At 61.6% G+C, this 60948-nt stretch overlaps 1 protein-coding gene across 2 annotated transcripts; it reads right to left on the reverse strand.

Moving 5' to 3' along the window:
* Positions 1–5380: 5380 nt before the first annotated feature.
* Positions 5381–51077, reverse strand: CIMIP2C (ciliary microtubule inner protein 2C). 2 transcript variants are annotated; one of them, XM_089776979.1, is made up of 4 exons: positions 50948–51077; positions 28478–28751; positions 23890–24002; positions 5381–5623 (listed from the first exon to the last, which is right to left on the reverse strand). In XM_089776979.1, the coding sequence occupies exons 1-4, from the start codon at positions 51019–51021 to the stop codon at positions 5479–5481; spliced, it is 606 nt and encodes a 201-aa protein (XP_089633105.1). In that variant the 5' UTR covers positions 51022–51077; the 3' UTR covers positions 5381–5478. The 2 variants fall into 2 exon arrangements, with proteins under 2 accessions (XP_089633105.1, XP_075782085.1); XM_075925970.2 differs by lacking the exon at positions 50948–51077 and adding an exon at positions 29005–29140.
* Positions 51078–60948: the final 9871 nt, after the last annotated feature.

The raw sequence follows: 60948 nt of genomic DNA on the forward strand, positions 1-60948 counted from the left end.
GGCCAAACTTTTTTACTGGGGGGGGCAGTTTCTTTTCTCTAACATCTCTCAGGTGGGGGAGGGGTCCCGGCCGGTCCCAGTCTCTCAGGTGGGGCAGGGGTCCCCGATGGTCCCAGTCTCTCAGGTGGGGGAGGGGTCCCGGCCGGTCCCAGTCTCTCAGGTGGGGCAGGGGTCCCGGCCGGTCCCAGTCTCTCAGGTGGGGGAGGGGTCCCGGCCGGTCCCAGTCTCTCAGGTGGGGGAGGGGTCCCGGCCGGTCCCAGTCTCTCAGGTGGGGCAGGGGTCCCGGCCGGTCCCAGTCTCTCAGGTGGGACAGGGGTCCCGGCCGGTCCCAGTCTCTCAGGTGGGGCAGGGGTCCCGGCCGGTCCCAGTTTCTCAGGTGGGGCAGGGGTCCCGGCCGGTCCCAGTCTCTCAGGTGGGGCAGGGGTCCCCGATGGTCCCAGTCTCTCAGGTGGGGGAGGGGTCCCGGCCGGTCCCAGTCTCTCAGGTGGGGCAGGGGTCCCGGCCGGTCCCAGTCTCTCAGGTGGGGCAGGGGTCCCGGCCGGTCCCAGTCTCTCAGGTGGGGAGGGGTCCCGGCCGGTCCCAGTCTCTCAGGTGGGGGAGGGGTCCCGGCTGGTCCCAGTCTCTCAGGTGGGGCAGGGGTCCCGGCCGGTCCCAGTCTCTCAGGTGGGGGAGGGGTCCCGGCCGGTCCCAGTCTCTCAGGTGGGGGAGGGGTCCCGGCCGGTCCCAGTCTCTCAGGTGGGGGAGGGGTCCCGGCCGGTCCCAGTCTCTCAGGTGGGGGAGGGGTCCCGGCCGGTCCCAGTCTCTCAGGTGGGGCAGGGGTCCCGGCCGGTCCCAGTCTCTCAGGTGGGGCAGGGGTCCCCGATGGTCCCAGTCTCTCAGGTGGGGGAGGGGTCCCGGCCGGTCCCAGTCTCTCAGGTGGGGCAGGGGTCCCGGCCGGTCCCAGTCTCTCAGGTGGGGCAGGGGTCCCGGCCGGTCCCAGTCTCTCAGGTGGGGGAGGGGTCCCGGCCGGTCCCAGTCTCTCAGGTGGGGGAGGGGTCCCGGCTGGTCCCAGTCTCTCAGGTGGGGCAGGGGTCCCGGCCGGTCCCAGTCTCTCAGGTGGGGGAGGGGTCCCGGCCGGTCCCAGTCTCTCAGGTGGGGGAGGGGTCCCGGCCGGTCCCAGTCTCTCAGGTGGGGGAGGGGTCCCGGCCGGTCCCAGTCTCTCAGGTGGGGGAGGGGTCCCGGCCGGTCCCAGTCTCTCAGGTGGGGGAGGGGTCCCGGCCGGTCCCAGTCTCTCAGGTGGGGCAGGGGTCCCCGATGGTCCCAGTCTTTCTGAGGGTACCCCAGACACACACACGCCCTGCTTGCCTGGTAACCGGGGCCCCTCAGGTTTGGCCCCCGTCCCCCGCGCTGGCCGGGAAGGCGTCCCCAGGGCCAGAGAGCCAGCAGCCGGCCGGGCTGCACCGGGAGGTGGCCAGTCCCCGCTCAGGGCCGGCGAGGGAGCTGCAATGGGGAGCGTGGCCGGGGAGCGTGGGCAGATGGAGCCAGGGCGGAGGCGGCCGAGCAGCGGGGGCTGCAGAGACGTTGCTGTCTGTGCTCAGGAGCCCACGGGACAGGGCCGAGCTTGTGTGGGGAGGGGCTGGCGAGAAGGCCGGGTGCTCGCTGTGGGGCACGGCCCAGGGAGGCAGCCAGCTGATCCGAGCTCGGGAAGGTGCCGTGCCAGGCCCCCGACCCGAGCGGCACCAGGGCCATTGGGCCCGGAGTCGGGCTGAAGACCTGGGCTGTTTGGGGGAACTCCCTGGAACCCGGGACAGGAGACTACCCAGGCCCTGGTCGGAGGCATGTCCGGAGAAGCAGACCCCTGCAGGGCCAGAGCAGCTGCGGGTGCAGGAGGCTGGGCAGAGACCCTGCTATGTCACGCCCTGTCACAGGGGGAAGACGGGTCCCCCTTTGGGCCCCAGAGCTGGGGCAAGTTCAGGGCCCTCGGGGCTGTTCCCACCGGGAGGAGAAACTGAGGCTGGCACCGGTGGCAGGTGGCTCTTTATCGACAAGGAAGGTCCAGCACCGCGGGGCAGCACCCGACAGCACACGGCAGCACTCTGAGCTCTCCCACGCGCCGGCCCTGCAGTCTGGCCTGCTCCCTCCTACCCACCTGCGTCTGGCTCCTTGTGCTGTGTCTGACCCTGCCCGCCCACCCCCAGAGTCAGCCAACGCCCCTCGGCCCGCCTGGGCCTGCGCCCTGTAGCATTTGGGACATTTCACCCGGCGGAGAGGCAGCTGTGAGCCGCGGCAGTTCCACCCCCTCTGTATCGATCCCTTAGCGCTCAGATACTCGCGGGGGGGGGGGGGGGGGCACGTACGCCCCAGAGATGGATTTCGGGGTTCGGCTCCCAGGGACTGGCTCAGCCAGGCCCTTTAGCCCAGGTCTCTGGTCGGGAGCAAGGCCAGTGCGGCATGCAGGCAATCCCAGGCCCCGCTAGAGCAGACGGGGAGATGCCCTTTTGGGGGTGTGACATGCTATCTCCCCCGATTAAGGATGCCCCAGGCTGGTGTGGCAGGGGGAGGGGCCTGGTCTCTCAGCCCCTCCCCTCCCAGAGCTAAGGGCGCACGAGAAATGGGAAGAGGGGTTCCTGGCCCTGCGATCGGGGTGGCTGTGCCTGGCCCCTGGGGGCCAGCACCGGGGCTACCCCTCGGAGCGCCTTGTGCCCCCAGGGCGAGAACTGCAGGGCTACGTCTACACTGGCACCCTTTTCCGGAAATGCTTAAAAGGGAACAGTTTTCCGTTATAAGTATTTCCGGGAAAAGCGCGTCTACATTGGCAGGATGCTTTTCTAGAAAAGCCCTTTTTCCGGAAAAGCGTCCGTGCCAATGTAGACGCGCTTTTCCGCAAAAAAGGCCCAATTGTCATTTTCGCGATCGAGGCTTTGTTGCGGAAAAGCCTACTGTGCTGTCTATACTGGCCCTTTTCCGGAACAGGTTTTCCGGAAAAGGACTTTTGCCCGAACGGGAGCAGCATAGTTTTTCCAGAAAAACAACGACAATTTTACAGTAGATCGTCAGTGCTTTTCCGGAAAAGCAAACGGCCAGTGTAGACAGCTGGCAAGTTATTTCGGAACAGCAGCTGCTTTTCCAGAATAAGTGGCCAATGTAGACACAGCCCAGATGTGCAAGAGGAGCAGGAAACTTTTTCGAAAATCATGCGTCAGGGCCCCTAAAACCAGGCCTGGCCCACAAGGCAGGCGCTGGCTTTACAGCACCGGCGCGCCAGCCTCTTTCGCCGCGCTGGCTGGGGGCTGAGCCCTTCGGGTTTGCGGCCCGGGGAGTAGACGCAGACGTGTGCTTTCTCGGCGAACACTCGGAGCCTCGCGCCTGGCAGCTCCAGGTGTTGCTAGCCCCCTAGCGGGCAGGGGCACTCGATCACTGTCCTGGTCCCTCTCTCTGGGGCACCCCGCCCGGCCCGCTGTCGGCAGACGGGACATGGGGCTCGGTGGACTTTGCTCTGGCCCAGTGCATCTGCTCTGATGCTCCGAGATGGGCCTGAGGAAGGGAGGCCGGAGGACCCACAGGGATCGAGGGCGTCTACAAAGAGCAGGGAGATCCCTGCTGGAGCTGCCCCAGGCTGGGGGGCGAGGAGGCAGCAGGGGGAAGCCGGCTAGGAGGGAGGAGCAGGGCCTGGTGGGGGAGAGGCCGAGAAGCAGAGGGAGGCAGGGCAGTCTGGTGGGGCCGTTCGTTCGGACCTTGCGGGGCAGGCCCAGGACGTGGGCAGCAGAGGCTGGCACGGGCAAAGGCCGGCCTCGCCCAATGGGCCGATGGGAAAGAAGAGCAGCGGGATGCCGATCACCCCGTGACGTAGCGGGGGGCTGTCTGCTCTGTGACCCGGGTCTCCCTGCGCTGGGATGGGAGATTCTCACTGACTCCCCCAAATGTGGATTAACCCAGACACCCCGGCTCAGCCTCCCAGGGAGGGAGACAAAGGGAGGAGGGTGAGACCAGCACCTGGATGGGGGCAGGGCTGGAAGAGAGTTTGGGAGTTGTGTGTCTGGGATCATAGAGGAAACAGCCTAAGCAAGGGGCTGGGATTTAGGGGCCCAGTCTCCCCCATCTCAAGGGGGCTGAGGCATCCTAGGCCTGCCCTGGAACCAGATCACATCTGTGCTGTGCTGTATCCTGGAGAAGCAATAAACTCCCTCTGTTCTACTGGCTGGGGGAGTCTGCTCGTGCCACTACGGGGGTGCAGGAGGTGGGGGGACCCCGATGCGACCTCACCCCCCCCCCAGAACAAGCTCCTACGGGAAGCGGTGGCTTGTCCGTCCCTCCGTGACGTCAGGCCGCCTGGTGGCCTGGCCGAGGCTCTCCTTAGCCACACCCAGCGCTGGGCTCAGGGCGGGCGGGATGGGAGAATTCTCTGTGCCACGCTGTAGGCCAGACCCTGCCCTGGGAGCTCTGAATCGGTGGCCTGCCTGGAAAGACACGGGCGAGCATCCTGGCCCATACATGAATGCCACCTCTGGGGTGGGGTCTGTCTCTATGGCAACTGTTTCAGCACCGCTGTGCTGCTTTTCTCTCCCTGGTCCTCCAGGGAGACACGGGCCCTGGCCAGGTGGCCGGACAAGCCCTGTGTGCTCCGCAGGGACCCTCAGGGGCTAGTGAACCTGAGCGATAGGGCCTCGTCGGACTTCGCCGGCTCCTGGGCTGATGCTCAGGATCGGAGCAGCGACGGGAACTACTTTGTTAGAAAAGGTGGTAGGACACCTCACAGAAAGTGGCTCTTATGTTCCCCCAGGGGGCCGGCAAAGGAGTCTGTTTCCCTGCTGCCTCCACTCTTTGCTCCAGAATCTATGCTTTCAGTTCAAAACAAGTCTCTGGCCCCTTATTTCAGAGAAGAAAAGCCTCCAGTTATGACCGTGAGCGTTGAGAGAGCCTGAAACAATGCAGCAACGGGGTGCTATTTATCCCTGGGGGCGTTCACTCTGGAATCTAATGATGGTCACCAAAATGTCCCTGTTATTAACTATTTCTCTGCTGACAAATTGTGTGAGGAAGGGAAGAGAGGGGTGACTTGCCACCCACTGTGAATGGTGCCTCGTTAGGTCACCATAGAGCTATGCCTAGGCTGTCGGTGCAGTTCGAGTTGTGGGCGGGGCTTCCCCTTTGACCCCTGACCTCTCCGGAGGGCAATAAAAGGCTGTAATAGCCGGAGCAAGGCCTCTGCATGCTCACCGACTGCCGGGGAATCTGTTACGCTCAGTGTGCCTCCCCCTTGTGCTTCATCTCTGCGTACACAGCAGCAGAGGGGTGGACTGGGACGGACACTGCAGCCATATCTGTAGCCTCTCCTTGCCTGGCAGCCGGGGAGCAAAAGAGCTGTCCTGCCTTGCAGAGACAGCACAGCCTGGAGACACAATCCAGGGGGGCTCTAACCCCTAGGCTTTATTTCTCACCGCTCCTTCTTCGAGGAACCGCCCTCCTGCCAGCCTGGCGGGAGAAGGGGAACCCCCGTCCTCATGCTCTGTACTCAAAATAGCTGTCTCTGACTTCTCTCTCCTGGGAGGTCACTCTCTTCCCCGAGGGGAAGGTTTGGTACGTCCGGAGGTTCTCTGGAGACACCCGGAACAAATGCCACTGGGTCTTCGCGCTCAGAGGCGGGCTGGGGAGAAGCAGAAGAGCAGAACAGGGGTTACACGGCTGGGGATCAGCCCCAGGGGAGAGGAAGGGGGAGCCGGGGAGACACGGAGCCCTGCACATGTGGTTCCACGGAGATCATTGGACGCCTACGTGCACACTCGTGCGAATACGGGTCACGTGTGCCGGCCCTAACTGCAGAACTGTTTAGGAGGGTGGGAAAGGGAAAGAAACCCCGTCAGCGACCACGGCTGGAGTCCGTGGTAAATTATAGAATCGCAGAGCACTGGAACTGGTAGGGACCCCGAGAGTAAGGGTGTTAAAATGTGGGTAATTGACCAGGCAACTCCATCAATTTCCATCGACTAGTCGATAGGCACTTCCGCATTCCTCCTTTGAAACGTTCAAGTCCCCCCGCAGGGAACTCGGCTTACCCAGGGCCGGCAGGAAATCCCGCCGCACAGCTGATCCGCAGATCTGCTGTTCGGCGGTTGTCCTTTTAAACCACGCACCCGCGCGATTCAAAGGGCCAGCTGCAGGAAGCCCAGGGTCAGCTGGGGACTCGCGGCGTGTCACACGGGGCGACTCACGCTGTGGTACCTCCTGCTGGGCACGCGGGAAGTAGCTCCGCTCAGTGGAGGAGCGCCCCCTTCTGGCCGGCATCTCATCTACTCTTACCTGAGTATGGCTCTGCCACCTTGTATCAGGCCCTGTGTCCCCTCCAGATGGCGGTGTCCCCCCCCTCCAGGTACTGCACTGCCTCAGGACCCCCGTGCTCTGGGGTCCTCCCCCTCAGGGAACCCCCAACCCTTATACTCACCTTGCCTCGGTGACCCCTGCCAGTCAGCATCTAGCTCCGGCCTGGGGGCAAACTGCAGCCTGACACGGTTACTCATCACTGGCGTGTGGACCTGCTGCCTCCCTGCACCCCTCAGGCCTTGCCACCTGGGCGCTTGCCTGGCCAGAGCTCCCCAGCTCTGCCTGCCTTTCCCCAGCCCTGCTCTGTCTCAGGAAGGCTCCAGTGTCCCTGGCAGCCAGGTCCCTCCTGCCCCCCAGCTGGAGCAAGAGTGAGTGTTTTCCTCCCCTCCAGAAGCCCTTATTTATACAGGCCCTGCCGTGCGGGCAGGGGGCTGGACTTGATGACCTCTCGAGGTCCCTTCCAGTGCGCGGGTTCTAGGATTCCACGATATCCAGTCTCCCCTGTGGCTGCCTTGCCTGCCACTCAGCCCCCCTGGACTGGTTTGAACCCTGGCAGGGCCAGCGCGGGGCAGACGCTCCGTCCCGAGGCGTCCAACCCGATGGGTCGCGCCAGGCTGAGCTGGGGTTACACTCGGACTGGCAGACTCGTCGTGACCCGATTCCTGACCTTGGACCGGGAGCGCAGCCCTCCCGAGATAGAGGTCTTGAGAGGTTCCGTTCCCATACTCGATCCCTGCCCGAGCACTGGAAACATCACCCCGGAAGAGAGCGGGGGGGCTGGGCCCCCCAGAGCTACGGCGTGTGACTTCTCAGCCCCGTCGGGTCTGACTTTGGAACTAAAAGGTGCTATCCCAAGTCACCCCTTGCTGGGGCGGGGGCTTCAGATGGCAGTCGAGGTGCAACGTGCTTAGCAAACCCGAAACTGCCAATACCGTGAGCTTGTGCGTTCATTTTAACGTGTGCTCGTTGTATCGAGAGCCTCACCAGACCCCCAGCATTAGACTGCAAGGTGCACAGGAGAAAAATCCTGCAATGCCGTTCTCCTCTGCTGAGAGCCGTCTATGGGTCACAGGGTGGGCCCCACATGAGCTGATGTGAGTCGTGCATAGGGCCTAGGAGCATGGGGCTGATTTAACCAACGTGGCACTGGTGAGATCAGTACAGGAATCCTGCTTCCACGCCCTCCTTTTTAAAATGACTTTGGAAAAGTGGCCCGGAGCAGAAAAAAGCCTCCAAAGATTCCCAGGGAGAGAAAACACTTAACGTGGGAGCTCTCCCGAGCGCTGGTTAGCTGACCCAAAAGATGAAATGGAGCATGAAGAACCTGGACAGGAGTCAGCAAGGCACCCTTGTAGCCAAGAAGGCTAATGGCATATAAGGGTGCTTTAGGAGGAGCATTGCCGGCAGATCCAGAGACGTGATTATTCCCCTTTATTCGGCTCTGGGGAGGCCACATCTGGAGTATTGTCGTCCCCCCCCCCAAAAGGATGTGGACGCATTGGAGAGGGTCCAGCGGAGGGCGACTAAAATGATTAGGGGACTGGAACACATGACCTGCGAGGAGAGGCTGAGGGAGTTGGGTCTGTTTAGTCTGCAGAAGAGAAGAGTGAGGGGGGATTTGAGAGCAGCCTGCAACTTCCTGAAGGGGGGTCCAAAGAGGATGGAGAGAGGCTGTTCTCAGTAGTGACGGATGCAGAACAAGGAGCAATGGGCTCAAGTTGTGGTGGGGGAGGTCTAGGTTGGAGATTAGGAAAAACTATTTCCCTAGGCGGGTGGGAAGCCCTGGGCTGGGTTCCCTAGGGAGGGGGTGGAATCTCCATCCCTAGAGATTTTTAAGTCCCGGCTTGACAAAGCCCTGGCTGGGTTGATTGAGTTGGGATCGGTCCTGCCTTGGGCAGGGGGCTGGACTGGATGACTCCTGTGGTCTCTTCCAGCTTTAGGATTCTATGGATGCGCATTTCTGCCATGGTTGGGGGCTGAGCCGTGGAACAAACTCCCAAGGGAAGTGGGGGATTTTTCATGTCAAGGTTGGCTGCCTTCTTGGAAGATGCATTTGCCAAACACTAATTCCTGGGCTAGATGGGGGGGTAACTGGGTGGACTTCTCTGCTCAGTGCTGCAGAGCGCAGACTAGGCCACTGATGGGCAACCCACTTGTGGCCCATTGATGTTCTAAGGGTGGCCCGCCAGGCAGTTTGATGACATTTGGCCCATGCGCAGGGTTGCCAGATTTGGCAAGTTTCTCTGCATCATTTTTTCCCTACCGGGATCACAAAGTGACACGTAAAGTGAGGCCTCGTGCAGCGTGGTGCGTGCTGGTTGCACACGACACCGCCTGCTACTGGCTGGATAAGTAAGTCAGGGTATGTCTACACTACCCCCCTAGTTCGAACTAGGGGGGTAATGTATGCATACCGAACTTGCTAATGAAGCCCGGGATTTGAATTTCCCAGGCTTCATTAGCATAAAGCCGGCTCCGCCATTTTTAAAAGCTGGCTTGTTCGAACCCCGTGCCGCGCGGCTACACGCGGCACGGGCTAGATAGTTCGAACTATGTAGCCATTCCGATCTATCTGTACACCTCATTCCACGAGGCGTACAGATAGTTCGGAATAACTACATAGTTCGAACTATCTAGCCCGTGCCGCGTGTAGCCATGCGGCACGGGGTTCGAACAAGCCGGCTTTTAAAAATGGCGGAGCCGGCTTTATGCTAATGAAGCCCGGGAAATTCAAATCCCGGGCTTCTTTAGCAAGTTCGGTATGCATACATTACTCCCCTAGTTCGAACTAGGGGGGTAGTGTAGACATACCCTCAGAGTGTTGTTATTAATGGTTCACAGTCATACAGGAAGGGCAGAACCAGTGGGGTTCCGCAGGGCTCTGTTCTGGGACTGGTTCCATTCAATATTTTCATCAACGATTTCGATATCAGCATAGAGAGGACGCTTATTACGTTTGCAGATGACACCAAGCTGGGCGGGGTGGCGAGTGCTTTGGAGGAGAGGGTCAGAATTGAAACTGATCAGGACAAACTGGAGAAACGGTCAGAGGTCAATAGGATGAAGTTGAATAAGGACAAACGCAAAGGGCTCCACTGAGGAAGGAACAATCCGAGTCACACACGGAATGGGAAGCGACTGTCTAGGGAGGAGCCCTGCAGAAAGGGATTGAGGGGTCAGAGTGGACCACAAGCTAAATATGAGCCAACCGTGTGATACTATTGCAAAAAACCAAACATGATTCTGGGCGGCATTAATAGGCGTGTGATGAGCCAGACACGAGGAGTTGTTCTTTTGCTCTGCTCTGTGCTGATTAGGCCTCAGTTGGAGTCTTGTGTCTGGTTCTGGGCACCACATTTCAAGAAAGATGTGGAGAAATTGGAGAAGGTCCAGAGAAGAGCATCAAAAATGATGAAAGGTCTAGAAACCATGAGCTCTGAGGGGAGGCTGAAGGAATTGGACTTATTTAGTTTAGAAAAGAGAAGTCTGAGAGGGGACACGATAGCAGCTTTCAAGTACCTAAAAGGGTGTCACAAGGAGGAGGGAGAAAACTTATTCCCCTTGGCCTCTGAGGACAGGACAAGAAGCAATGGGCTTAAACTGCAGCAAGGGAGGTTTTGGTTAGACATTAGGGAAAACCTTTGTAGTCTATGACTACTTCATTTCTGCTGAGCCTCATGAAAATTAACCTACTTCCTGGCACTAGATGGCATCCGTGCATCTTAGCAGTCTGCTCAGGCCATGGTTGAATTCCCACCTTTCCACTCAGACAGCCATGGATGGGCACTTTCTACTTCAAGGCTATCAAAATCCACTTCAAGTGAGCACCCCAGAGACTGGCTGAAACTGAGTGCCAAAGGCAGCTGGTCTTTTCAAGCTCAGGAAATTTCAGAGACTCAAGTCAGTGGGAGTCAGGGATGGGGCGCATCGAACAAGAGCAGGCCCCCCCAGTCTATGAAGATAATGAGATTACTGTATGTTTTTCTATAAGGCATTGCCACAAAAACCAAAGGCAAATTTGGAATGGTCAGTGTGTGTGTGTGAGGAGGAGGAAGAAATGCATCTGTAATAACGTTATGGCTTCACATGTACTGTGACTGGCAATGCACACCTGTAATTCCACCCTCTTGTTATCTTACTCTCCCTGGACCCTAGAGACGGCAAAAAACCAGTTTTGCAGTTCTTGCAGAACACTTTTCTGCACTGCAGAATCACAGTGTACATCACAAAATAGTCGCTAACTATATAATCACATACTTTTCTCAAGGGTGCCTATCACATAAAAGTACCTCAGTTCTCAGCCCCATGGGAACGTTGAGTGTGGCGCTGGGCCAGCTCGCGGACACTCGGTAAACAACTGTAGTATAACTAGTGTAGGGAGTTGCCTGGTAAGTCTCACCAGGGACCTAGATCAGAGGGTGCCCTGGATTCCCCCAGCTAGAGCCATGTCCACTGTGGCCTGGTGCAAGGTGACAAGAACGGGACTCCCCGTAGACTGAAGGGGTGTAAGCATTTCTAAGTGCCTGTTGCTCTCTTCTGCATTGCTCTGCCTGTGCTTATTGATGTGTCACTTTGCAGTAGCTGTGTAACCATCTGGCAGTATTAAGCCTGTAATAGTAGTGATGTAGTGAGATTAATAAAAGCAACTGTCCCTAATCGACTCTGTGATGAAGCGAATCTATAATCCTGTTGGGCTATGGTCCTGTTGACAGTGCCCTGTTACGCTCTGTGCACAGGTTGGACAGTGAATGAAGTATGGTGGTGCAGGGAGTAAAACTAGAGTACAGAATGGCACAAAAGCTTGATTCACTTTGAATGAGGGGCTCTGTGGGAAAATTGCATGTGCTTATACTATGTTGACTTGCAGTATATGATGCACCACTAGATGTCTGAGTGCTATGTAGCATAGCAGACATGCTACGCTTCCTGGTAAACAGAAGACAAAGATGGAATTCAAGCTATGTGGAACACGGTTTGTTTGTGCCTCTAATTTGCACTACATGCCTGTTTCACATGGACTGTGCTTCCATATACCATGATAATCTTTAATTACATGATCACGATCTTGTAATGCACGTGCACAAAGGAGCAAAGTGAAGGCTGCCCAGGCAATCTTCACTTTGCCACTTCCTGACTCAAGAGCTTGACTTTGCAACCTGTGTCCTCTTTATGTAGGTTTTCACTTAAAAAAATGAAATTATTTATAGTTGCTTCTCACTGGAGAAATAATCTAATCCTTCTGCCCACATTCCTGGGATTTTGACTTTGTGTATTCACGAGCAAATGGTTAGACACAATGTGACAATTCAGATCTGCCATCTGTTCTTGAAACACCTGGGCCAATATCCCCTAGGAGAAGCATCCCTGTGCCATTATTTGAAAGGAGGCATTTTGACACACTCGGGGACAATGAGCTCACAGTATGTGATGGCGATGGGATAAGGAATCGGGGTGTGGGTGAGATCTGGACAGCCAGAACCACCAATTTATTCCATAATTTAAACATTTGGACCCCCAGGGGGTCTCCACTGCAGGCGTGGGGCGATCAGGAGAGAAAGAAGCTAAGGGGCTGTTTTTAAGCATTGGGGCTTTCTTGAGATGACTTCATCTCCAGTGAGATGGACAAACCAAAGGAAGTTTTTCTTCACTCAGCACATAGTCAACCTGTGGAACTCCTTGCCAGAGGATGCGGTGAAAGCTAGAACTTTAACAGGGTTCAAAAAAAAGCTAGATAGATTCATGGAGATTAGGTCCATCAATGGCTATTAGCCAGGACGGGTAGGAATGGTGGCCCTCTGTTTCTCTGGAGGTGGGTGACAGGGGATGTTATCACGTGAGGATTATCTCTCCCTCTGTGGCACTTGATTCCAGAAGCGATGCCTGGATGAGTTGCTGGCATCACAGCTGCAGTCCAAGTGCCTCTGAGGGCGAGGCTCCCTTCAGGAATTCATAAGGTAAAGAAAATAGGAGGGAGAGAAATGGCCGTACGGGCTGGCCCAAAGCAGCTGTGTCCTTATGAACGGCCAGCCACCTGGGAGGCGGCATCTGACCAGCTAAATTGTGGGACCTTCCTCTGCTCTGCCGAAGCAGCATCAGCCCGGCATGAATTACTGAACAGCGCTCGACAGGCTGGATGCCGGTTCCACCCGAGGGAGCAAGTCTCCTTTCCCCAGTAGCCTCCACACACCCCGCCCTCTGGCCACGACACAAATGAAAACCATCCCGATCCTCTCGTCAGCCTGCCTCCCGGGCGCAGTGCTGCGGGCAAAATGTAACGGGGACACGTCACCTCTCCCCAGGGTAGGAGGAACACGTCCGGGCTGTCAAGTCACGAGGCGGGAGGGCGCTGTGCCTCAGTTTCCCATCTGTGCACCAGGGAGCAGAGCAGGGCCCGGCCTCACCGGGGTGCTAGGAGGATCCGTGCATTGCAGGCAGGGAGGGGTGCCGCATTTAGGGTGTCGGGGGCTCTGTGACACCTAAGATGGGAGGTAGCCAGGCAAGGCACTTAAACTGGGCCGGGCCTCAGTTTCCCCAGATAGATCCCTCTCACAGGTTGTGTGGCCCCAGGATATCAAGTAGGTCTAGGGCCCCTGTGCCAGGGCAGATGACCCCGCCTGGCTAATCAAGAGGGCAGGGTAACGTGGGGAGTCTATAACGGAACAGAGAGAGAGCCAGTGAGCGAAGGGCCACCCTAGGACCGTCAGAGAGGGACGGACGAGCCAGTCAGAGCTTCCGGAGGGAGAGGCAGGCTGGCAGATGGGAGCTGCCAAGCCAGATGGGGGCTCCTCATGGAAGGCAGAAAGCAGGGGAGCGGGTGCAGGCTGATCTCCACAAGCCCGAAGGCCAGGCTGCAGCGCTGACATGTCCAGGGGCAGGAAGCCGGGCCCAGGGGCATCATGGGAGGGCCAGGGGGAGTAGTGAGGGACACTTCCCTGGGAAGATCACCTCCCAGCAGGGAGTGCCAGAGGGTCCCGCTGGGATCCGCGGGGTTACTTGCCTGGGGAAGGGCTGGGGCGGCTCTCCCGGTTGAAGGAGGAGAAGGTGGGGACTGGGGCTGTGCCAAGCACTCGGGGGGTAGGGATAGTGGGGCTGCGCAGGACACCAGGGCAGGGGGAGGGGTGCCAGGGAACTGAGACTTATCTTACTGTGATTTATGTGCACTGGACTCTCATAACAAAGGAAGCCCACAATCTAGTTCTACCTGGGAAGAAGCTTTGGAATGTTTCTGGGGAAGGCTAGGAGGGAAACTGAGGCAGGCACGCCTACCAGAGGGGCAGCCCTCTGATACACCCCCTTTTTACAGATGGGGAAACTGAGACACGGCAAGGTTTAAGTGACTTGCCCAAGGACACCGGGCAGTCAGTGGCGGGAACAGAAGGAAGGGTTCTCGGGCCCCAGTCCTGTGCTCGGAGCAGAGTGGCTAGGAAACCTTGCAGCCGGTTAGTGCTCCCATGGAACAGTTCTGCCCGCCCGGCCCAAGGACAGAACAGGGGTGCCGCGCGCCCCCACAGCATCTCCGATGGGGCAAGGCGGAGCCGGGGGGCAACGGGCCGTTTGACGCTGAACGGACTCGAAATGCAGCCAGTCGGGCCCTTTCAACGACCAGAAAGGAACCTGCCAGCTTCAGGAAGGTCGAAACATTTCAACATTTCAGAATTTCTCTGCCATAAACCCTTTGGATAAGGGGGAATCTCCATCCCTAGGGGTGTTTCAGTCCCAGCTGGACCAAGCTCTGGCTGGGATGATGGAGCTACGGTCGGTCCTGTTTGGAGCAGGCGGTTGGACATGATGCCTCCCGAGGTCTCGGCCACCCTTACTTATGGTTCTGTGATTTCAGCTTTTCATCCTGATCTGGGTTGAAAACAGGTGCTGAAATCTCAGCATTTCCTATGGGACAGGAACGGCAAATTCCACTCAGCTGTAACCACTAGGCAATGCTCCTCTTAACGTACGAACATCAGAGCAACCAGACTGGGCCAGACCCAAGGTCCACCTAGCCCAAGGTCCTGTCTGCCCACAGTGGCCAAGGCCAGGTGCCCCAGAGGGAGCGAACAGAGCAGGGAATCATGCAGTGATCCCTCCCCTGTCATCCATTTCCAGCCTCTGACAAAGATGCTAGGAACACCATTTCTACCCAGCCTGGCAAATAGGTATTGATGGGACCTAACCTCCATGAATATCTAGCTCTTTTTTGAGCCCTGTTAAAGTCCTGGCCTTTGCAGCATCCTCTGGCAAGGAGTTCCACAGGTTGATTGTGTGCTGCGTGAAGAAAACTTCCTTTGGTTTGTTTAAACCTGCTGCCTGGTCATTTCATTGGGTGACCCCTAGTTCCGATGTGATGGGAACAAGTCAATCACTTTTCCTTATTCACTTTCTCCACACCAGCTATGATTTTATAGACCTCTGTCCTATCCCCCCCTTCGTCTCCTCTGCACAAGGTGGGATCTCCATCCTTAGAGGTTTTTGAGTACCGCCTGACAAAGCCCTGGCTACACCAACATGGCTGCCCCTCTTTTCCCGTGGGGTGTCTCCCTTTGCTCCGCCCACCCACTCAGGAAGGCGGGGCTATGGGCGCCAGAAAGCAGGTGATCGCACGGGACAGGCGAAGAACACGAGAATGGGAGTGCGGGTCAAAGGCCTGGCAGCAGCGCGGACGATGCTGGACTGACCACCCAGGGGCTGAATTCCTCTGTGGGAGGGCCAACATCCCCTCTGACGTGCCACCAGCCAAGGGGCACCTCACAGGCCGGACAAGAAATCCCGTCTCCAAGGCCTGTTCTGTGTTTGGTCCCTTGGCTGAGACCTCCAGCATGGGACGGCCGGTCAGTGTCAAGCCTGCAGTGTTGGTGTCTTTGCGGTCCTGGTGCAACCCCAGGGATGTCGGTGGAGTTACACCCATGACGAACTTGACCCACAGCTAAGTACCAGATGAAACCGGGCCTGGGGCAGTTGCCATGTGTGGCCGTAAGGAGCAGGGAAGTGATGTCCGTGTAGCCTGATGTTCTAGAGGGGCATTGCCAGCAGATCGAGGGGAAAGATGATTGCCCTTTATTCGGCACGGGTGAGGCCACATCTGGAGTACTGTGTCCACATCTGGAGTACTGTGTCCCCACTATAGAAAGGATGTGGATGCGTTGGAGAGAAATCTGATGAGGTTCAACAAGGACAAGTGCAGAGTCCTGCCCTTGGGACGGAAGAATCCCAAGCACAGTTATAGGCTGGGGACTGACTGGCCAAGCAGCAGTTCTGCAGAAAAGGACCTGGGGGTTCCAGTGGATGAGAAGCTGGAGATGAGTCAACAGGGTGCCCTTGTAGCCAAGAAGGCTTGTGGCATATTAGGATGCATTAGGAGGAGCATGGCCAGCAGATCCAGAGAAGTGATTATTCCCCTTTATTTGGCTCTGGTGAGGCCACATCTGGCCAGTTCTGGGTCCCCCACTACACACAGGATGTGGGCGCATTGGGGAGGGTCCAGCGGAGGGCGACCAAAATGATTCAGGGTGGAGCACATGACCTACGAGGAGAGGCTGAGGGATTTGGGTCTGTTTAGTCTGCAGAAGAGAAGAGCGAGGGGGGATTTGAGAGCAGCCTGCAACTCCCTGCAGGGGGGTCCAAAGAGGATGGAGAGAGGCTGGTCTCAGTGGGGGCAGGTGGCAGAACAAGGAGCGATGGGCTCACGTTGCAGTGGGGGAGGTCTCGGTCGGAGACTAGGACAAACGATTTCCCTAGGTGGGTGGGGAAGCCCTGGGATGGGAGCTCTCAGACCAGGGTTCTTAGCACATCTGGGGGGCCGGGAGCGGCTCCGTATCTGGGGCGATTCTGCAGGGCCTGCCGACGCTGGGTGTGAGCCAAGCCCCGCAGTCGGATCCCAAGCCCCTATCAATCTGCTGGCCGGATTCTCCCCTGCGCAGCTCCGCCGGCACACGGGATCCCTGCAGCCAGCGCCACTAGCCACGCTCCCCGCTGCAGAGGATTCTCCGCAGGGCAGTGGGGGCTTCATGGCCCTCCCTCTCCCCCCCACTGCTGATGCCAGGGGCAGGGCCCAGGGGCATGGGTGTGTCCAGGGCTTCCCCATACACAAGAGGATCTGGCCTAGGAACAGAGCGGTGGTGTGACCCGTGTGCTCGGCCCTGGTGCGACCGGCGTGGGCTGGGGCCCACCATCCCCAAAGGAGGCTGATAAACTGACAAGGGCTCGGAGAAGAACCAGGAGAAGGATCAAACGATTAGAAATAGATCAGCTGGGAGGGTCCAATCAGGACACAATGCTCAGAACCAGGCGACTTCCAGCCCAAGCCGGGAATCCTCCCTGTAAGGCACCAAACCAGCCACCCCGAGCACGTCTGCTGCCACCCTGGCAAAGCAACCCCCCCAGATACCCCAGTGCTCCCTGTGCCCCCCAGCCCCCCTCCCACAGGGGAGAGGTTATAACCCATCCCCCACCTCCCCTCAGACACCCCAGTGCTCCCTGTGCCCCCCAGACCCCCTCACACAGGGGAGAGGTTCTAACCCATCCCCCACCTCCCCTCACACACCCCAGTGCTCCCTGTGCCCCCCAGCCCCCCTCACACAGGGGAGAGGTTCTAACCCATCCCCCACCTCCCCTCACACACCCCAGTGCTCCCTGTGCCCCCCAGCCCCCCTCACACAGGGGAGAGGTTCTAACCCATCCCCCACCTCCCCTCAGACACCCCAGTGCTCCCTGTGCCCCCCCAGACCCCCCTCACACAGGGGAGAGGTTATAACCCATCCCCCACCTCCCCTCAGACACCCCAGTGCTCCCTGTGCCCCCCCAGACCCCCCTCACACAGGGGAGAGGTTATAACCCATCCCCCACCTCCCCTCAGACACCCCAGTGCTCCCTGTGCCCCCCAGCCCCCCCCATACAGGGGAGAGGTTATAACCCATCCCCCACCTCCCCTCAGACACCCCAGTGCTCCCTGTGCCCCCCAGCCCCCCTCACACAGGGGAGAGGTTCTAACCCATCCCCCACCTCCCCTCAGACACCCCAGTGCTCCCTGTGCCCCCCCAGACCCCCCTCACACAGGGGAGAGGTTATAACCCATCCCCCACCTCCCCTCAGACACCCCAGTGCTCCCTGTGCCCCCCCAGACCCCCCTCACACAGGGGAGAGGTTATAACCCATCCCCCACCTCCCCTCAGACACCCCAGTGCTCCCTGTGCCCCCCCAGACCCCCCTCACACAGGGGAGAGGTTATAACCCATCCCCCACCTCCCCTCAGACACCCCTGTGCTCCCTGTGCCCCCCTAGCCCCCCTCACACAGGGGAGAGGTTCTAACCCATCCCCCACCTCCCCTCACACACCCCAGTGCTCCCTGTGCCCCCCAGCCCCCTCACACAGGGGAGAGGTTATAACCCATCCCCCACCTCCCCTCAGACACCCCAGTGCCCCCTGTGCCCCCCCAGACCCCCCTCACACAGGGGAAAGGTTCTAACCCCTCCCCCACCTCCCCTCACACACCCCAGTGCTCCCTGTGCCCCCCAGCCCCCTCACACAGGGGAGAGGTTATAACCCATCCCCCACCTCCCCTCAGACACCCCAGTGCTCCCTGTGCCCCCCAGCCCCCTCACACAGGGGAGAGGTTATAACCCATCCCCCACCTCCCCTCAGACACCCCAGTGCCCCCTGTGCCCCCCCAGACCCCCTCACACAGGGGAGAGGTTATAACCCATCCCCCACCTCCCCTCTGACACCCAGTGCCCCCTGTGCCCCCCCAGACCCTCCTCACACAGGGGAGAGGTTATAACCCATCCCCCACCTCCCCTCTGACACCCAGTGCTCCCTGTGCCCCCCAGCCCCCCTCACACAGGGGAGAGGTTATAACCCATCCCCCACCTCCCCTCAGACACCCCAGTGCCCCCTGTGCCCCCCCAGACCCCCTCACACAGGGGAGAGGTTATAACCCATCCCCCACCTCCCTCAGACACCCAGTGCCCCCTGTGCCCCCCCCCAGCCCCCCCTCACACAGGGGAGAGGTTATAACCCATCCCCCACCTCCCTCAGACACCCAGTGCCCCCTGTGCCCCCCCAGCCCCCCCGCACACAGGGGAGAGGTTATAACCCATCCCCCACCTCCCCTCAGACACCCCAGTGCTCCCTGTGCCCCCCAGCCCCCCTCACACAGGGGAGAGGTTATAACCCATCCCCCACCTCCCCTCAGACACCCCAGTGCTCCCTGTGCCCCCCCAGCCCCCTCCCCACACAGGGGAGAGGTTATAACCCATCCCCCACCTCCCCTCAGACACCCCAGTGCTCCCTGTGCCCCCCAGCCCCCCCCCACACAGGGGAGAGGTTCTAACCCATCCCCCACCTCCCCTCACACACCCCAGTGCTCCCTGTGCCCCCCAGTCTCCCTCACACAGGGGAGAGGTTATAACCCATCCCCCACCTCCCCTCAGACACCCCAGTGCCCCCTGTGCCCCCCCAGCCCCACCTTACACAGGGGAGAGGTTACAACTCATCCCCCACCTCCCCTCACACACCCCAGTGCCCCCTGTGCCCCCCAGCCCCCCTCACACAGGGGAGAGGTTATAACCCATCCCTCACCTCCCCTCAGACACCCCAGTGCTCCCTGTGCCCCCCCAGCCCTCCCTCACACAGGGGAGAGGTTATAAACCCAATCTCCTCAACTCCAGACAGGTTCTCCCAGTCCCAAAGGAGCAGCCACAGTCCCAGGCCAATTTACACCTTGGATCTTACCCCAAAGAGTGCGCCGGGCCAGTCCTGTAGCCTCTACCATCGAAAGGTTTATTAATGAAAGGAAGAAGCGGCGGAGAGGGAGACTGTTACAGCGCATCCATCACACACATCAATCCCCCGGTTCCGGGTGCAGGGGTGTAGCAAACTGCTGGCTTAAAAGTCTCTGGAGCAGATCCTGTGGTAGGGTGGGTCGAGAGATCCTTCCGGGTCCTTTGTCCTTAGCCAAGGCGCCTCGGAAGGCAAGAGCAGGAGTGAAGACAAAGATGGAGGTGCCCCCAGGATCCCTCGCCCACGCGGAGGGACATCCATCGTTCTCCCGAGCGATGGTCCCTCCCGAAAGGGAGCGGATCACGCGATCGCCACGTCCGTCTTCGGCAAGGAACCGGGGCGTGCCCGGGTGCGTTCTTTTTAGGCCAGGCCCGTTCCAGACGGGAGCAGCCTGGAAGCTCTGCTCGAGGGGTTACTGTGGGGCAGCTTCAGGAGGTCAGACTAGCTGACCACCGGGGTCCCTCCCGGCCTCGGACTCCATGAATCAACTGACCACTCGGGCAGGCAGGCACAAATGGGACCAGCATTCAGGCTATTCGAGCTGGGGATCCGTCAGGCCTAGAGTGGGCTCAGAACGGGATGGGGATGGGGAGTGGGAAGGTGGCATTAAGCCACCCTGCCTCCTGAGTTGTTCTGTGGCTACAGACTGGAGTCGGTATTTCTGAGTTCCAGGTGCCAGGCTAAATGGGCCGTGACGCCCTGGAATAAGTTGATGGGGAGGTTGTGGAATCTCCATCTCTGGAGATATTTAAGAGCAGGTTGGACAGACACCGGCCAGGGATGATCTAGACGGTGCTGGGTCCTGCCGTGAGGGCAGGGGACTGGACTTGATGACGTCTCGAGGTCCGTTCCAGCTCTAATGTTCTAGGATTCTATGGTTCTGTCCTTGCATCCCATGCATGGTGATGGGCCAAGGAGCTCCAACGGTGGGCTGTCCGAAGGCCAAGCAGCTTGGCATTTTGTGCCTGCTCCTGTTTTGCCTTGCCACGTCTGATCTTCCTTGGCTGCGTTGGGGCACTCTTTGGGAAATCTCAGGATAGCTGCGGGAAGGGCTAATTTCAACAAAGACACCCTTTCTCCCAAGTGTTCTGTAGGTAGCAGAGTTTGTCTAAAATCCTCTTCCAGCTCTGGCACATTCATTAGTTCTCCAAAGAGCCTTCCAGGGCAGACACATTGTGCATAGGGCTAAAAGGGGGGGTTAATGGAGAGAAACGTTAGACAGTAGGAAGCAAAGGAAACAGTTGGCTGGAATATCAAACGGGGAGCTGGAACCATGGGGCAGCTGGATTCTGAACCCAGAGATCTATTTCCACAGTTACAGGTGCCTATGTCCTTCTGCTACTCAGTGTCCTAATGACGAGCTCTCCAGGGCAGCGAGGGTCCTGTCAGCCGCCCTGGCTTTCCGTGGACTTCAAGCTTCACTCCATGATCAGCATCCAGGATGCCGGCTAGCCTGCCTCCGCTAGCCCTCTCGGAGGGGTGGGGGGTGCAGACAGAAAGGGGCAGCAGGTACCAGGTCTGTCCGTGCAGAACTCGCCAGCTTCGCCGTTGAACAAACCAGGGACGGCGAAAGACTCGGAACAAATTGCTGCAGAAGAAGCAGACGCCCCCGGAGCAAAGCTGCCCGCAGATCCCGGGTCTACACACACCGGGGACTGGTGACTTCCCCCTGTCTGAACATTCCAAACAATGTCTTAACATTCCACTTGTCATAAAGGGACCCAGCTGGCCAGAGGCTGCCCAGCAGGAGCAGTGGGGGGGGAGGGGGGGGACCAGCCTCCAAAGGTTTAATTCAAACAGACTGAGGGGGCTCAGGGAACTGGGATGTAGCATATCAGGTCATTCGGAGGGGTCCCGTTTGCAGAGAGCTCACTTTGCCCTCCCCCCCTCACCACCAGCAGCGCCTGGAAAGCAGCCCTGGGCTTGACCATAGAGCTGCATGGAAACATGTAGAGGGCTGGGGGGTGGGCGGAGGAGAAAATGCTGCAGAAAACCCAGGGGAAAGAGCAAAACCCAAAGACTGGCAGCCAAGTGAAGCCAGCGGTGCCGTGCAAAGTGAAGCCAGCGGTGCTGTGCCAAGTGAAGCCAGCGGTGCCGTGCAAAGTGAAGCCAGCAGTGCCGTGCAAAGTGAAGCCAGCAGTGCCGTGCAAAGTGAAGCCAGCGGTGCCGTGCAAAGTGAAGCCAGCAGTGCCGTGCAAAGTGAAGCCAGCGGTGCCGTGCAAAGAGAAGCCAGCGGTGCCGTGCAAAGTGAAGCCAGTGGTGCCATGCCAAGTGAAGCCAGCGGTGCCGTGCCAAGTGAAGCCAGCGGTGCCGTGCCAAGTGAAGCCAGCAGTGCCGAGCAAAGTGAAGCCAGCAGTGCCGTGCAAAGTGAAGCCAGCGGTGCCGTGCAAAGGCGGGGCATGTGCCAGCCTTGTGCACCCAGGGGGCTTCTTACAGCGGTGCCCAGGCAACAGAAATGCAAAGGCGTCGCTGCCCGGCGAAAAGCCGCCTGGGTTTGGGGCAGATCGCGCTGCCTCCTGCCGTGGCTCGAGTCCTTGTGCTGAGAACCCTCCGGCGTGTCCTCCCTCGGAGGTAGGGGGTGCCCCGGGCTGCCTGGAGGGACACAGAGGTGGGGGCACGCGCTGGCGACAGGCCGGGCCTTGCTTTGCTGCTCTTCGGCGATGCTAAGGCCAGAAGGGACCATTGGGATCTTCTTGCCGGGCTTCTTGTATGTGACAGGCCCGCGACCTGCCAGCAGGACAGACAAGGCCGCCTGTAGCTTTGCATAATGCCCCTCCAGCCTACTGCCTCTTTGGCCCAGGAGGCCCCAACGCCTCGCAGACACCAGCCGATCACACCTCCCCACCGGTGTCTCCGCCCCCTTTCACAGACGGGCCAACAGGCGATCGAGACCACAATGCCCTTTGCAACTGTGGCTCCTCAGCCCCACTTTACAGCTGGAGAAACTGAGGCAGGGAGGTGCTTGCAGGTCACTGGCATGAGGCGAGGGTGGCTCTGGGAACAGAGAGATGGCTGGGGGAGGAGAACAGAGCGGAGACCAAGGAAGGCTCCGAGGGGACGTGGCGATCCCCAGGCCTGGGGTAGGAGAAGAGGTAAAGCGCAGCCGAGCAGAGCAGAGAGATGGATGCAGGAGACGAGTTGCCGGAGGGGAGATGGGAAGCGGGCGAGCTCCAGGGGAGCAGGACCATGCAGACACCTTGGGGAGGGGAGCGTGGCGCGTTTCCGAGGGACCCACGGTGGCCGTGGCGGTGGCTGAGGAGGAGGGTGTGGACACGCGGGTGCCTGTTGAGGCGGGAGGGAGAGAGCACGTGCAGGAAACGCGCGGGAGGAGAGAGAATCCGCGGGAGGCATCAGAGAAGGGAACGGGAGGGTGCAGAGGATACAAGACCAGGTGGACGGAGGGGAGCGGGTTTGGGGGGACAGAGCCATTTGACCCCCTTGGGCTGGACGGGGCAGTGACCCCTCCAGGAGGACACCGTTTTAGCAAGCGAATGTGGGGGAGAGGGGCGAGGAGCAGGACTTCTAGCTCAGAGCGCTCAAGTCCCTCCCCGCGTCCAAGGGGAAGGGATATCAGTGGGGACTTGCCCCTTCCCAGAGGGAAGGCCTCACCACGGGCCAATGGGAAAATCGGGGACGGGGCCAGGTCTGCCCCGCCTGCCTGCCGAGGCTGGCCTAGTGGCGTTGCTCAGGGATGTGAAAAACGGACACCCCTGAGAGACAAGGGGAAGCCGACCGGAGCCCTGGTGGGGGAAGATTTTCCGCCCACCCCAGCACCGCCCACCTGGGGGTGAATTAACCACAGCGCCGGGAGAACCCTGTCAGCGGCTGTGGCAACCATCCGCCCCACAGCGCGGTGGCGTGGACGCCCCCCTCCCTCGCCTTGCCGCTGCAGAACAGCTCCCCCAGGAAAGAACCAGAGCGCCAACGCGCCTGGAGTAGCATGGCTCTGTGGCCTACTGGTTAGAGCACTCGCACGGGAGCGGGCAGAAAATGTTGCCAGATACTTTCACCAAAAAATCCCAAACGGGGTGGAGAAAAATTAGGTGGAGCAAAAAACAAGAAAAACCGGGGGACCAAAGTTGTTGAGAAAACAAACCAACCCGCACGCACACACAAAAAGAGTCGCTGCATCTTTAAATCCCCACTCCTCCCGCCCCGCCAGACGTGACAGGGGAAGAATGTCCCAAGCGACCTTCCGTCCGAGAAAACCCAGAAATGTCCGGTATTTTCCGGCTTTTTTAACCTGACAGAGGCCCCAAATACCGGCCCCCTGGCGACCCTAACGGCAGACTCAGGATCCTGCGCCAGTGTCGTCTGAAATGATTTCCCGGCAGCGGAACGGCTGCAACAGGAGACAGAGCCCTGGCTCAGAACTCGGGCGTGTGGAGCTTGTTCTGCCAGACCGGGGTGCCAAGAGATTTAGGTGCCTGCAGGTTTCAGCAGCCACGAAGCGGGAGGAAGGGGTGCGGAGGGACTTGTGAACCCCAGCGGGGCCTGATTCTGGGGATCGGTCCCTTGGTGAATCTAGCCCTGTGATTTTTAACCTGGGCTTGTCCTTTTAACCTTAGACAACAAGCCAAACCTCCTCCCTCCATTACCCCTCTTGGCTGCATCCGGCATGTGCCCTGCTCTCTTTCGGGGAGGAGCTGTTTCCCCTTGGGGAAACCCCAGAGGGGTCTGGGGCTGGACAGAGCCTGCCCACTCCACGGGAGTTGTTTCGGGAACCAAGCAACCTGCACCCATTTCCGTTCTCCCCCCAGGCTGTGGGAGGGAGGAAGGTCCGTGAGCTGGTGGGGGGGGAGGGGGGTGCTGTGGCTACTCACAGATCCAGAGGGTGGGGGTACTTCTCCTTCTCCGCGACCGGCAGCACGAAGTAGGGGACCACGGGCACCGTCCCAGTCTTGTCGCGGTAATGCTCGCGGTGCCGCTGGGAAAGCTGCCGGACACACAAGCGGCTCAGGACCAGGGTTCGGGCCCGGGACAGAGCTGCCTTTGCTGGCAAGGCAACCGAAGGGTTAAAATAATACCACTGCGATGGGAAAAGATAACCGGGTGGGCTGCATCCCTCCTTCCCCGGGCCGCCTTCGCCTCCGGATTGCCTGGTTCTTCGGGCAGGGCCCTCTCTTCCTCCCGGCGGCCCAAAGGCCCGGCCGGCTGCACGGCTGTAGACATGCCAGCTGTGCTTCTCGGCGCCCCGCCCGCCAGCGCCCTCTGCGCAGCATGTCCAGGGGAGCTGGGTGCCTGAGAACCCACCTCTGCGCGAGGCCGGGGAATTCGGCAGGGACAGCGGGAGCCGTTCCAGAGGCGAAGGGGGGAAACCACAGGGGGGAGCTCCAGTCCGGGGAACACGCCCCCTGTGCGATCAGAGACACGCCCAGGCCTGGGGGCGCGCCCACGGTCCCGTCCCTCCCCGTACCCTCTTCCTGGGCTTCACGTGCTTTCTTCTCCCAGGACGCCCCCTCCCTGCCCCAGCTCGCCCTCCTGTCCAGCCCGGAGCAAGCTCCAGGGCACTGTCTGCGTTCCGCTGTGCGGAGCAGTGGGGCGCCACGCGGGCTCCGCTCTCGTTCCTTCCCCCCGGCAGCTGCCAGGTCCTCTCTCAGGCAATTACGCAACGCCGGGCGCCTCCTCCAGTGCCCGCAGAGACGCCCGCGCTGTCCCCGCGGCAGGGGAGCCCTGCCCCTCCACGCCCACCCCGCCTTCCCTCTGCCGGCCGGCTCGTGAGCATGCCAACACTGAGAGCGCGACCTACGCCTCTCCCAATGGGGCTTGCTGGGGGTGGTCAAGGGCATCAGAGCGGCCAGGCTGGGTCAGCCCAAAGGTCCATGCAGCCCACAGCGGCCAATGCCCGGTGCTCCAGAGGGAGGGAACAGAGCCGGGAATCCTCATTGTGGTCAATTCCCAGCCTCCGACAGAGGCGAGGGCGCCCCTCCCTACTTGTAGTCAGGATTGGCTGGTCTGCTCCGCGGTGACACCCAATCGGCTGCCCGCGGGTGTGCTCACTGGCGTGGGCCATGCTGACTTGCCACCGCCGGCACCGAGAGAGCCCCAAAGGCCACAAACCGGATCGGGGTCGAACGCGCCCGGCCAGGTTCCTTGTGAAGGGACAGACAGTCAGAGCTGTCAGTAGGCCTACTGCACCGCTACACACACACACCCCCAACAACGGGCTCAGCTCACTCCTAAGTGCTCCACTTAGGAAGGAACAATCAGTTCCATACATTCATGTTAAAATTCGACACTTGTCAACAAGGACTTAACAAGACTTTGAACTTTCTCACCCATTACCAAGACAGTTTCCCCAATTATCACCTGTAATACCATTAACTCACAAACATCCCACTCTCCCTACCTTTAATATCAGCAATTCACAGACACTTACCTTCCTTCCTCCCCCTTCCCACCCCCCCGCATCCCCCTTCTGTTCTGCAATGTGATTTGTCCTTTTCATATTTGTTCATTTTTTTTTTAATTGTATCCTTTGGTATATATGGTTGTGACTACTTTCTTCCACTATTTGATCTGAGGAAGTGGGTCTGGCCCACGAAAGCTCATCATCATCTAATAAACCATCTTGTTAGTCTTTAAAGTGCTACATTGTCCTGCATTTTGTTCCATACATACAAGATGGGAAGCGACTGTCTAGGAAGGAGCATGGCAGAAAGGGATCTAGGGGTCATAGTGGACCACAAGTTGAATATGAGTCAACAGTGTGATGCTGTTGCAAAAAAAGCAAATATGATTCTAGGTTGTATCAACAGGTGTGTTGTAAGCAAAATTCGTGAAGTCATTCTGCCGCTCTACTCTGTACTAGTTAGGCCTCAGCTGGAGTACTGTGTCCAGTTCTGGGCGCCACATTTCAAGAAAGATGTGGAGAAATAGGAAAGGATACAGGGAAGAGCGACAAGAATGATTAAAGGTCTAGAGAACATGACCTATGAAGCCAGGCTTCATGAACTGGGCTTGTTTAGTTTGGAAAAAAGAAGATTAAGGGGGGACATGATAGCGGTTTTCAAATATCTAAGAGGGTGTCACAAGGAGGAAGGAGAAAATTTGTTCCTCTTGGTTTCTGAGGACAGGACAAGGAGTAATGGGCTTAAAGTGCAGCAGGGGAGGTTTAGATTGGACATTAGGAAAAAATTCCTAACTGTCAGGGTGGTCAAATATTGGAATAAATTGCCAAGGGAGGTGGTGGAATCTCCCTCCCTGGAGATATTTAAGAACAGGTTAGATAGACATCTGTCAGGGATGGTGTAGACGGAGCTTGGTCCTGCCTTGAAGGCGGGGGGGTTGGACTCGATGACCTCTTGAGGTCCCTTCCTGTCCTATTATTCTATGATTCTATGATTCAGACCGTGGGAGGCCCCACTTCCCCCTAGGCCGGACAGACTGCCCCCCGAGACCCTGCTATCCACAGGGACAAACAATTTACGTGGTGTGACGTAGTGGGGGGTACCTTGCTGGTTGCTATGTTGGGCAGTGGGTGGTGAGTGACCTCCGCTGGCTGTAGCATGGCCCAGCAGGGCAGGGGGTGAGTCATTATACAAAGAGGGTCTCTCAACCTGTCTGACCAGCTACCCCCCAGGGAGAGAAACAAAGGAAGGTGGATGCTGCCCCTGGCTGGGGGGCAGGGCTGGAAGGGATGGTCTTTAGTTTCAGTCTGGGAAGTAGGGGAGAAGGAGCTAAGGAGAGGGCTGGGATTGTAGGGCCCAGGCACCCCCCATCTCAAGGGGGGCACTGAGGCCTCTTAGCCCCAGTTCCTGTGACCAGATGACATCTGTGCTGTGCTGTGTCCTGGAGAAGCAATAAACTCCCTCTATTCTACTGGCTGGCGGAGTCTGTTCGTGCCATTTCGGGGGTGCAGGAGATGGGGAACCCCCAACGCGCCGTCACATGTGGCACTGCTGATGTGTCCAGTTGCCGCCCTCAGATGCCGCTTAGACCCACCCCTCACCCTGCACCTGGCGGTTGGATTAGAGCATCTCTCTCCATCACGCTGTCAGTCCAGACCCTTGCCTGACCCAGGGTCGGTGTCCGTGGGGAGCGGGTACCAAGGCCTGTCTCAGCGAGCTGGGGGGACCAAGTGCTTTTGACGTATGCTCAGGACCAGTGACTGCCCCACCCCTGGGCCTATTACCCAGTAGTGCTTTGCTCTCTCAGCCCTGTTGGTGCCATCTTCTGGGAGCTGGGGCCTGCCTCTTGCTCACAGCTTAGCTGTGCTTTAGATTAGCCCAGTGTTGTCCATTGTTAGCTAGTAGGGTTGCCAGATGGTTTAACCAAAAATACTGAACCCCCCCAGCCCCTCCCAAAAAAACAAAAAACACTGGGGAAAAAAATCTGTTGAGGGGAGAAAAAAAAAGAGGGGGGGAGAGACCACAGTCGTTGAGAAAAGGGGAAAAAAAGGACTCCAAGAGTTATTAAGCAAAAAAAAAAACCAAATAAAAAATGAAATCATAAAACAGCATTAAAACAGCAATGACCCCTTTCAGAGTGAGTGCAGTCAGAATAGGGAAAGGAACATGGGAGAGGTTGAGCACTAAGACCCAGAGGAGGCATTGCTTCCCCTTGGTCTTTAGGCTTTTTGCCAACAGCCATTTTGTTTTCTTGATCAAGCCAGAACACAGCTTCCCTGCAGAACCAGGTAAACAGGGGGTCTGGGAATGGGGGAATGGGAGTATCAGGGGCCATGGGGCTGGGCCCAGTTGCTGAGCACATCATAGGGTTGCCAGGTGTCCGGTATTTTCACCTCCTGGTGGGGAAAAAAAATCAGAAAATACCGGACATTTTGGATGTCTGATATTGTCTGCATTTTTTTACCGGACAGGCGGCAAAAATACCAGACTGTCTGGGTCAACACCAGACACCTGGCAACCCTATTAGCCAGGCCTCAGGTCTCACACCGGGCCTGTGCTACAGGGGCTTTTTGTTTCAGGCCCACATCTCACTCCGCTACCCAGCCTGTCTGATAGCCAGAGGATGGACCCAGCCACACGGATGTAGCCAGCACTTTTTGGAACCCAAGCTGCCTTCGCAGCCAGCAGTGGAAAAGACCATCTCAGTTTGGGAATGGGTGACGGGGGGGACCCTGTGGTGATTCCCGGTTCTGTTCACACCCTCTGGGGCCCCTGGCATTGGCCACTGTGGGCAGACAGGACACAGGGCCGGATGAACCTTTGGTCTGACCCCGTCTGGCTGCTCTCGTGTTGGTGGGTGGGCGCCAGAGGCCGAGGGCACTGACTGTGGCTTGTGGCTGATGGTGTAATTGTGCTAACTGCATCTTGGCTCAGTCCAGGGCATCTGCAAGGTGCCCCTCGCTGGGGCAGGTGGGTGGCGCCTACCCGCCGGCCTGCCCGCTTAGCTCAGGCGCTGTGTCCGAGCAGGCCCCGCGCCCTGCCGCGAGGAGCCCCTCCTCACCTTGTAAAACTCCTTCAGCTCCTCGGAGCGGTTGAAATCCAAGTTGAAGCGGGAGTAGGACGGGGCGTGCAGCCACCTGTCCCAGCCCCGTGCCCTGCAGCCCAGCACGAGGCCGGGGTCGGGCGAGAAGAGGGTGGGGAACTGGCCCCCTTTGCTGTAGGGGCAGCGGCTGGTCTCCATGGCAGCGCTGCGGAAATCCTGGAAGTATTTCATGGTGGTGTTCCCGTAGGTGTCCCCGAAGGAAAACACCGTGTTGGGGACATGCCCACGGTACCTACAGAAAAGACAGAAGCCGTGAGGCTGGGGGCACCCTGGGGACGGGACCCTCGTCTCTCCGTCTAAATGCACCGTGCGCGGCCGGGAGGGGCAGATGGCTCTGGTTTAGCTACATCAGAGAGGGCCCCAACCTACCCCCACTCAAAATCCCACCTAGGTCCTAGCTGAGAAAGCCAGGAGGAGGGGAGAGAGAGGCTCCTCTCAGGTCCGGGTGCCTCTGCTTACACCCTGAAACGGCGCCTTCCCCTCACCTTCCCATGCAGAGCGGCAGCTGGCCAGCTACAGGCGTGATGCCGAGGAAGGGAAGCCAGGAGGCCGGGAGCGCACGCGCTGGGCTGAGTCCCGTACACCGCCGCTAATTCTGGGTGGGTCCCACAGGAGCCTGCGTTGCGGAGCGTGGCCGTCAGTGGCCGATCTCTGACATTCGGGCCCCAGGCGGACACCTGGAATTAACGGGTACCTCGAAGTCCTTTATGCTCCCGTGTCTCCACGCCCCCGTCTGCAAAATGGGGCTAAGACCTGCCAGTGTCGAGGGGAGCTTGGGAGGGTCACAGAGACCAAGAGAGGAGCATTGGAGTGAGGGCATAGTCGACACTTGTCAACTGAAACATCACCAGGTTACACGCCCCAGGACTGATTGACCCTCCACGGCGCTGGCCGGGGGATGGAGCCGAGAGTCACCCCACTAGACATGAGCTCCACGCTTCATCAGCAGGGTAAGTCTGTAAGACCCGATCCTCAACCGGCGTGAACAGACCCAGCTCCTCAGAGCTACTGCGCTCATGTGCACCGGCTCACAGATTAGGTGCCGTTCCTGGTCGCTCTGGCAACGTTTGTAGCAGAAAACCGCACTGATAATAAGAGCTTAAAGAAGAGCAAGGATGCTGTAATAGATCCCCCTTGTCTCCTCCCCTCCCCCCCCCAAAAAAAGCCATTTCTGCTTCAGTGCGTCTGCAGCGAATGTGCACAAGTTGACATTATTCTCACACTGGCTCGTCGCGACGATTGCTCGGAATCGGTGTCACGGCTCCACTAGTACCCTCCGGCTTTCTGACTGCAGAGGGGGAGGGGTAGCTCAGTGGTTTGAGCATTGGCCTGCTAAACCCAGGGTTGTGAGTTCAATCCTTGCAGAGGCCATTTAGGGATTGGGGGCAAAAATTCATCAGGGCTGGTACTTGGTCCTGCTGAGAAGGCAGGGGACTGGACTCAATGACCTATCAAGGTCCCCTCCAGTTCTAGGAGATAGGCAATCTCCATTATTATTAACGTACAGGCTCGCGAAGGCCAAGAGGGCGAACTTGCGGCCGAGTCTCAGAGAGCGTGTTTTTATTCCCTGGCTTAGATTCCGCAAGGGGCTGGCTTGAACAGAGCACCTGCTTCTCTCTTTCACTGCGCTAATTCGAGGGGGAGGCGGAGGGGGATGGAATGTGGCTGCACCATAAAGATTTTCTGCACGTTGCCTCTAAAGAGCCTTTCCGATGGCGAAAAATGACCCAGTTTTGAGACGGCAACAATAAGATCCGGCCAGGTCCAGGTGCTGTTTGAAAGAACCACGCTTTACACACAGCTGAAAGACCTCGGAGAAGAGAGGGATCGATCCAATAACCACGGCTAGGAGTGGGGGGGAGGGCGGGGGGAGATGCAAAAGGGCCAAAGAGCCCTTGGATATGGTTTCCCCGCCAATTAGGCCCTGGGGGTGGGGGAGCGCACCTCGGGGGAACGTCGGGGGGAGGAGGGAGCAAAGGCTCCCCCACCCCCAGATAAATTATGGTCTGTGGGTGGGGAAGAAGGGAAGTAACCTGGCTCCGCCCCTTCGGCTTGAGGCCCCGCCCCTTCCGGCGTGGCCCCGGGTCACCTCAAACATTTCTGAAGTGGGCCCTGGCAAAAAATTCTTGCCCACCCCTGAGCTAGACAGTGCTTGGGCCTGCCACGGGGCAGGGGACTGGACTCGGCCTCGCGAGGTCCCTTCCAGTTCTCATGTGCTGGGTCCATGGCTCTGGGCCGGCACCGGGTACGTCTCACGCAGGCGGAGTCTGCCTGATGGAGGACGGCTGAAGAAAAGCCCTTCGGTTTCCTTGCAGCCGACTCCCGGCTAGGAGCCGGCCCGGAGCTGAGCGCCCGGAGCACTCCTGAGCCGCCGCGCCCTCCCTCCAGGAATGTTTGGGGCCCCCTCCAAGGAACAGCTGCTAAGAAAGAGCCCCCGAGTCTGCCTGCAGCCAGCGACCGTGCAAAGAAAGGCCTGCGGGCCAGGGAGCCGCCGCCCTGCAGCATCCGGGAGCTGCGTCAACCCTGTCAAATCCCAACCCGTCTCGCCGGCCTGAGGAACGGCACCGGTCCCCGCGCCAGGCCCCCATCTCCTCTGCCACCGGTCCCCGCGCCAGGCCCCCATCTCCTCTGCCACCGGTCCCCGCGCCAGGCCCCCATCTCCTCTCCTCCGGTCCCCGCGCCAGGCCCCCATCTCCTCTGCCACCGGTCCCCGCGCCAGGCCCCCATCTCCTCTGCCACCGGTCCCCGCGCCAGGCCCCCATCTCCTCTGCCACCGGTCCCCGCGCCAGGCCCCCATCTCCTCTGCCACCGGTCCCCGCGCCAGGCCCCCATCTCCTCTGCCACCGGTCCCCGCGCCAGGCCCCCATCTCCTCTGCCACCGGTCCCCGCGCCAGGCCCCCATCTCCTCTGCCACCGGTCCCCGCGCCAGGCCCCCATCTCCTCTGCCACCGGTCCCCGCGCCAGGCCCCCATCTCCTCTCCTCCGGTCCCCGCGCCAGGCCCCCATCTCCTCTGTCACCGGTCCCCGCGCCAGGCCCCCATCTCCTCTGCCACCGGTCGCCGCGCCAGGCCCCCATCTCCTCTGCCACCGGTCCCCGCGCCAGGCCCCCATCTCCTCTCCTCCGGTCCCCGCGCCAGGCCCCCATCTCCTCTGCCACCGGTCGCTGCGCCAGGACCCCATCTCCTCTGCCACCGGTCCCCGCGCCAGGCCCCCATCTCCTCTGCCACCGGTCCCCGCGCCAGGCCCCCATCTCCTCTGCCACCGGTCCCCGCGCCAGGCCCCCATCTCCTCTCCTCCGGTCCCCGCGCCAGGCCCCCATCTCCTCTCCTCCGGTCCCCGCGCCAGGCCCCCATCTCCTCTGCCACCGGTCCCCGCGCCAGGCCCCCATCTCCTCTGCCACCGGTCCCCGCGCCAGGCCCCCATCTCCTCTGCCACCGGTCCCCGCGCCAGGCCCCCATCTCCTCTCCACCGATCCCCGCGCCAGGCCCCCATCTCCTCTGCCACCGGTCCCCGCGCCAGGCCCCCATCTCCTCTCCTCCGGTCCCCGCGCCAGGCCCCCATCTCCTCTCCTCCGGTCCCCGCGCCAGGCCCCCATCTCCTCTGCCACCGGTCCCCGCGCCAGGCCCCCATCTCCTCTCCTCCGGTCCCCGCGCCAGGCCCCCATCTCCTCTGCCACCGGTCCCCGCGCCAGGCCCCCATCTCCTCTGCCACCGGTCCCCGCGCCAGGCCCCCATCTCCTCTCCTCCGGTCCCCGCGCCAGGCCCCCATCTCCTCTGCCACCGGTCCCCGCGCCAGGCCCCCATCTCCTCTGCCACCGGTCCCCGCGCCAGGCCCCCATCTCCTCTCCACCGGTCCCCGCGCCAGGCCCCCATCTCCTCTGCCACCGGTCCCCGCGCCAGGCCCCCATCTCCTCTCCACCGATCCCCGCGCCAGGCCCCCATCTCCTCTGTCACCGGTCCCCGCGCCAGGCCCCCATCTCCTCTGTCACCGGTCCCCGCGCCAGGCCCCCATCTCCTCTGCCACCGGTCCCCGCGCCAGGCCCCCATCTCCTCTGCCACCGGTCCCCGCGCCAGGCCCCCATCTCCTCTGCCACCGGTCCCCGCGCCAGGCCCCCATCTCCTCTGCCACCGGTCCCCGCGCCAGGCCCCCATCTCCTCTGTCACCGGTCCCCGCGCCAGGCCCCCATCCCCTCTGCCACCGGTCCCCGCGCCAGGCCCCCATCTCCTCTGCCACCGGTCCCCGCGCCAGGCCCCCATCTCCTCTGCCACCGGTCCCCGCGCCAGGCCCCCATCTCCTCTGCCACCGGTCCCCGCGCCAGGCCCCCATCTCCTCTGCCACCGGTCCCCGCGCCAGGCCCCCATCTCCTCTGCCACCGGTCCCCGCGCCAGGCCCCCATCTCCTCTCCTCCGGTCCCCGCGCCAGGCCCCCATCTCCTCTGCCACCGGTCCCCGCGCCAGGCCCCCATCTCCTCTCCTCCGGTCCCCGCGCCAGGCCCCCATCTCATCTGCCACCGGTCCCCGCGCCAGGCCCCCATCTCCTCTGCCACCGGTCCCCGCGCCAGGCCCCCATCTCCTCTGCCACCGGTCCCCGCGCCAGGCCCCCATCTCCTCTCCTCCGGTCCCCGCGCCAGGCCCCCATCTCCTCTGCCACCGGTCCCCGCGCCAGGCCCCCATCTCCTCTGCCACCGGTCCCCGCGCCAGGCCCCCATCTCCTCTGCCACCGGTCCCCGCGCCAGGCCCCCATCTCCTCTGCCACCGGTCCCCGCGCCAGGCCCCCATCTCCTCTGCCACCGGTCCCCGCGCCAGGCCCCCATCTCCTCTGCCACCGGTCGCCGCGCCAGGCCCCCATCTCCTCTGCCACCGGTCCCCGCGCCAGGCCCCCATCTCCTCTCCTCCGGTCCCCGCGCCAGGCCCCCATCTCCTCTGCCACCGGTCCCCGCGCCAGGCCCCCATCTCCTCTGCCACCGGTCCCCGCGCCAGGCCCCCATCTCCTCTGCCACCGGTCGCCGCGCCAGGCCCCCATCTCCTCTGCCACCGGTCCCCGCGCCAGGCCCCCAGCTCCTCTCCTCCGGTCCCCGCGCCAGGCCCCCATCTCCTCTGCCACCGGTCCCCGCGCCAGGCCCCCATCTCCTCTCCTCCGGTCCCCGCGCCAGGCCCCCATCTCCTCTGCCACCGGTCCCCGCGCCAGGCCCCCATCTCCTCTGCCACCGGTCCCCGCGCCAGGCCCCCATCTCCTCTGCCACCGGTCCCCGCGCCAGGCCCCCATCTCCTCTGTCACCGGTCCCCGCGCCAGGCCCCCATCTCCTCTGCCACCGGTCCCCGCGCCAGGCCCCCATCTCCTCTCCTCCGGTCCCCGCGCCAGGCCCCCATCTCCTCTGCCACCGGTCGCTGCGCCAGGCCCCCATCTCCTCTGCCACCGGTCCCCGCGCCAGGCCCCCATCTCCTCTCCTCCGGTCCCCGCGCCAGGCCCCCATCTCCTCTGCCACCGGTCCCCGCGCCAGGCCCCCATCTCCTCTGCCACCGGTCCCCGCGCCAGGCCCCCATCTCCTCTGCCACCGGTCCCCGCGCCAGGCCCCCATCTCCTCTGCCACCGGTCCCCGCGCCAGGCCCCCATCTCCTCTGCCACCGGTCCCCGCGCCAGGCCCCCATCTCCTCTGCCACCGGTCCCCGCGCCAGGCCCCCATCTCCTCTCCTCCGGTCCCCGCGCCACGCCCCCATCTCCTCTGCCACCGGTCCCCGCGCCAGGCCCCCATCTCCTCTGCCACCGGTCCCCGCGCCAGGCCCCCATCTCCTCTGCCACCGGTCCCCGCGCCAGGCCCCCATCTCCTCTCCTCCGGTCCCCGCGCCACGCCCCCATCTCCTCTGCCACCGGTCCCCGCGCCAGGCCCCCATCTCCTCTGCCACCGGTCCCCGCGCCAGGCCCCCATCTCCTCTCCACCGGTCCCCGCGCCAGGCCCCCATCTCCTCTGCCACCGGTCCCCGCGCCAGGCCCCCATCTCCTCTGCCACCGGCCCCCGCGCCAGGCCCCCATCTCCTCTCCTCCGGTCCCCGCGCCAGGCCCCCATCTCCTCTGCCACCGGTCCCCGCGCCAGGCCCCCATCTCCTCTGCCACCGGTCCCCGCGCCAGGCCCCCATCTCCTCTGCCACCGGTCCCCGCGCCAGGCCCCCATCTCCTCTCCTCCGGTCCCCGCGCCAGGCCCCCATCACCTCTCCACCGGTCCCCGCGCCAGGCCCCCATCTCCTCTGCCACCGGTCCCCGCGCCAGGCCCCCATCTCCTCTGCCACCGGTCCCCGCGCCAGGCCCCCATCTCCTCTGCCACCGGTCCCCGCGCCAGGCCCCCATCTCCTCTCCTCCGGTCCCCGCGCCAGGCCCCCATCTCCTCTGCCACCGGTCCCCGCGCCAGGCCCCCATCTCCTCTGCCACCGGTCCCCGCGCCAGGCCCCCATCTCCTCTGTCACCGGTCCCCGCGCCAGGCCCCCATCTCCTCTGCCACCGGTCCCCGCGCCAGGCCCCCATCTCCTCTGCCACCGGTCCCCGCGCCAGGCCCCCATCTCCTCTGCCACCGATCCCCGCGCCAGGCCCCCATCTCCTCTGCCACCGGTCCCCGCGCCAGACCCCCATCTCCTCTGCCACCGGTCCCCGCGCCAGGCCCCCATCTCCTCTGCCACCGGTCCCCGCGCCAGGCCCCCATCTCCTCTGCCACCGGTCCCCGCGCCAGGCCCCCATCTCCTCTGCCACCGGTCCCCGCGCCACGCCCCCATCCCCTCTGCCACCGGTCCCCGCGCCAGGCCCCCATCCCCTCTGCCACCGGTCCCCGCGCCACGCCCCCATCCCCTCTGCCACCGGTCCCCGCGCCAGGCCCCCATCTCCTCTGCCACCGATCCCCGCGCCAGGCCCCCATCTCCTCTGCCACCGGTCCCCGCGCCACGCCCCCATCTCCTCTGCCACCGGTCCCCGCGCCAGGCCCCCATCTCCTCTGCCACCGGTCCCCGCGCCAGGCCCCCATCTCCTCTGTCACCGGTCCCCGCGCCAGGCCCCCATCTCCTCTGCCACCGGTCCCCGCGCCAGGCCCCCATCTCCTCTGTCACCGGTCCCCGCGCCAGGCCCCCATCTCCTCTGCCACCGGTCGCCGCGCCAGGCCCCCATCTCCTCTGCCACCGGTCCCCGCGCCAGGCCCCCATCTCCTCTCCTCCGGTCCCCGCGCCAGGCCCCCATCTCCTCTGCCACCGGTCCCCGCGCCAGGCCCCCATCTCCTCTGCCACCGGTCCCCGCGCCAGGCCCCCATCTCCTCTGCCACCGGTCCCCGCGCCAGGCCCCCATCTCCTCTGCCACCGGTCCCCGCGCCACGCCCCCATCTCCTCTGCCACCGGTCCCCGCGCCAGGCCCCCATCCCCTCTGCCACCGATCCCCGCGCCAGGCCCCCATCTCCTCTGCCACCGATCCCCGCGCCAGGCCCCCATCTCCTCTGCCACCGGTCCCCGCGCCACGCCCCCATCTCCTCTGCCACCGGTCCCCGCGCCAGGCCCCCATCTCCTCTGCCACCGGTCCCCGCGCCAGGCCCCCATCCCCTCTGCCACCGGTCCCCGCGCCAGGCCCCCATCTCCTCTGCCACCGGTCGCCGCGCCAGGCCCCCATCCCCTCTGCCACCGGTCCCCGCGCCAGGCCCCCATCTCCTCTGCCACCGGTCCCCGCGCCAGGCCCCCATCTCCTCTGCCACCGGTCCCCGCGCCAGGCCCCCATCTCCTCTGCCACCGGTCCCCGCGCCAGGCCCCCATCTCCTCTGCCACCGGTCCCCGCGCCAGGCCCCCATCTCCTCTGCCACCGGTCCCCGCGCCAGGCCCCCATCTCCTCTCCACTGGTCCCCGCGCCAGGCCCCCATCTTCTCTGCCACCGGTCCCCGCGCCAGGCCCCCATCTCCTCTCCACTGGTCCCCGCGCCAGGCCCCCATCTTCTCTGCCACCGGTCCCCGCGCCAGGCCCCCATCTCCTCTGCCACCGGTCCCCGCGCCAGACCCCCATTTCCTCTGCCACCGGTCCCCGTGCCAGGCCCCCATCTCCTCTGCCACTGGTCCCCGCGCCAGGCCCCCATCTCCTCTCCACCGGTCCCCGTGCCAGGCCCCCATCTCCTCTCCACCGGTCCCCGTGCCAGGCCCCCATCTCCTCTGACACCGGTCCCCGTGCCAGGCCCCCATCTCCTCTGACACCGGTCCCCGCGCCAGGCCCCCATCTCCTCTGTCACCGGTCCCCGCGCCAGGCCCCCATCTCCTCTCCACCGGTCCCGGCGCCAGGCCCCCATCTCCTCTGCCACCGGTCCCGGCGCCAGGCCCCCATCTCCTCTGCCACCGGTCCCCGCGCCAGGCCCCCATCTCCTCTGCCACCGGTCCCCGCGCCAGGCCCCCATCTCCTCTGCCACCGGTCCCCGCGCCAGGCCCCCATCTCCTCTGCCACCGGTCCCCGCGCCAGGCCCCCATCTCCTCTCCACTGGTCCCCGCGCCAGGCCCCCATCTTCTCTGCCACCGGTCCCCGCGCCAGACCCCCATCTCCTCTCCACTGGTCCCCGCGCCAGGCCCCCATCTTCTCTGCCACCGGTCCCCGCGCCAGGCCCCCATCTTCTCTGCCACCGGTCCCCGCGCCAGACCCCCATTTCCTCTGCCACCGGTCCCCGCGCCAGGCCCCCATCTCCTCTGCCACTGGTCCCCGCGCCAGGCCCCCATCTCCTCTCCACCGGTCCCCGTGCCAGGCCCCCATCTCCTCTGCCACCGGTCCCCGTGCCAGGCCCCCATCTCCTCTGACACCGGTCCCCGCGCCAGGCCCCCATCTCCTCTGCCACCGGTCCCCGCGCCAGGCCCCCATCTCCTCTGCCACCGGTCCCCGCGCCAGGCCCCCATCTCCTCTGCCACCGGTCCCCGCGCCAGGCCCCCATCTCCTCTGCCACCGGTCCCCGCGCCAGGCCCCCATCTCCTCTGCCACCGGTCCCCGCGCCAGGCCCCCATCTCCTCTGTCACCGGTCCCCGCGCCAGGCCCCCATCTCCTCTCCACCGGTCCCGGCGCCAGGCCCCCATCTCCTCTGCCACCGGTCCCCGCGCCAGGCCCCCATCTCCTCTGCCACCGGTCCCCGCGCCAGGCCCCCATCTCCTCTGCCACCGGTCCCCGCGCCAGGCCCCCATCTCCTCTGCCACCGGTCCCCGCGCCAGGCCCCCATCTCCTCTGCCACCGGTCCCCGCGCCAGGCCCCCATCTCCTCTGCCACCGGTCCCCGCGCCAGGCCCCCATCTCCTCTGCCACCGGTGCCGGCGCCAGGCCCCCATCTCCTCTGCCACCGGTCCCCGCGCCAGGCCCCCATCTCCTCTGCCACCGGTCCCCGCGCCAGGCCCCCATCTCCTCTGCCACCGGTCCCCGCGCCAGGCCCCCATCTCCTCTGCCACCGGTCCCCGCGCCAGGCCCCCATCTCCTCTGCCACCGGTCCCCGCGCCAGGCCCCCATCTCCTCTGCCACCGGTCCCCGCGCCAGGCCCCCATCCCCTCTGCCACCGGTCCCCGCGCCAGGCCCCCATCTCCTCTGCCACCGGTCCCCGCGCCAGGCCCCCATCTCCTCTGCCACCGGTCCCCGCGCCAGGCCCCCATCCCCTCTGCCACCGGTCCCCGCGCCAGGCCCCCATCTCCTCTGCCACCGGTCCCCGCGCCAGGCCCCCATCTCCTCTGCCACCGGTCCCCGCGCCAGGCCCCCATCCCCTCTGCCACCGGTCCCCGCGCCAGGCCCCCATCTCCTCTGCCACCGGTCCCCGCGCCAGGCCCCCATCTCCTCTGCCACCGGTCCCCGCGCCAGGCCCCCATCTCCTCTGCCACCGGTCCCCGCGCCAGGCCCCCATCTCCTCTGCCACCGGTCCCCGCGCCAGGCCCCCATCTCCTCTGCCACCGGTCCCCGCGCCAGGCCCCCATCTCCTCTGCCACCGGTCCCCGCGCCAGGCCCCCATCTCCTCTGCCACCGGTCCCCGCGCCAGGCCCCCATCTCCTCTGCCACCGGTCCCCGCGCCAGGCCCCCATCTCCTCTGCCACCGGTCCCCACGCCAGGCCCCCATCTCCTCTGCCACCGGTCCCCGCGCCAGGCCCCCATCTCCTCTCCACTGGTCCCCGCGCCAGGCCCCCATCTCCTCTCCACTGGTCCCCGCGCCAGACCCCCATCTCCTCTGCCACCGGTCCCCGCGCCAGGCCCCCATCTCCTCTGCCACCGGTCCCCGCGCCAGGCCCCCATCTCCTCTGCCACCGGTCCCCGCGCCAGGCCCCCATCTCCTCTGCCACCGGTCCCTGCGCCAGGCCCCCATCTCCTCTGCCACCGGTCCCGGCGCCAGGCCCCCATCTCCTCTCCATCGGGCTCCGGAGCCTGGAGGGGGTTGGGAAAGTCCCGTCTGTGTCCCGGGAGAGGTGGGTTTGCTCCTCAACAGCTTTGGTCCTGAAAACAGCTCGACCCATTCGCCTGACACGTAGAAACGCCCCCTCCCGCCCCCCCGCCAAGAACCAACGTGCTCGAAAGGGGAGACGGAGCCCAGGCAAACAGGGGTGCCCCGTTGCCTGCTCCTGTGACGGAGAAACCACAACGGCCTGAGATCGGGAGTCCAGGGCCTGAGCACCACTCCAAGGCCAGCCTCGGAGAAACAGGGACGGGCAGCAGGTGGAGACGGGCAGAGAGGAGGGAAACGCGGGGCCACCGGGGGCCCCGCTCGGCCGCTAGGGGACCGGGGAGGAAGGAAGAGCAGAAACTCCTCTGATTTCCCCGGGGAAAGGCTGGTCCAGGCCTCACTGAAGATATAAAGCATGGTGCCAGGTCCTATGTAGCCCCCTTTGCCCCAGGCCTCACCCCCACCCAGCCCTGCTCGGCTCCCCCCCACTCCACCTGTGCCCCCAAGCACTGCCTGGTTCCCCCCCCACTCCACCTCTGCCCCCCTACACCACTCGGCTCCCCCCCACTCCACCTGTGCCCCCAAGCACTGCCTGGTTCCCCCCCCCACTCCACCTCTGCCCCCTACACCGCTCGGCTCCCCCCCACTCCACCTGTGCCCCCAAGCACTGCCTGGTTCCCCCCCCACTCCACCTCTGCCCCCCTACAACACTCGGCTCCCCCCCACTCCACCTCTGCCCCCCTATACCGCTCGACTCCCCTCCCTACTCCACCTCTCCCCCCTACACTGCTCGGCTCCCCCCCACTCCACCTTTGCCCCCCTACACCGCTCAGCTCCCCCCCACTCCACCTCTGCCCCCCTACACCGCTCAGCTCCCCCCCACTCCACCTCTGCCCCCCTACACCGCTCGGCTCCCCCCCACTCCACCTCTGCCCCCCTACACCGCTCAGCTCCCCCCCACTCCACCTCTGCCCCCCTACACCGCTCAGCTCCCCCCCACTCCACCTCTGCCCCCCTACACCGCTCGGCTCCCCCCCACTCCACCTCTGCCCCCCTACACCGCTCAGCTCCCCCCCACTCCACCTCTGCCCCCCTACACCACTCAGCTCCCCCCCACTCCACCTCTGCTCCCCTACACCGCTCAGCTCCCCCCCACTCCACCTGTGCCCCCCTACCACACTCGGCTCCCCCCCACTCCACCTCTGCCCCCTACACCGCTCGACTCCCGCCCACTCCACCTCTGCCCCCCTACCACACTCGGCTCCCCCCCACTCCACCTGTGCCCCCCTACACCGCTCGACTCCCGCCCACTCCACCTCTGCCCCCCTACACCACTCGGCTCCCCCCCACTCCACCTCTGCCCCCCTACACCACTCGGCTCCCCCCCACTCCACCTGTGCCCCCCTACACCGCTCGGCTCCCCCCCACTCCACCTTTGCCCCCCTACACCACTCGGCTGGCTGGTCCCTCAATTCCCGTAGCTCCTGCTGCTGCTGGTGAGTGCAGGGGGCAGCTCCAGCGGCTGCTGGCACCGGGCACCAGCCAGTAATCTCCCAGGGGCTCTGCCAATACACAGGGCCCGGGGCAGCTGCCCCATGGACTCAGAGAACAGGGGTGGCCACGCTTGCTGGCCGACCGAGCTCTACGACAACCTTCAGGAGCTCTAGAGCCAGCACACAGCTGCCGGGAGTCGGGGCTCCGGGACACTGGCAGACCTCTGCTGGGGCTCCGGGTTTTGGTCCCATTCTTGCCGAAGTCTCTTCAGCGGGTTGTCCTGTGGGGCGGAAGCCGGCAGGCCCCCATTCCGGCTGGGCGGAACCTGTTGCAAGGTCCCGAGCTCCCCTCACCCCCACACCGTCCGGTAGGTGGAGAGTGGGGGAGAGGAGGCCTGGACATGTGTGGGCACCTCTAAGCTCCCAGGCTAAAAGCAGGTGAGCTACTTTCAAGGCCAGGTAAGAGACGACCATGGAGGGGGTTTGAAACACCGCTCGCTTGCTCAGCCCGTGCGGTCTGTATCGTATCACTCGAAGGAAATAGTCAGGAGGAACCGGGACAGCCCGCTGCAGTTGTTTTCTGCACAAAGGCACCTCCGACTCGTGCCGTCTCGTTAAGAACCAAACATGGGATTTGAGCATCGTTACCCGAGCCCTGTTCTGTACTCTCCAACTGGGGCCGTAGGCCTGGCCGCTGTTCCAGACAGGATCCTGGGCCGGAGAGACGCTGGCGTGACCCAGTGTGGCCGGATTGACGAAACCCGATTGATCTAGGGACAGTCTGAACCCGGAGAGCTCTCAGACGTCGTCCTGAAATCAGACACCGCCAAACTGGCCCTGCTAAGGAGCCCTGAGCTCCAGATGAAGGAAACCTGCAAGTTGCAAGGACTTCCAAGGACAGGGATTAAACTCTCCAGGAATGAAAAGCTTTGGCCACTAGACAGGTCAATGTAGTTGAGAAGTTAGAGGCACCAAACACAGGAGCTGCAACACCCGCTGTTCTACCGCAACCATCTCTTGGTCTCTGTGCCCTGGCAGGGTTTCGCATTGTTGTAGGTGCCTAAGACTGGACCAAGATTAGGGTCTACTCACAACTTAACCAATGGCTTCCTGATGGCCCTTTTAATAATGGAGATGCCTATCTCCTAGAACTGGAAGGGACCTTGAAAGGTCATTGAGTGCATCCCCCTGCCTTCACAGCAGGACCAAGTACCATCCCTGACAAATTTTTGCCCCAAATCCCTGAATGGCCTCTGCAAGGATTGAACTCCCAACCCTGGGTTTAGCAGGCTAATGCTCAAACCACTGAGCTGCCCCTCCTTCCCTGTGCTACACCTGTGCTGAATGGCTGTAAAGTGCCACTTTGAGACCTGCCCATGGTTGCAAAGCACTTGGAAGCCAACCATTGGTTTGTTTCTAGTACGGTTGTGCCATGAGACCCCACTGAAATTAGTCCGTGGATGGAGCAGGCTCTGTAACTGCAGGATGCTGATAATTGGCGACCAGACCACTCATCTGCATGGGCAACGTGGCTAAACGATGGTTGCCAAGTCAACCAGAGCGGCAATTATCTCCTGACGTTGATAGGCTTCAAATCTCCACCCGCACATTTTGGCATCTTGACTCTCCTTGGGACTGGTCTGGAGCTATGTGAAAGCCACTGGCGGGGCGGGCGCCTCATTTTCTGCTCCCACTATGAGAGGGGCGCCTCGGGAAGAGCAGCCGAACATGGACTCGTGCAGAGCTGTCCATTCGCGGAGGGAGCCAGGGTCCGGGGGCAGGCACGGCGTGAAATCATGACCCCCCCTGTCTGCCCCCACCCTCTCACACTTCTCACACACTGGGGCACTGGAGCCTCGCACGTACCTGCTCCCCCTCCCACCCAGCACTTTCGGAGTGCGCAAATCCCCTGGTTCGTGCTCCGTCCCCTCCCCGCACCTTCCCCTCCCTCCCAGAGCTGGAACACCACGAATCAGCTGTTCGCAGCATTCCGGCTCGCCAGCTGTTCGCAGCATTCCGGCTCGCCAGCTGTTCGCAGCATTCCGGCTGTTGGGCTACCTCTGGACCGCAGCGCTTTTCTGGGATACCGGAAGTATCCAGGAAAAGCAACGCCATGTCCAAGGAAGGTGTCCGCGTTTTCGAACATTGTGTATCTTTTTCCGATTTAACAGTGCAGTCTAGACGTAGCCCTGCAGGGAGGGAGAGGAGCAGGGATGGAGCATGAATCAGGCAATTTGCGTCGCCCTCTGAAAGAGCTTGGAGGGAGGGGAGAGTGCAGGGCTGTGTGAGAGGCGTGTGGGGGAGAGGAGCCGCCAGGGCATCCGTGGGCTGCAGATGGAGCCCCAGTAGGTTGTATGGGGCCCATGGGTGGCAGGCTGCCCACCACGGCTCTGATCCCTTTAATCTGGATGGAAATGTCCCCAGCACGGAGGCATTCGCCACTTCCCTTGGGATTCTGCAGCCCAAGAGCTGAATTTCCCACCTTCTACTTTCCCCTCACTTCTCCTCTGCCTGCCCCAGGCCATCTTGCTCCCTCCTTGGTGTCTGACAGTCCTCAGCTGCCTGCCGAGGCTCACGTCCCTGGTGAGCTGTCACGCAGCCAAGCTAAGCAGACGGTGCTCTTTGGTCTTTCCCACTCAGCCTGCTACCTGCTGAGCCTTTCCCATCCCGGCAAGCCGAGTTCAGAGAGACTCTCCGGGCCCAGCACAGCTGAAAGGGCGCCCGAGGGGACGAAGAAATAGACCAGCACTCTGAGTTCCTGTTTCAAGACAAGGCCTAATTACAATCTCGTTTTCCGTTATTATCCGGGGACAAAACCAGGCTACGTGGTGGTGGAACGGTTTTCAAGGCACAGGTTGGGGCTCCCTGGTCCAGTACCCTCCTGACCTGTTCAGCCCTGAAGCAGGGGATTCGCTAGACCATGCTTGCTGCTCCGCTCCCGGCCCCAGCTTGGCGTAGTGGGGGGGCTGTCTGCTCTTTGACCTGGGTCCCCCTGAGTTGGGATGGGAGATTCTCACTGACTCTCCCAAATGTGGATTAACCCAGACACCCCGGCTCAGCCTCCCAGAGAGGGAGACAAAGGGAGGGCGAGACCAGCACCTGGCTGGGGGGCAGGGCTGGAAGAGAGTTTTAGTTTCTGTCTGGGATCATGGAGGAAGCAGCCTAAGCAAGGGGCTGGGATTTAGGGGGCCAGTCTCCCCCATTGCAAGGGGGACTGAGGCATCCTAGGCCTGCCCTGGAACCAGATGACATCTGTGCTGTGCTGCATCCTGGAGAAGCAATAAACCACCTCTATTCTACTGGCTGGTGGAGTCTGTTCGTGCCACTATGGGGGTGCAGGAGGCAGGGGGATCCCAACGTGCCGCCACACCAGGGAACTGTGACTCTGCTGCTCTGCTCCATGGGACGGTGCACCTCTAATCAACAGGCCCACCGGAGCACATGCGCGCCGCTTCTGGACTCATTCTTGTGCAAGACTCCGCCGAGCGTTCACACGGCCCGCCCGCTCTTGCGCAAGGAAATGGACAGTAGAGCGTGGGAAGAGAGGGCGTCTTGTGCAAGAGCGACGCTCTTTTTAACAGCTATAAGCTCTCTTGTGCTGGAGCTCTTGTGCAAGAGGGCAGTGTGGACGTACGGCAGGTGTTTCCTGCGCAAGAAAGCCCTACGGCTAAAACGGCCAGCGGAGCTTTCTTGCGCAAGAGAGCGTCCGCACTGCCATGGGCGCTCTTGCGCAAAAGCACAGCTCGCACGTGGCAGGTGGACGTGTTCTTGCGCAAGAAGCCGCCAGTGTAGACACAGCCCCTGAGTCCGACAACGCTCCCCAGCCCGACAAGACCACCGACCACAGACCACGGGACCACCGACGAGGCCAAAGCTGAGATATTGCCAGCTGAGATATTGCAACCTGCCCATCGTCATTCCAGGCTTAATAGGCCAAAGAAGGAAACTACTTTGAACTCCAGTGGGCGATGGTCTCTGAACTGTCTGTACCAGGTACCGCCCTGTGCTCTGCTCACTCAGGCCGTGTCCAGACTCAGGGGTTTTTTCGGGAAAAGTAGCCTTTTCCCGAAAAAACTTCCCCTGCGTCCAGACTCAAGCCGCGTTCTTTCAAAATTATTTCGAAAGAACGCGGCTTTTCTTTCGATGGCGGTAAACCTCGTTTCACGAGGAAGAACACCTTCCTTCAAAAGTTCCTCTTTCGAAAGAAGGCGTTCTTCAATGTAAAGAGGCCATCTTCGAAAGAGAGCATCCAGACTCGCTGGGTGCTCTCTTTCGAAAAAGCGGATTTCTCTTTCGAAAGATCCGCCTGCAGTCTAGACGCGATCTTTTGAAAGAGCCTCTTTCGAAAGAAGCCTGCAGTCTAGACATAGCCTCAGCGTGCTGAGGAACACACCTTCGAAGGGCGTAGCGCAGCGGTGTTTGACGGGTTAACTCTAGCAACGACAGCTGCCCTCCCTGCTCCCGGGTTAAACTTGAGAGGCGCTACCCGGTTACACAAAGGGCCACGGAAAAGCACTTTGTGCCCAGCACTGACCTAATTAACGTTCATTTTCCAAGCGGCGTAACTGATACCTGTTTTGATGTCTCACTAGCTCATTGCTGCTCGGGTGGACGTGGCACGTGGACATGGGGCCAGACACCAAAAGGGGAATCGTGAGCTGCTAGGGGAATTGGGTTACTGTTTGCTCCTGCCTGTCTTCCCACTCCTGTGATGCCAATTCTCTGCCAGTGTCCAGCTGAGTCTGCCTGGCCACACATCACAACCCACCTCCCCAAGCCTCGGCAATAGGTCAGCAACATTTGGAAGCAGGGAAAGGAGGGGACCGAGGGCAGGAGTGGCATGAAAGGCTCAGCTGCATTGCCTGCCGGCGTAAACGGGAGACAGTGCAAGAGAACACTAGGGTATTAGGCCACAACATGGCAAATGAATATTAATGCTGATAAATGCAAAGGAGTGCACCTTGGAAAAATAATCCCAGCTACACGTACAACGCGATGGGCACTAACTTAGCTATAACCCCTCAAGAGAGAGATCTTGGAGCCATTGTGGAGAGTTCGCTGAAAGAGCCCCTCCGTGTGCAGCGGCAGGCAAAAAAGCCAATAGAATATTAGGAGTCATTGAAAAAGGGATCAAGAATAAGACTGAGAATATCTTATTGCCTCTGTAAAACCATGGGACGGCCACATCTTGAATACTGCGTGCAGATGTGGTCACCTCATTGCAAAAAAGATCTTGGCATTGGAAAAGATTCAGAAAAGAGCAACAAAAATGAGGAGGGGTTTGGAACGGGTCCCCTATGGAGAGAGATGAAAAAGACGGGGACTTTTCAGCTTAGAAAAGAGGAGACTAAGGGGGGATAGGAGAGAGGTCGATGCAATCATGACTGGTGTGGAGAAAGCGAAAAAGGAAAAGTTATTGACTTGTTCCAGTGACATAAGAACTAGGGGTCACCAAATGAAATTAATAGGTAGCAGGTTTTAAACAAAAGGAAGATTTTCTTCACGCAGTGCACAATCAACCTGTGGAACTCCTCGCCAGAGGATGTTGTGAAGTCTTGGACTTTAACAGGGTTCAAAAAAGAGCTCAATAGATCCATGGAGGTTAGGTCCATCGATACTTATTAGCCAGAATGGATAGGAATGGTGTCCCTAGCCTCTGTTTGTTAGAGGCTGGAAATGGATGATAGGAGAGGGATCACTTGATGATTCCCTCCCTCTGGGGCACCTGGCGCTGGCCACTGTGGGCAGACAGGACACTGAGCTAGACGGACCTTTGCCCTGACCCCGTCAGGCCGCTCTTACGGGACATCATGACAGAGCCAGCAGAGAGTGAGTGCTGGTCCCACGCAGCAGAACCCACCAGAGAAGGGCCCGACTTAGCTTGGACGAAGGTTATAAGGGCTTCGGCGCAAGAACAGAGTCAAAGTACCTGTCTGCAAAGCACCCAGAGCACAGCTGCTGCTGGCCAAAAGATACGTAAGGGAAGCCAAGCGTTTTGCTGCCATTGAGATAGCAATTAAGGCTCAGTCCCTAAGTCTCTTGCTAAAAAGCAGCCCTGGCAAACCCATCCTTCGTAAATTGCAGGGACTCTGCTTTTCCACAGTGCGGCTCACAGCTGCGATGGCGGCCTGCAGCATTTCGGGCTCCCTCAGGAAATCAAGGGGCAAAGTGCTGTGACCCAGCTGTGAGGCTCCTCTTGCGAGCGACCCGCTCTGGGCCCGGCTGACTGCCCATTGGTAGCTGGCCAGCCGCTAACGAGGAACCCTGTCACGAGACGTGGCGTACGGAGCTGTCAGCGGGGAGATCGTTAGGGCTCTACCACATTCACAAAAGCATGTCACAGACAGTGGAGGGAGGGTTAAAAATCATAGAAGACTAGGACTGGAAGGGACCTCGAGAGGTCATCGAGTCCAGTCCCCTGCCCTCATGACAGGACCAAATACTGTCTAGACCATCCCTGATAGACATTTATCTAACCTGCACTTAAATATCTCCAGAGATGTGGATTCCACAACCTCCCTAGGCAACTTATTCCAGTGTTTCACCACCCTGAAATGTGGTCTCGCTCCCCCCGTGGAATCTGCCTTTTGTGGGTTTTTACCCTGGCCTGTACAGGGGAGGGGGATCCGTGTATCTCAGGCAGGGGGTTCTGCCTCAAAAGGGAGTTGCAGGAGGGGTCTCAAGGTTATTTTAGGGGGGGTTGCAGAATGGCCTCCCTTACTTCTGTGCTGCCTTCAGGTCTGGGCAGCGGGAGAGCATCTATTAGCCAGCTCCCAGCTCCGAAGGCATTGCAATTTGATTTCACCATTGATTCAATACTGGCCAGAGCAGGAGGGGCCCTGAATCACTCCTGGACCCGTCCTGACCCAGGACAATCTCTGTGCACACGCCCGTTTCCCTCCTTCAAGCTCCAAGGTCCCGTTCCTGGCCATGCTGTGGGCGGGCAGACCCCCCTGGGGTCCATCTTGGTTTGAAGCCTGCCTCTCCCGTTACGTCCCGTCTCTCTACCCCATACATTGCACTCTCCCGGCACAACCGTCTGGTGAGTTTCATGTGCACAGCCCTGTGTCGTGCATGATTGAAACGCGCCCTGTTCTCCCCGGGCTCTAGGGGTTTCATACGCTGGGGCAAGTCAGGGGGTCTTTCCCCAAGATAAATGTAGGGGAAGTGGGAAGAAAGGACATGGGGTTCCCATGCCCTGGAGAGGGTGTAGGGGATGACAGACGTGAGGTACTCCTGGGGAAGAGGGAGTGGAGGGAATGTGGAAGGGGCTGCAGGATGAGGGGAGCAATGGGTGGGGGGTACCCACTCCTGGGAAGGGGGCCTACCTGGGGTGCCAGAAGTATCACGTGGGGGTTAGAGGTAGGAACTACTCTCAAAAGCAGGATCCTGGGGACTGCGGAAGGAGTCCCGAATATGGGAACTGGTGTCCCCAGACGTTAATGGGGATGTAGGAGTCGATGAAGGCCAGTGCGGTGTGTGGGCAGGAAACCACGGGTCGGGTGCAGGGAGCTATGGGGATCCCAGGGTAATGGGGACACAGAGGGTCCCTGTGGGGGCTACAGGAGGCAATGGGAGGTGCAGCAAGCGATGGGGTCGCTGGGGTGCAGAGGGCGATGAAGGCGGGTGATGGGGGTCAGGAGGAATGCAGAGGGGTGCGGGGGGGATGAAGGCGGGTGATGGGGGTCAGGAGGGATGCAGAGGGGTGCAGGGGGGATGAAGGCGGGTGATGGGGGTCAGGAGGAATGCAGAGAGGTGCGGGGGGATGAAGGCGGGTGATGGGGGTCAGGAGGGATGCAGAGGGGTGCCGGGGGCGATGAAGGCGGGTGATGGGGGTCAGGAGGAATGCAGAGAGGTGCAGGGGGGATGAAGGCGGGTGATGGGGGTCAGGAGGAATGCAGAGGGGTGCAGAGGGGATGAAGGCGGGTGATGGGGGTCAGGAGGGATGCAGAGGGGTGCAGGGGGGATGAAGGCGGGTGATGGGGGTCAGGAGGGATGCAGAGGGGTGCAGGGGGGATGAAGGCGGGTGATGGGGGTTTGGAGGGATGCAGAGGGGTGCAGAGGGGATGAAGGCGGGTGATGGGGGTCAGGAGGACTGCAGAGAGGTGCAGGGGGGATGAAGGCGGGTGATGGGGGTTAGGAGGAATGCAGAGGGGAATGAAGGCGGGTGATGGGGGTTAGGAGGAATGCAGAGGGGTGCAGAGGGGGATGAAGGCGGGTGATGGGGGTCAGGAGGGATGCAGAGGGGTGCCGGGGGCGATGAAGGCGGGTGATGGGGGTCAGGAGGACTGCAGAGAGGTGCAGGGGGGATGAAGGCGGGTGATGGGGGTTAGGAGGAATGCAGAGGGGTGCAGAGGGGATGAAGGCGGGTGATGGGGGTCAGGAGGACTGCAGAGAGGTGCAGGGGGGATGAAGGCGGGTGATGGGGGTCAGGAGGAATGCAGAAGGGTGCAGAGGGGGATGAAGGCGGGTGATGGGGGTCAGGAGGGATGCAGAGGGGTGCCGGGGGCGATGAAGGCGGGTGATGGGGGTCAGGAGGAATGCAGAGGGGTGCAGAGGGAATGAAGGTGGGTGATGGGGGTCAGGAGGAATGCAGAAGGGTGCAGAGGGGATGAAGGCGGGTGATGGGGGTCAGGAGGAATGCAGAGGGGTGCAGGGGGGATGAAGGCGGGTGATGGGGGTCAGGAGGAATGCAGAGGGGTGCAGAGGGGGATGAAGGCGGGTGATGGGGGTCAGGAGGGATGCAGAAGGGTGCAGGGGGGATGAAGGCGGGTGATGGGGGTCAGGAGGAATGCAGAGGGGTGCAGGGGGGATGAAGGCGGGTGATGGGGGTCAGGAGGAATGCAGAGGGGTGCAGGGGGGATGAAGGCGGGTGATGGGGGTCAGGAGGAATGCAGAGGGGTGCAGGGGGGATGAAGGCGGGTGATGGGGGTCAGGAGGAATGCAGAGAGGTGCAGGGGGGATGAAGGCGGGTGATGGGGGTCAGGAGGAATGCAGAGGGGTGCAGGGGGGATGAAGGCGGGTGATGGGGGTCAGGAGGAATGCAGAGGGGTGCAGGGGGGATGAAGGCGGGTGATGGGGGTCAGGAGGAATGCAGAGGGGTGCAGAGGGGGATGAAGGCGGGTGATGGGGGTCAGGAGGGATGCAGAAGGGTGCAGGGGGGATGAAGGCGGGTGATGGGGGTCAGGAGGAATGCAGAGGGGTGCAGGGGGGATGAAGGCGGGTGATGGGGGTCAGGAGGAATGCAGAGGGGTGCAGGGGGGATGAAGGCGGGTGATGGGGGTTAGGAGGAATGCAGAGGGGTGCAGGGGGGATGAAGGCGGGTGATGGGGGTCAGGAGGAATGCAGAGAGGTGCAGGGGGGATGAAGGCGGGTGATGGGGGTCAGGAGGAATGCAGAGGGGTGCAGGGGGGATGAAGGCGGGTGATGGGGGTCAGGAGGAATGCAGAGGGGTGCAGGGGGGATGAAGGCGGGTGATGGGGGTCAGGAGGAATGCAGAGGGGTGCAGGGGGGATGAAGGCGGGTGATGGGGGTCAGGAGGAATGCAGAGGGGTGCAGAGGGAGAGGGGGGGCTGGGGATTGACAGTGGGGTGCAGGGAGGGAGGGGGGTCCCTGTGGGGGGAGGAGGGTGCAGGGCAGGTGGGGGCCGCAGGGGAGGTCGCTGGGGGGAGAGTCCCAGGATGCGGGGTGGGGGTCCGGCAGGGGGATGCGGGGAGGTCGCTGGGGGGAGAGTCCCAGGATGCGGGGTGAGGGTCCGGCAGGGGGATGCGGGTGGGGGTCCCGCAGGGGGGGATTCAGGGTGGGGGTCCGGCAGGGGGATGCGGGTGGGGGTCCCGCAGGGGGGGATTCAGGGTGGGGGTCCGGCAGGGGGATGCGGGTGGGGGTCCGGCAGGGGGGATGCGGGGAGGTCGCTGGGGGCAGAGTCCCAGGATGCGGGGTGGGGGTCCCGCAGGGGGATGCGGTTGGGGGTCCGGCAGGGGGATGCGGGTGGGGGTCCGGCAGGGGGGGATTCAGGGTGGGGGTCCGGCAGGGGGGATGCGGGTGGGGGTCCGGCAGGGGGGGATTCGGGGTGGGGGTCCCGCAGGGGGGATTCGGGGTGGGGGTCCCGCAGGGGGGATTCGGGGTGGGGGTTCGGCAGGGGGGATGCGGGGAGGTCGCTGGGGGCAGAGTCCCAGGATGCGGGTGGGGGTCCAGCAGGGGGGATGCGGGTGGGGGTCCAGCAGGGGGGATGCGGGTGGGGGTCCAGCAGGGGGGATGCGGGGAGGTCGCTGGGGGCAGAGTCCCAGGATGCGGGTGGGGGTCTCGCAGGGGGGGATGCGGGGTGGGGGTTCGGCAGGGGGGATGCGGGGAGGTCGCTGGGGGCAGAGTCCCAGGATGCGGGTGGGGGTCCAGCAGGGGGGATGCGGGTGGGGGTCCGGCAGGGGGGATGCGGGGTGGGGGTCCGGCAGGGGGATGCGGGGAGGTCGCTGGGGGCAGAGTCCCAGGATTCAGGGTGGGGGTTCGGCAGGGGGGATGCGGGTGGGGGTCCGGCAGGGGGTTACCCGGGCTGCAGGGCGGGCGGCACGTAGGCGGCGCGGTGCTCGCTCAGCAGGGTGCCGGCGCTGCGCGAGGCCATGGCGGGCGCGGGGCGGCCCGAGGGGGAGGCGGCGGCGGCGGCGGCGGGGCCCGGGCGGGGCCGGGTCACAAACAGCGTCACCGGGCAACGGGCCGGGGGGCGGGGCCGCAAGGGGCGCGGACCCCCCCGCCCGCTCCCCCCGCCCGCAGCGCCACGGGCCATGGGCTCCCCCTTTAACCCCCCCCCCCGCCATGGGCCCCCCTGGCCATGAGCCCCCCTTTAACCTCCCCGCCATGTGCCCCCTACGCCCTGGGCCATGAACCCCCCTTTAACCCCCCCGCCATGGGCCCCCTACGCCCTGGGCCATGAACCCCCCTTTAATCCCCCCGCCTTGTGCCCCCTACGCCCTGGGCCATGAACCCCCCTTTAACCCCCCCGCCATGGGCCCCCTACGCCCTGGGCCATGAACCCCCCTTTAACCCCCCCGCCATGGGCCCCCTACGCCCCTGGCCATGAGCCCCCCTTTAACCCCCCCGCCATGTGCCCCCTACATCCCGGGCTATGAGTCCCCCTTTAGCCCCCCCGCCATGGGCCCCCTACGCCCCTGGCCATGAGCCCCCCCTTAACCCCCCCGCCATGGGCCCCCTACGCCCCTGGCCATGAGCCCCCCTTTAACCCCCCGCCTTGTGCCCCCTACGTCCCGGGCTATGAGCCCCCCTTTAACCCCCCCGCCTTGTGCCCCCTACGTCCCGGGCTATGAGTCCCCCTTTAACCCCCCCGCCATGGGCCCCCTACGCTCCTGGCCATGAGCCCCCCTTTAACCCCCCCGCCTTGTGCCCCCTACGTCCCGGGCTATGAGTCCCCCTTTAACCTCCCCGCCATGTGCCCCCTACGCCCTGGGCCATGAGTCCCCCTTTAGCCCCCCGCCATGGGCCCCCTACGCCCCTGGCCATGAGCCCCCCTTTAACCCCCCCGCCTTGTGCCCCCTACGTCCCGGGCTATGAGTCCCCCTTTAACCCCCCCGCCATGGGCCCCCTACGCCCCTGGCCATGAGCCCCCCTTTAACCCCCCGCCTTGTGCCCCCTACGTCCCGGGCTATGAGTCCCCCTTTAACCCCCCCGCCATGTGCCCCCTACGCCCCTGGCCATGAGCCCCCCTTTAACCCTCCCGCCATGTGCCCCCTACGCCCCTGGCCATGAGCCCCCCTTTAACTCCCCCGCCATGTGCCCCCTACGCCCCTGGCCATGAGCTCCCCTTTGACCGCCCCGCCATGGGCCCCCTACGCCCCGAGCCAGAGCCCCCCCTTTAAACCTCCCGCCATGGGCCCCCTACGCCCCGGGCCAGAGTCCCGTTTTCTCCCTCTGTCCCCCATCAGACCCCTTCAAACCGCCGACCGTCTGCTCCCCCTGCCCCTGCCGTCAGCCCCCCGCAATCCCCCATGTTCCCTCTCTTAACCCCCCTCAACCTCCCTGCCATCTGCTCCCCCCAGCATCAGGCCCCCCGCCCCCATCTGCTCCCCCTGCTCCCGTGCCATTAGACCCCCAAGCCATGAGCCCCCCTTGACTCTCTCCCTGCCATCAGCCCCCCAGCCTCACTCTGCCATCTGCCCCTCTACCCCCCAAGCCAGAGCCTCCCTCAGATCCCCACCATCAGCCCCCCAAGCTCCCCATACACCCCGCCATCAGCCCCCCTGCCCCCATCTTCTCCCCAGCCAGCACAGCCCCCCCCCACCAGCCACCAGCCCCCCTGCCATCTGCTCCTCCTGCTCCCCACTATCTGCCCCTTAGCCCCCGCCATCAGCCCCCCTAAGCCATGAACCCCTCCTTGACCTTCCCCCTGCCATCAGCCCCCGCTTCCATCAGTGCCTCCACTGCCAGCAGCCCCAAACACATCAGCCCCCCACCCCGCCGCCATCAGCACCCCCACCTCCATCAGCCCCCCTGGAATCGTCAGTGTTAAATTCAAGTAACTAGCAAGGGTGTTGGCAGGGAGCCAGAAGACCCAATGAGAATAAGGGGCTGAAATGTGCGTTGTATAAAAACTGGCCTGCTGTCTTGGTCTGGGAGAGTTAAACCAGCAGTGGAGAGCCACAGACTGATTTAACCCCAGGCAGGACCGCCATGCCTCCCAGGAATCCGAGACATGGAAGTGGACTGAACCCGGAAGGGATTGGGAGTAAAGAAAGGGGAACAGTGAATCTAGTCGCCATCAGGGTATTTTTCTTTCTTTTTGTGGTTTGGTTTGCACGGCTCTGTGAACCTATGCCTCCCCTCCCCCATTCATCATCTAAGGCTATGTCTAGACTGCAGGCTTCTTTCGAAAGAGCCTCTTTCGAAAGAGAGCGTCTAGACTGCACGGAGAAATTTCGAAAAAGCGGCTTGCTTTTTCGAAAGAAAGCATCCAGTGAGTCTGGATGCTCTCTTTTGAAGAAGCCCTATTTACATTGAAGAACGCCTTCTTTCGAAAGAGGAACTTTCGAAAGAAGGCGTTCTTCCTCATGAAATGAGGTTTACCGCCATCGAAAGAAAAGCCGCGTTCTTTCGAATTAATTTCGAAAGAACGCGGCTTGAGTCTGGACGCAGGGGAAATTTTTTCGAAAAAAGGCTACTTTTTTCGAAAAAACCCCTGAGTCTGGACACAGCCTAAGAGCTGTTCCCAGAGATTTTCTGTGTTTTAATCTGTTTGACCTAGTTGCTCTGCAACACCCAGCAATCAAGTTTGCTTTATCAAGCATCTCCTTTGTTTTGTTCCTAAAAATGGCCTTTTTAAGGTGATGATTCGATTCCTGTGTCCTGGGAAGTACAGGAGATCTGTCTGTCTGTCTGTCTGTCTGTGTCTGAATGCCTCAGACCAAGGTCAGCTACCAGAGACTGCGGCTTGTTTGTCTCTGGTTTTTCAAGCTCTCTTGGGCTACCCCTTGGGAAGGAAGTCCAAGTGCTTTCCTCCTGGGTGTGTTTCACGTGGTGGTGGCAGCTGTTTTGTTTATTTCTCAGAGCCAGTGTATCTGTGACTCTGAGGTGGGGGGTGTAAGCAGAGCCTAGAGGCCAAGGTATTTAAGGTCTTTGTGGGTCCCCACCTTCTGCACATGACATGCCAGAGATGGGAGCAACCCTGACAGATCCATCAGCGGTTATTAGCCATGACGGCCAGGGGTGCGACACCATGCTCTAGGAGTCCCTAAATCTTTGATTGCCAGATGTTGGGACTTGAAGACAGAGGATGGATCGCTAGATAACTGCTCTATTCTGTTCACGCCCTTTAGCTACTGTCACAAGCCAGGATTAGCAGGAACATGGGCTGACCAGTTGCAGCTCCTAATAACCTTACCCCAGAAGTATCAGAGGGGTAGCCGTGTTAGTCCGAATCTGCATGAACAACGAGGAGTCCTGTGGCACCTTACAGACTAACAGATGGATTGGAGCATAAGATTTTGTGGGCAAAGATCCACTTCAACAGATGCACGTGATGTTAGTCTATAAAGTGCCACAGGACTCCTTGTCGTTTACCCCGGAAGCGTGAGAACTGCTTAGCTTTCAGTCCGAAATGAAGATTTTAATGGACCTGCTTCCTCTGCGTATTCAGAGCCCTAAATGCTGACTGCAGAATAAGCTGCTACTGCATTTGACTGTTCCGTCCTGCAGAGTCAGCCTGGCTCTTTCACAGTGAGGCGGATCTGTAGTCCTTCCCGGTAAATCCAGGAAACCCGATTCTAACGTTGTTCCAGGGCCATCAACAGAACTGATGACAGACCCATATTCCACCCCGCCCCCATTGGTGTCTGCTCAGCCCCATTCGGATCAGAGGTATGAGCGGGGGCAGAAGGTGTAGACAATGGGACGAGACATTTAAATGCACATCTACTGAATCTTTAGTAGTGACAGAAGGAGGTTAGAACAGCTTGGCAGTCAGGCCTGTCTTAGACTAGACTAGAATTCACATTGTTGCCACCTGGTAGCTATTGCAATGGAAAAGTCAAGACTAGAAGAGGCACAGTGCCTTAACCCAGGCTAAATCAGGGAATCAAAAGACTAGGAGGGACCACAAGAGGTCCTCTAGTCCAGTTCCTGCATTTGTGTGAGGGCTAAGTGCTATCTAGACCAGTGTTTCTCAACCGTTTTTTTTATAAAGTACCCCTTTTTCAAAACAACAACAACAAAAATATAAGTACCTACCATTTTCAGAGACACCATTTTTTTTCTACCATTGCAACACATTTGTTTAAACCACTTAATTGTAGCCAGGCGGGCGATGACATTTTTAAGTGTGAAAAGTACAAAAATAATAAAGCGCTGTCAAACTTAAAACAAAAATTCCGTTTTCTCCATATTTCAGTTGTGTTGATATATCCCCCAGACTTCTCTCGAGTACCCCTAAGGGGACTCGTACCACTGGTTGAGAAACACTCATCTAGACCATTAAAGACAGCAGAGAGACAAAGCTTTAACTTGGCCACTTGAGCTAAAAGTGTTTCATTTAAAAACGGTTAGACGCGTCAGCTGTCTCTCCAACGGCGAAGGGTTTCCTGGTTCCTCTTGCAGGGCAGGGGGCATAGGAGGAAGGCGTGCTGTCAGCTGCACTGGAAAGACCCAATCTAGAACAAGCTGTGCCTCTCTGTCGTCGGGAGGAACCTGCTTTTTGTCTCTCTGGTTTTGGCAGCAGGGCAGTATCAAGTGAGACAGGGCCAGGCGTGGCAGTAAGGTGCCAACGTGAGGTCTCGCAAAAATCACCTCGCAGCAGCTCGTGGGCTATAACGCACAGAACAGACCATTTCCTCTTCCTGCTGGGATCTTTATATAGCCAGTTGTGACACTGCGCCCCGTATTTGACATGACGTGAAAACATGGTTTTGAATATGAATACACATAACTCAGATATGCTTTCTGCAAAGTGGGACAGGTAACCTATCATTCAAGAGCTTGTAACCCCCTGAATGTGCCTATTTGATTTGTGTGCCTGTATCATTCTTGTATGTGAAGTTAGAAATATAAAGTGCAAACCTGTTTATTAATCTAGGCCTTCTAGTGAAAGCCATTAGTGGGACTGAATGGCCCAGTGCTCAAGGCGATGATCTGTGAATAGTCTTGTTTTTCTTGTAAGCCTGAACTGTGATTGGTCCTACAAATGTGACCAGGCCACCTGGTGCTGGAATCCATCTTGAATGTGGCACTTGTGAAAGTAGAAAAAATTATATTGTAAGAGAAAGATGAATTATACTTTGTGACTGTTTTCTTCCATTATTTGATCTGAGGAAGTGGGTCTGGCCCACGAAAGCTCATCATCTAATAAACCATCTTGTTAGTCTTTAAAGTGCTACATTGTCCTGCATTTTGCTTCATGAATTATACTGTAATAATTGAATAAGTTGAAGGAACACAGTTTGTCTCTGAACAGGAAAGAGGAAATTCAGTTAATGTTGTTAATGTTGTTTGTAGGTATGCAGATCAGAGTGCTAGCCAGGTATGCCTGGGGTAACAGGAAAAGGAAACATTAGGTGTTAGGCAGAAAGTAATTGAGATAACCAGGGAGATATGGACAGGAGATTGCTGTGTGCTTGATATGGAAATGAAGATACTTGATTAGCCTCACACTAATCATGTTAAGTTTTGCCACCTTTTAATCTTGTTAATTTGGCTTTCTTTTGACTGTATAAATCAAGGGGTTTGAACCTTGTATGGTACTCACATTTTCTGGGTGTATTAGCAGAGCGGCTTTGCTAATACTCAGAGTGGTCTGACAGTCCTGTGTCTGACTTTGACACACTCTTTGACAGGGGTGGGGAGAACAGAACAAACACTTCCCACCCTGGGGAAATCCTATTTAAGGAATGGGAAGCAAACAATAGCCGTCTTCAGCTGGCTTCACAGACTGCTCCCCGCACACACGAAGGCACCCGGACACAAAAGAACTCTCGCGAGAGGAACAGAAGTGAGCTGCTAGACCCAGGTCAGCTCCGGCCGGAGGAGAACTTTACCTGAAATAAGGACTGGGGTGAGAAATGATGATTTGCAACAACTTCTCTGCGAGTATTAGGCTTAGCTGGCGCGTTTTGTTTATTTTATCTGAGTAGCTTGCTTTGATCAGTCTGTCGCCACGTGCAGCCACTGAAATCCGACTTCTGTTGATCAAACCCCGTGAGGGGGAACACGCGCTGTGCCTATCTTGCTTTAATAGATAGGGACCTTTATGAGCTTTCTCGGTGTAAATCTTTTATACAGACTAACGTGGGCGTCGGGTATGTAAGGTGGGGAAGGCTCAGCCTTCCCAAACCGCCCGCGCTCCGTCCCCAGAGCACCTAAAGTGCGCGTTCTGGGGGTGGAGTAGTGGTGCCCCTAGTGCTTGCTCTCCCTGTGCTCCGGGACTGGGGAGGGTAGGCCTGGCCGTGTGGCATGCCCTCCCCTAGTGCTGTGGGGCTGGAGAGGCTGGGCCGGGCCAGGACACACAGTGCAGCACACCTGGCTGCCTCCCTCCCCGGTGCTTGAGAGGCTGGGCTGGGCTCGGCTGGGCCGTGTGGCGTGGTGCACCTTCCGTTGGGGAGGCTGTGGCGAGCACCCACCCACTCCCCTCCCCTGCTCTCCCTGTGGCTGGAAGGGGAGAGCGCATGCGTGGTGCGCCGCCTTGCCTCCTGAGGGTGGGGAAGGGGTGGAGCCTAGCAGAAGGGGTGGGGCTGGAGGCGGGGCTGGGGGCTGGCCTCTTCCAGCCCCGCCTTCACGGACCACCCATGCAGAGGGATGCGGATTTATCTGGGGTTTGGTCCCGTTGGGGCTGTGCTCCTGGCGGCTGCCACAACCCATCACCGGAGGGGGGGGGGCGGGTCTCTGTGGACCAGCTCGTCCCGCCAGGGAGCCGATGAAAAGTCCGGCCCGTCGGAAGGTGCTTGGCGCAGAGGGCTGCCCCCCGCAGTGGGCGGGGACGTGCTGGCCGGGGACGGAGCGCTGCCGTGAATCGGGCCGGGGCACGTCGGCACCGCGGACCAGAGGGCGGTCCCTGCGGACGGCAGAAGGATGGCCCGGGGCGGTTACCCGGCGAATGGCGCCGTCGATATGCGCCGCCGCGATTGGTCGATGAGGGCCGCTCTGCCGAGCCGCCGCCGGGGGAGCGCCGGGAGCCACTGGGTGCTTATTGCGTTTAAAATGCAGGGGCGCAGCAACCAGCCCCAGGCTGAGCCCAGCAGCCCCTGCCTCCCCTATCCCCACCCCCACTGCCTCTGATAGACACAGCGAGCGGGGGGAGGGCAGGTGGCACCGTGGAGACGGTGCCGGGGGGCTGAAGGGAACCAGCTTTTAAGCCAGCCCCCCCCCCAGCATGAGCTCGTTTCTCCCCCCACACTTGTTGCCTCCCCTAGAGGCAGCGAGAGTGGGGGAGACACGAGCAGTCAATACTCCGTCCACTCGCTAGCATCCCTGCGGCACGTCCCCCGACCACGGGGGGAAGCAGCAGTGGAGACAGGCCCTGCTAAGGCGGAGAATAGACTTGAACTCTAGGCGATATACCGGGGAGGGCAAGCATTTGGGGAGGGGGGAGTCACTCCAAGATTTTGGAAAGTGGTCAAGGGCCGCGCTTCTCTATGGAGGGGTCGTGGGATTTGGGAGGGAGGTTGGGTGCAGAAGGGAGCTCGGGGTAGCGGGTGAGGGGGCTGGGAGGGAGGAGGGGGCAGTGACCTGGGGCAGGGGAGGGGTGCAGGAGGAGATGTGGTGGCTGGGAGGGAGGAGGGGGCTGTGACATGGAGCAGGGGAGGGGTGCAGGAGAGGGTGTGGGGGCTGGGAGGGAGGAGGGGGCTGTGGCCTGGGGCAGGGGAGGGGTGCAGGAGAGGGTGTGGGGGCTGGGAGGGAGGAGGGGGCTGTGGCCTGGGGCAGGGGAGGGGTGCAGGAGAGGGTGTGGGGGCTGGGAGGGAGGAGGGGGCTGTGGCCTGGGGCAGGGGAGGGGTGCAGGAAAGGGTGTGGGGGCTGGAAGGGAGGAGGGGGCTGTGACGTGGATCAGGAGAGGGGTGCAGGAGAGGGTGTGGGGGCTGGGAGGGAGGAGGGGGTTGTGGCCTGGGGCAGGGGAGGGGTGCAGGAGGGAGGAGGGGTGCAGGAGTGGGTGTGGGGGCTGGGAGAGAGAAGGGGGTTGTGGCCTGCGGCAGGGGAGGGGGGCTGGAGAGGGTGTGGGGGCTGGGAGGGAGGAGGGGGCTGTGGCCTGGGGCAGGGGAGGGGGGCCGGAGAGGGTGTGGGGGCTGGGAGGGAGGAGGGGGTTGTGGCCTGGGGCAGGGGAGGGGTGCAGGAGGGGGTGTGGGGGCTGGGAGGGAGGAGGGGGCTGTGGCCTGGGGCAGGGGAGGGGTGCAGGAGAGGGTGTGGGGGCTGGGAGGGAGAAGGGGGTTGTGGCCTGGGGAAGGGGAGGGGTGCAGGAGAGGGTGTGGGGGCTGGGAGGGAAGAGGGGGCTGTGACGTGGAGCAGGGGATTGGGGTGCAGGAGGGCGGAGGGGTGCAGGAGTGAATTCTGACCCGGGGGAGGGGAGCAGCAGGGGGTGTGGGGTCGGGGGAGGGGCTGTGTGCGCAGAGGATTTGGGGGGTGACGTGGGGCAGGGAGTTAGGACGTGGGAGGGGCTGGGGCGCGGAGGCAGGCTCTGGCCGGGAGTCTCTTACCTTGGGTGGCTCCCAGCCAGCAGCCCAACCGGGCCCCCCAGGCAGGCTCCCTCCTGCAGCCGCCCCAGGCCCCGGGGTCCCCTCCATGTGCTGCTCGGGGCCGCGTGTCCCTGGGGGGGCAAGAGACTTCGCACACGTTCCTCCGCCCCCAGGCCAATCATCGCAGCCGGGGGGGTCTGAGGGCGGGGGAGCACGTGAACTCTCCCCCCCACCCCGCCAGAGTCATGGGGCGCCTAGAGGAAACCGCCAGCTGTTTTGAACATCTGCCCGCTCCCCCTACGCGCCACGCAGCCCTCCAGCTGCTCCCCTTCACCGGAGCCTTCCAGCGGCCACGGGGGTTCAGGCCGGGTCTCTGGGCCGCGTGCACATGCCCACGGGCGGGCAGTCGGACGGAGCTGCAGACCTGGACCGCCAGACTCTGCGTGCACACAGAGCAGATTTGCGGAGGCATCTTTCCCTGCCCGCGGGGAACCCCCCTCCCGGAGATACCTTGCAGGGCCACGTCTGGGAGCCGCATCCCACGCCAGGGCTCCGTGGCCACCGTGCATTTTAATTCTCAGCCCGATGCAGGCGTAGCCCCGGGAGCGGGGAGAAACCAGAACCCGTGACTTCCAGTCTGCCGCACAGAGCCGCCTGCTGAGCCCTGGCGGGATGCAGATGCCCAGGAACGAGCGAGAGGCGGGGGTCTGCGACACAGCCGGGCTTGCGGCTTTTTCACGGCTGCGCTCCATGCAGCGTGACGGCCGGGAGGGGGGGACGCCGGCTTGCGATGCTTTTGCAAGTGCAAAGCCCTCGGCCCCCCACCCCGACGCCGCGGGAAGAAAATATTTTATACCTCCCCCCTGAAAAGTGAATGCTGGGAAACAGCAGGCAGCCCGCACGTGGGGGAGGAGCCGCGACAGAGAGCGTGGTGCAGCCGAGGGCTGATTCCAACCCTTGCCCGGGGCTGGCCTGGGGCGTTTCGAACCAGCCGCCGCTTGGGTTTCTCCTTCCTCCTTCCCAGAGCTGGCAATTGCCCGAGCACACGGGCAGTCTGGCCACGGCCCTCGGGCTGCCCCTTACAGGGGGGCCCAACGTGGTTAAAATCACGGCCCCCTTTCGATCAGCGCGCCGAGCTTTCTCGAGAGCCTAAAGCATTCAGGTATCAGAGGGGGAGCCGTGTCAGTCTGAATCCGCGAAAGCGGCGAGGAGTCCCGTGGCACCTTGCACGTGCATCTGACGAAGTGGGTCTTTGCCCACGAAAGCTTATGATCCAACACTCCGGTGAGTGCCAGAGGGCTCCTAAACCATTCCGGGCACGTCTACCCAGCAGGGCTCACGCCGGAATAAGCGGCGCAGCTTGATCTCCGTCAATTGCGGTGCGGACGTCG

Source organism: Pelodiscus sinensis, chromosome 3, assembly GCF_052426305.1.
Source record: "Pelodiscus sinensis isolate ZL-2025 chromosome 3, ASM5242630v1, whole genome shotgun sequence".
NCBI classification, from domain to species: domain Eukaryota; kingdom Metazoa; phylum Chordata; order Testudines; family Trionychidae; genus Pelodiscus; species Pelodiscus sinensis.

Coding starts and splice junctions, on each gene's coding strand:
- CIMIP2C (XM_089776979.1), bottom strand. CDS start 51,021: ATGGCCTCGCGCAGCGCCGGCACCCTGCTGAGCGAGCACCGCGCCGCC. Junction 24,003..28,477: donor AGCTGAAGGAGTTTTACAAG/GTGAGGAGGGGC, acceptor TGTGTCCGGCAG/CTTTCCCAGCGGCACCGCGA. Junction 5,624..23,889: donor TACCCCCACCCTCTGGATCT/GTGAGTAGCCAC, acceptor GCTTCTCCCCAG/CCCGCCTCTGAGCGCGAAGA.